The 72,089-nt window shown below is 44.8% G+C and overlaps 4 protein-coding genes across 5 annotated transcripts; 2 read left to right on the plus strand and 2 right to left on the minus strand.

Moving 5' to 3' along the window:
* The first annotated feature begins 10,448 nt into the window (after positions 1 to 10,448).
* LOC125527007 (uncharacterized) lies at positions 10,449 to 11,609 on the plus strand. The gene is made up of 2 exons (XM_048691589.2): positions 10,449 to 10,650; positions 10,756 to 11,609. The coding sequence occupies exons 1-2, from the start codon at positions 10,591 to 10,593 to the stop codon at positions 11,368 to 11,370; spliced, it is 675 nt and encodes a 224-aa protein (XP_048547546.2). The 5' UTR covers positions 10,449 to 10,590; the 3' UTR covers positions 11,371 to 11,609.
* Positions 11,610 to 19,304: 7,695 nt separating this feature from the next.
* LOC125533067 (uncharacterized) lies at positions 19,305 to 20,098 on the minus strand. The gene is made up of 2 exons (XM_048696854.2): positions 19,969 to 20,098; positions 19,305 to 19,855 (listed from the first exon to the last, which is right to left on the minus strand). Exons 1-2 carry the CDS (start codon positions 20,096 to 20,098, stop codon positions 19,464 to 19,466), a joined length of 522 nt encoding a protein of 173 aa, XP_048552811.2. The 3' UTR covers positions 19,305 to 19,463.
* Positions 20,099 to 20,380: 282 nt separating this feature from the next.
* Positions 20,381 to 25,608, plus strand: LOC125527027 (uncharacterized). Of its 2 annotated transcripts, XM_087529691.1 has the most exons (3): positions 20,381 to 20,570; positions 20,656 to 20,913; positions 24,855 to 25,608. In XM_087529691.1, exons 1-3 carry the CDS (start codon positions 20,511 to 20,513, stop codon positions 25,353 to 25,355), a joined length of 819 nt encoding a protein of 272 aa, XP_087385817.1. In that variant the 5' UTR covers positions 20,381 to 20,510; the 3' UTR covers positions 25,356 to 25,608. The 2 variants fall into 2 exon arrangements, with proteins under 2 accessions (XP_087385817.1, XP_048547567.1); XM_048691610.2 differs by lacking the exons at positions 20,381 to 20,570; positions 20,656 to 20,913 and adding an exon at positions 24,473 to 24,697 and having other exon boundaries at positions 24,783 to 25,608.
* Positions 25,609 to 26,268: 660 nt separating this feature from the next.
* LOC125527018 (uncharacterized) lies at positions 26,269 to 30,575 on the minus strand. The gene is made up of 6 exons (XM_048691601.2): positions 30,222 to 30,575; positions 29,986 to 30,136; positions 29,187 to 29,447; positions 28,265 to 28,346; positions 26,971 to 27,164; positions 26,269 to 26,732 (listed from the first exon to the last, which is right to left on the minus strand). Exons 1-6 carry the CDS (start codon positions 30,452 to 30,454, stop codon positions 26,424 to 26,426), a joined length of 1,230 nt encoding a protein of 409 aa, XP_048547558.1. The 5' UTR covers positions 30,455 to 30,575; the 3' UTR covers positions 26,269 to 26,423.
* Positions 30,576 to 72,089: the final 41,514 nt, after the last annotated feature.

The following is a 72,089-nucleotide window of genomic DNA, read 5'->3' on the forward strand; positions in this document are numbered from 1 at the left end:
AGCAAGCAAGTTGCTGCTCAAGTGAAGAAGCCAAAGTCTGGTCCTAAGCCTGAGACTAAGTGTTTCTACTGCAAAGAGACTGGTCACTAGAAGCGGAACTACCCCAAGTGATTGGCAGATAAGAAGGATGGCAAAGTGAACATAAGTATATTTGATATACATGTTATTGATGTGTACTTTACTAGTGTTTATAGCAACCCCTCAGTATTTGATACTAGTTCAGTTGCTAAGATTAGTAACTCGAAACGGGAGTTGCAGAATAAACAGAGACTAGTTAAGGGTGAAGTGACGATGTGTGTTGGAAGTGGTTCCAAGATTGATATGATCATCATCGCACACTCCCTATACTTTCGGGATTAGTGTTGAACCTGAATAAGTGTTATTTGGTGTTTGCGTTGAGCATGAATATGATTTGATCATGTTTATTGTAATACGGTTATTCATTTAAGTAAGAGAATAAATTGTTGTTCTGTTTACATGAATAAAACCTTATATGGTTACACACCCAATGAAAATAGTTCGTTGGATCTCGATAGTAGTGATACACATAATCATAATATTGAAACCAAAAGATGCAAAGTTAATAATGATAGTGCAACTTATTTGTGGCACTGCCGTTTAGGTCATATTGGTGTAAAGCGCATGAAGAAACTCCATGCTGATGGGATTTTTAAATCACTTGATTATGAATCACTTGGTGCTTGCGAACCATGCCTTATGGGCAAGATGACTAAAGACTCCGTTCTCCGGAACAATGGAGCGAGCAACTGACTTATTGGAAATAATACATACTGATGTATGCGATCCGATGAGTGTTGAAGCTCGCGGCGGGTATCGTTATTTTCTGACCTTCACATATGATTTGAGCAGATATGGGTATATCTACTTGATGAAACATAAGTCTGAAACATTTGAAAAGTTCAAAGAATTTCAGAGTGAAGTGAAAAATCATCGTGACAAGAAAATAAAAGTTTCTATGATATGATCGCAGAGGTAAAACATTTGAGTTACGAGTTTGGTCTTTAATTAAAACAATGTGAAATAGTTTCACTACTCACGCCACCTGGAACACCATAGTGTAATGGTGTGTCCGAACGTCATAAACATACTTTATTAGATATAGTGCGATCTATGATGTCTCTTACCGATCTACCACTATCGTTTTGGGGTTATGCATTAGAGACAGCTGCATTCACGTTAAATAGGGCACCATCTAAATCCGTTGAGACGACACCGTGTGAACTATGGTTTGGTAAGAAACCTAAGCTGTCGTTTCTTAAAGTTTGGGACTGTAATGCTTATGTGAAAAAGTTTCAACATGATAAGCTCGAATCCAAATCGGAAAAGTAAATCTTCATAGGATATCCAAAGGAAACTGTTGGGTACACCTTCTATCACAAATCCGAAGGCAAGACTTTTGTTGCTAAATTCGGAGTTTTTCTAGAGAAGGAGTTTTCTCGAAAGAAGTGAGTGGGAGGAAAGTATAACTTGATGAGGTAACTGTACCTCCTCCCTTATTGGAAATTAGTACATCACAGAAACCGGTTTCTGTGACACCTACACCAATTAGTGAGGAAGCTAATGATGATGATCATGAAACTTCAGATCAAGTTACTACTGAATCTCGTAGGTATACCAGAGTGAGATCCGCACCAGAGTGGTACGGTAATCCTGTTCTGGAAGTCATGTTACTAGACCATGACGAACTTGCGAACTATGAGGAAGCGATGATGAGCCCAGATTCCGCAAAATGGTTTGAGGCCATGAAATCTGAGATATGATCCATGTATGAGAACAAAGTATGGACTTTGATGGATTTGCCCGATGATCGGCAAACCATAGAAAATAAATGGATCTTCAAGAGGAAGACGGACGCTGATAGTAGTGTTACTGTCTACAAAGCTCGACTTGTCGCAAAAGGTTTTCGGCAAGTTGAAGGTGTTGACTACGATGAGAGTTTCTCACTCGTATCTATGCTTAAGTCTGTCCGAATCATGTTAGCAATTGCCGCATTTTATGAAATCTGGCAAATGGATAAACAAAACTGCATTCCTTAATAGATTTATTAAAGAAGAGTTGTATATGATACAACCAGAAGGTTTTGTCAATCCTAAAGGTACTAACAAAATATGCAAGCTCCAGCGATCTATCTATGGACTGGTGCAAGCATCTCGGAGTTGGAATATACGCTTTGATAAGTTGATTAAAGCATATAGTTTTATACAGACTTGCGGTGAAGCCTGTATTTATGAGAAAGTGAGTGGGAGCACTACAACATTTCTGATAAGTATATGTGAATGACATATTGTTGATCGGAAATAATGTAGAATTATTCTGTAAAGCATAAAAGGAGTGTTTGAAAGGAGTTTTTCAAAGAAAGACTTCGGTGAAGCTGCTTACATATTGAGCTTCAAGATCTATAGAGATAGATCAAGACGCTTGATTAGTTTTTTCAATGAGTACATACCTTGACAAGATTTTGAAGTAGTTCAAAATGGAATAGTCAAAGAAAGAGTTCTTGCCTGTGTTGCAAGGTGTGAAATTGAGTAAGACTCAAAGCCCGACCACGGCAGAAGACAGAAATAGAATGAAAGTCATTCCCTATGCCTCAGCCATAGGTTCTATAAAGTATGCCATGCTGTGTACCAGATCTATTGTATACCCTACACTGTGTTAAGCAAGGGAGTACAATAGTGATCTAAGAGTAGATCACTGGACAGCGGTCAAAATTATCCTTAGTGGAATAAGGAAATATTTCTCAATTATGGAGGTGACAAAAAGGTTCGTCGTAAAAGATTACGTCGATGCAAGTTTTGACACAGATCTGGATGACTCTAAGTCTCAATCTAGATACATATTGAAAGTGGGAGCAATTAGCTAAAGTAGCTCCGTGCAGAGCATTGTTGACATAAATATTTGCAAAATACTTACGGATCTGAATGTGACAGACCCGTTGACTAAATTTCTCTCACAAGCAAAACATGATCACCCTTTGGGTGTTAATCACATAGCGATGTGAACTAGATTATTGAATCTAGTAAACCCTTTGGGTGTTAGTCACATGAAGATGTGAACCAATCACATAAAGATGCGAACTATTGGTGTTAATTACATAGCGATGTGAACTAGATTATTGACTCTAGTGCAAGTGGGAGACTGAAGGAAATATGCCCTAGAGGCAATAATAAAGTTATTATTTATTTCCTTATTTCATGATAAATGTTTATTATTCATGCTAGAATTGTATTAACCGGAAACATAATACATGTGTGAATACATAGACAAACAGAGTGTCACTAGTATGCCTCTACTTGACTAGCTCGTTAATCAAAGATGGTTATGTTTCCTAACCATAGACAAAGAGTTGTTATTTGATTAACGAGGTCACATCATTAGTTGAATGATCTGATTGACATGACCCATTCCATTAGCTTAGCACCCGATCGTTTAGTATGTTGCTATTGCTTTCTTCATGACTTATACATGTTCCTATGACTATGAGATTATGCAACTCCCGTTTGCCGGAGGAACACTTTGGGTGCTACCAAATGTCACAACGTAACTGGGTGATTATAAAGGAGCATTACAGGTGTCTCCAAAGGTAGATGTTGGGTTGGCGTATTTCGAGATTAGGATTTGTCACTCCGATTGTCGAAGAGGTATCTCTGGGCCCTCTCGGTAATGCACATCACATAAGCCTTGCAAGCATTGCAACTAATGAGTTAGTTGCGAGATGATGTATTACGGAACGAGTAAAGAGACTTGCCGGTAACGAGATTGAACTAGGTATTGGATACCGACGATCGAATCTCGGGCAAGTAACATACCGATGACAAAGGGAACAACGTATGTTGTTATGCGGTCTGACCGATAAAGATCTTCATAGAATATGTAAGAGCCAATATGGGCATCCAGGTCCCGCTATTGGTTATTGACCGGAGACGTGTCTCGGTCATGTCTACATTGTTCTCGAACCGTAGGGTCCGCACGCTTAAGGTTTCGATGACAGTTATATTATGAGTTTATGAGTTTTGATGTATCGAAGGAGTTCGGAGTCCCAGATGAGATCAGGGACATGACGAGGAGTCTCGAAATGGTCGAGACGTAAAAATCGATATATTGGACGACTATATTCGGACATCGGAAAGGTTCCGAGTGATCCGAGTATTTTTCGGAGTACCGGAGAGTTACGGGAATTCGCCGGGGAGTATATGGGCCTTATTGGGCTTTAGGGGAAAGAGATAGGAGAGGTTGGGCGCCCCCCCAAGGCCTAGTCCGAATTGGACTAGGGGGAAGGGCTGCGCCCCCTCCTTCCTTCTCTCCTCTTTTCCCTTGCCTTGACTCCTACTCCTAATACATGGAAGGACTCCTAGTTGGACTAGGAAAGGGGGAATCCTACTTCCGGTGGGAGTAGGACTCCCCTAGGGCGCGCCATAGAGAGGGCCGGCCCTCCCCTCCTCCACTCCTTTATATACGGGGGCAGGGGGCACCCCATAGACACACAAGTTGATCCTCGTGATCGTTCCTTAGCCGTGTGCGGTGCCCCCTCCACCATATTCCACCTCGGTCATATCATAACGGTGCTTAGGCGAAGCCCTGCGACGGTAGAACATCAAGATCGTCACCACGCCGTCGTGCTGACGGAACTCCTCCCCGAAGCTTTGCTGGATCGGAGCCCGGGGATCATCATCGAGCTGTACGTGTGCTAAGAACTCGGAGGTGCCGGAGTAACGGTGCTTGGATCGGTCGGATCGGGAAGACGTACGACTACTTCCTCTACGTTGTGTCAACGCTTCCGTTGTTGATCTACAAGGGTACGTAGATCATATTCTCCCCTCTCGTTGCTATGCATCACCATTCCCCAACATGGAGATCTGACCAAACAGTCTTCTATCCTACCTCTGAATTGAAGATGTATTGGGTCTGTATATGAAGTGTAAATATTCAGATATGTATGTTACCTCCTAACTTCTCTTTACAGATTTATTATCTATGAAATGCATGCAAGCAAGTTCTATCTTATAGACAATTACTCTCTTATAGATAAATCCGTTGATTCATGAATTAAATGGCCAGAGATCGGTGCAGTCAAGTGGATTGATACCTGGACTTTAGAGCTCAAAATCCTTCTAACTTCTCTACTGGCTGTATTTTGTTGACAGCTTTGAGAGAAGAACAAGTACTGTTAGTCATTCAATGACATGTATAATTTAAATACTAGAGAAGTGAATTGATAGTTCATTTAGTAGAGTATTAGTAGATGATGGTGTATATCCTGATATGTTTAGTCCGTTCCCAAAATAATTTGTGAAGTAGCCTTAATAATTATAAACCTTCTCTGTATATTAGTACTCAGTTTTTTGGGGAGCTGGAAGAAGCCAGCTTACCATAACATGTGAAAATGAATTTATTTACCTGCAGTGTTGCTTTTATTAGTTGACAAAGTTGTTTGTTAAATACTCCCTCCGTCCAGAAATACTTGTCATCACAATGGAGAAAAGGGGATGTATCTAGATGTATTTTAGTTCTAGATACATCTCCTTTTATCCATTTTGATGACAAGTATTTTTGGACTGAGGGAGTAGTTAGTTAGGCATTACAATGAAGCTTGGCCAAGGGACTTCTGTTGAGGCCTACAAAGCTCGAAGAACTGTAAGTAAAGTGGTGCCTTTTGATGTATATTCATTTGTCGACTAATACCTGGCCATACTAGAGAAGTGCGCACACCCCCCCTAACAGATTCTAAATGTGTACTTGGTGTTGGGGAACGTTGCAGAAAACAAAAATTTTCCTACGGTTTCACCAAGATCCATCTAGGAGTTCATCTAGCAACGAGTGATCGGATTCCATCTACATACCTTTGTAGATCACGCGCGGAAGCGTTTAAAGAATGGGGATGAGGGAGTCGTACTCGACGTGATCTGAATCACCGGAGATCCTAGCGCCGAACGGACGGCACCTCCGCGTTCAACACACGTACGGTTAGCGTGACGTATCCTTCTTCTTGATCCAGCAAGGGGGAAGGAGAGGTTGAGGAAGATGGCTCCAGCAGCAGCACGATGGCGTGGTGGTGATGGAGCTGCAGTACTCCGGCAGGGCTTTGCCAAGCACTATGGAGGAGGAGGAGGTGTTGGAGAGGGAGAGGGAGGCACCAAAGGCAAGGGTGGGAGGTCCTCCCTTCCCCCCAATATATATAGGGGGCCTAGGAGGGGGCGCCGGCCCTAGGAGATGCAATCTCCTAGGGGGGGCGGCGGCCAAGGGAGGAATCCCTCCTCCCCAAGGCACCTAGGAGGTGCCTTCCCCTCCTAGGACTCTTCCTTTAGGGTTTCCCCCACCCTAGGCGCATGGGCCCTAGGGGAAGTGGCGCCCCGGCCCACTTTGGGCTGGATCCCTTCCCACTTCATCCCATGGGGCCCTCCGGGATAGGTGGCCCCACCCGGTGGACCCCCAGGACCCTTCCGGTGGTCCCGGTACAATACCGGTGACCCCGAAACTTGTCCCGATGGCCGAAATAGCACTTCCTATACATAATTATTTACCTCCGGACCATTCCGGAACTCCTCGTGACGTCCGGGATCTCATCCGGGACTCCGAACAACATTCGGGTTACTGCATATACATATCCCTACAACCCTAGCGTCACCGAACCTTAAGTGTGTAGACCCTACGGGTTCGGGAGACATGTAGACATGACCGAGATCGCTCTCTGGTCAATAACCAACAGCGGGATCTGGATACCCATGTTGGCTCCCACATGCTCCTCGATGATCTCATCGGATGAACCACTATGTCGAGGATTCAAGCAACCCCGTATACAATTCCCTTCGTCAATCGGTATGTTACTTGCCTGAGATTCGATCGTCGGTATCCCAATACCTCGTTCAATCTCGTTACCGGCAAGTCACTTTACTCGTACCGTAATGCATGATCCCGTGACCAGACACTTGGTCACTTTGAGCTCATTATGATGATGCATTACCGAGTGGGCCCAATGATACCTCTCCGTCATACGGAGTGACAAATCCCAGTCTTGATCCGTGTCAACCCAACAGACACTTTCGGAGATACCCGTAGTATACCTTTATAGTCACCCAGTTACGTTGTGACGTTTGGCACACCCAAAGCACTCCTACGGTATCCGGGAGTTACACGATCTCATGGTCTAAGGAAAAGATACTTGACATTGGAAAACTCTAGCAAACGAACTATACGATCTTATGCTATGTTAGGATTGGGTCTTGTCCATCACATCATTCTCCTAATGATGTGATCTCGTTATCAATGACATCCAATGTCCATAGTCAGGAAACCATGACTATCTGTTGATCAACGAGCTAGTCAACTAGAGGCTTACTAGGGACATGTTGGTGTCTTTTATTCACACATGTATTACGATTTCCAGATAACACAATTATAGCATGAATAAAGACAATTATCATGAACAAGGAAATATAATAATAATGCTTTTATTATTGCCTCTAGGGCATATTTCCAACACTTGTACGACCTTTAAATACCTGGATGATATTCCACATAAACAAAGCCATATCGTCATTTTAATACAATAAGCAAGCAGGGTCCCATAAAACAAATAGCTACTTTTTTTGCTGTGTAGCAAATTCATTACTTATGGGGGCATCAAGAAGAGCTCTCTGCACAAAGGATTCATTACCTGAGCGAGGCATACAATTCAAGCGGCCTTTCACGGGTTCACATTAACTGATAGCATATAACCACAAGATTTTATTTCTTGAAATATAAGACCGCACCAACCTGTAGAAAGGAAACACGAGTTTTACAGTAGGTAAGTGGCCACTGTGAAAAATTGAAGATAAAACACAACGTGGTCATTCAACAGGTAAAACTGAATTTGAGGTGAAGTCACTAAATTGAGCATTTGTTTCCCCATTGGACATGTTGGAATTTAAAAACATCCAAAAGGAGAAGATAATGCATCAGCCAAACTATCAAAATTAGAGAATCTCTGCCAGGCACAAACAAATGCACCAATCCGTGAACCTAGACAACAATATTAATAAAAGGTTATATTTTTCCAGCGAACAATCTCGGGCTGCCTCGAATTACAAGAATTTTAACTTATGCGGGCATCAAGAAGAGCTCTCTGCACAAAGGATTCATTACCTGAGCGAGGCATACAATCCAAGAGCCCTTTCAACGTTTCACCTTAGATGATATCATATAACCATAAGTTTTATTTCTCAAAATATAGGAGGTGTACCACCCTGCACAAAGGAAACAAGAGTTTTACAAGTGTCCAGTAGCCAGGGTTGCATAACTGTGAGAAATTGATGATAAAACACAATGTGATAATTCAACAGGTAAAACCGAATTTAAGGTAAGCTAACTAAATTGAGCATTTGTTTCCCCATTGGACATGTCAGAATTCACAAACATCCAAAAGGGAAAGATAATGTATCGACCAAACTACCAAAATTAGAAATTCTCTGTCATGTACAACAAATGCACCAACCCATCAACCTAGACAGCAATACTAATAAAAGTTACATTTTTCAAGTAGCCAGGTTGCCTCGAATTACAAGAATTTGATCACTATTCTTACTAAGAAACAAGTAAAGTACTGAAGTAGTACATGTTAGCATCAATCTCATTACTATCCCGAGAAGCTCAATTCAGGCAAAACAAGCCAAGGAAGCACACGACAACCAGAAACAGTGAGTGAAGCAAAGGAACCGAACCTGAGACACCCGAGGAGGAATTCGCCATCTCTGCCACCCAGCCCAAACGATACCCCAGCAGAATTGAGGAGCACGAGGACGATATGCTCACCCCACGAGCAGCTCCATGGATCTTGGCCCTCTCCGTGGCCAGGGCGACGGACTACGATGGCGAGCACGAGTCCATGGAGGGGATCAAGCAGCGCTTCGCGGCGGTGCATGTGTGGCTCGCAGGTCGACTGTGGGCGGTGCGTGTCGGAAGAACTCACGTGTGGTTGCGGCAGTGCACAGCCAGGCGAAGCTCGCGGCGCGACGGCGGCTGGTGCGTGCGTGCGCGTAGTTGCCGTGAGTGGCTACCTGCGGTGTGGCCGCCGCACGACATACGACAGCGCTCGGCCCCTTCGCTGCTCCCGCCACCTCTGTAGCTCATGGTGGCGAGCCGGCGACGTCTCTGCGGCGAGCCAATGCTATCTAAATGATGTGCGGCACAGGAGCAGAGAGAGCATGTCGGGATAATCTTATCTCTTTGGTTATTTTACATTTTAGCACTTATGATTTCCCTTATTCGTAACTAAGTTCTATAGCTTGCATGTTAGTACTTTTCAACACTTCTAAGAGGGCAATGAGGGAATTATGCTTGAATGAAATTTTTTATTTCTACTTTAACTCGCAATTGATTGGTCTGAATCAAATGCATATCATATTGATGCCACCTTTATTTGTCAAAATCATTGTTGGATGCACTGTCGCTAAGCACCTATAGATCACATGAAACAATTTGCAAATGCTTTGCATCATTTCATTGGAGGTACACATCCGGCGGAAGGCTCCACAAGAATGATATAAGCTACAAATGAGTGCAATGTGTCCGGTCTTGCTTGGAAAAAAGGACAATGTATAATTTCCATCTTGCAAAATGAAGCACCCATGCTGATAATAAATGTATACTTTGCAAATTCTTCATGTGCATGTCTTGCTTTCTTTTAACTACAAACACATGCTCATAGAAGTTTGACTACAAACACATACACACATAATGTATCTACGGGGCGCGGCGTGCCGCCGCGCGGGCATGGCTAGTTTAGGCCATTTAGGATGTCCTTGAGGCTAGGTGTTCTTTCGTCTCACTCAAAGCTAGACAAAGACGCGCCGATGCGTTGAGCTTCACAATGTTTTTCTTTCTTGGTTAAATCGCGAGATTTCCGAGCGAGCGTAGGGCGCAATTTTTTACCCGCTGTCGCCGCTGCTACTTCTGGAAGAAGAAGCGTCCGATCTCATCGAATGGAGCGACGCCGCGTTTGTTTATTCGTGTGGCTCGTGTGGTTTCCTTTTGCGGCGAGACAAGCGTCACGCACGCACAAACAAATCACACCGAGATCGAGGGCAACACGTCGACGGATCAGAGATATCGATGCCGATGCACATGGCGGCGACGATGGCGTCCATGCATGCACCACCGCACCGCCACCAAGAGAGCCGCATCCAACTTGTGCTCGATCGCTCGCCAGCGTGCGTGCACCCTGCTGCCGGGCAGGCAGATGACTCGTTGCCGTCACACGCGCCACCCCTTTACACTTGTTTATTGCAGCTTCTTCACCCGCTTTTGGCCTCTTCTTCCTCCGGCATGGGCTCGGTCGAATCGGTTCCATCTACATGGCAGAGCTTCGCGAAGGTACGGCCGGGGGAGCGGCGACGCGTGTCCTCCCTACGTGGCGGCCATACGAGCACCGCCGCGCAACGTGTCTCATAGGTTCTGCCTATAAAGGCCACCTGCTCCAAGCTCCTTACCATACCACAAGAAGCCGATCCACTCCAAGCACAGTCGAGCAGAAGCCTAAAGCGAGTGAGATTTCCCCCTTCCCATTGATTCCAGTTCGTGTTCCAAGAAACCAAAATGGCCTCCAACCAGAACCAGGCCAGCTACCACGCCGGCGAGACCAAGGCCCGCACCGAGGTAACCCTAGTCTCCCTCCTTGGTGTGTAGTGTGCACTCTGCCGCGCGCATGCGCCGTTGCTCCGGCGGTGATCTGAGATGTTCTGTCTGTTGGATGAATTGCAGGAGAAGACCGGGCAGGTGATGGGCGCGACCAAGGACAAGGCGGGGCAGACCACGGAGGCCACGAAGCAGAAGGCCGGCGAGACCACGGAGGCCACGAAGCAGAAGGCCGGCGAGACCACGGAGGCGGCCAAGCAGAGGGCCAGCGAGACGGCCGAGGCCACCAAGCAGAAGGCCGCCGAGGCCAAGGACAAGACGGCGCAGACGGCGCAGGCGGCCAAGGAGAAGACGTACGAGACGGCGCAGTCGGCCAAGGAGCGCGCCGCCCAGGGCAAGGACCAGACCGCCAGCACCCTCGGCGAGAAGACGGAGGCGGCCAGGCAGAAGGCCGCCGAGACCACGGAGGCGGCCAGGCAAAAGGCCGCCGAGGCGACCGAGGCGGCCAAGCAGAAGGCGTCGGAGACGGCGCAGTACACCAAGGAGTCCGCCGTCGCCGGCAAGGACAAGACCGGCAGCGTCCTCCAGCAGGCAGGGGAGACGGTGGTGAACGCCGTGGTGGGCGCCAAGGACGCCGTGGCCAACACGCTGGGCATGGGCGGGGACAACACCAACACCACCAAGGACAACACCACCGGCGCCACCACCAAGGACACCACCACCACCACCAGGAATCACTAGACGCATGTGTTCCCGCTTAATTTGCTTTGCTTTAGTAGTGTTTGGTCGTTCGCGGGCCTTCTACATATTTGTATGTTTCCACTCTTTCGTGATTTCAGCTCATTTGGTGTAAAAGTTTGCCTTCGATTTGATGTACTCCTCGTGTCCGGTTCTGTATTAGTACGAGTTATGGTCCATATACTTTGGTGTAAATGGATATCGAGGACACTCGAAGGCGGCAATAAAGTGTAATTTCTTTATTCCGATGGTATACATTCCTTCCCCTCATTTTTATAAACGCACATCCTACCCTAGGACCCTTCAAAAAGATTAAGCCGGCAAAAGTTACCGTAGACGTAGTCGACCGAAACGTCTTCTCTACACAAGCACCTCGTTGGGCTCGTTACCATACACACTTTGTAGTCGACGGGACGTCTCCTCTTAAGATTTTATGAAGAGATTTTGGTCGATGGGACGTCTCCTCTTAAGATTTTATGAAGAGATTTTGGTCGATGGGACGTCTCCTCTTAAGATTTTATAAAGAGATTTTCACTGAACATAAGGATCCAACATCTTCACACTTACCTGGTTGGGTTGGGCTCGTCTCCTCTCACTGAACACAAGCACCGTTGGTGGGCTTGTCTCTTCTCCTAAACGCAAGCATCCTCATCGGGTTAGGTTAGGATACTGCTGTTCATATAACATCAGATTAATCACTCCACAACAGTATTATTAAATGGGTCTGTCTAGGATAGTCATGTCACCAGCATAAAAATATATTATTGAATGGGTCTGTCTAGGATAGTCATGTCACAAGCATAAAAAATATAGAAAATAGTTACATATGATTTGTACAGTGGATGATGTTGTTTTTGTGATCAGGAAAAAAACAATACAACATCTATTCATAAATTACCTTCTCGTAAATTTACTTTAGCGAACGATTCATATAGCCTTTAACATAATTCCTCCGGTTATTATATAGCCTTTAACATAATTCCTTCGGTTAACATTGAATCTTTATTTGGAACATGATTAGCTGGAGTAGATCATATTATCGCGTTGCCTATTTGAATTGAAATATGCACGCTTATTTAGGCTATATGGAACTGCAGAAACAATATGATTTTTAACAGACAACACATTATTTTAAAGTTCTCGCAAGTCATTTTCAGAGTTACGACATGGATCGATACATGGTCCTTGCTCACTCATGAATTCTAGGAAGTATTTGATTACTGGGTGCAACCAATGAGAAATGGTAGCACGGGCTATATTCAACTGATTTGGATGACGGTCTCATAATAGGATAAGAGTTTAGGGTTCTTGTCCTATTATATATACCGGTTGTGGTATTGAGTTGTGTATTTTTTTTTCTTTGCTTCGCTTGCGAGCTGTAATGAATTTAAGACTATATGCTTTTTGAGACTTTTAATAATATGACTGCATGCATCGTTCAGATGTAGAAGCCGGGGACAAGCCTCTTTCTAGAAAAAAAACACCACGAATCTTCATAAAAAGAAAATAAAAAGGAAAAAATGTAGATACTTGCATAAATCTTCAAGATCAATGACATAACACTTAAATGTGCAATACATGAATCTCCAAGAACAATAACACATAAATACTTAATACACAAATCTCCAAGATCGAATGACATAGGACTACTATAGTCGTTACCGAACTGGACCTAGATTTCTAGATGAGAATACGTAAAGCTTGCAAATAGGAAAAGAGTACAAAAAGGGTACAACACAAAACGACTAATTCTGCACTTGTCACTTTTGCCCAAAGATGCACACGCGTGCTCGTATTTTGTGATGGTTTAATATCTCTGGCTTAGTATCTCGGAGGTGATAAACATACACAAAGCTCACATTTTTGCGCCGGTTATATCGAATGTGATAAGCATACACAAAGCTCACAAATACTTTCATGGATAAAACATCTATTTTTTTATGAATACGCAAAGCTTGCAAATAAAAAATACAAGAAAGATACACCACAAAGAAATAGGATATTTTCACTAGATGATCACTATTATTTTGTGAATATGCAAAGCTTGCAAATAAAAAGTGTATAAGAAAGACGACACAAAACACAAAAAGGCTCAAACAGGTCTGCTTCAAGGAGAGAGATATGGCATGCTCGGCCCGAACAAAGCAAAAGACAATTAAATCCTTTTAGCCCAGACTCTAGCCATGGAAGGCAAGGAGCCTCGAGAGTGCCTAGAGATCGGCAAACAGGCTGGAGGAGCCATGAAAGACAAGAGCATCGAGACCACCTAGAGATCAAGTAGGCTGCACATATGCAAGTAGGCTACATAACTTGCCATTGAGATTGCCTACAGACCAGAGACAAATGCCATGAGGAAAGTGTCGGTGAAGTCATACATGACGCCCTAGTTGTCCATGCCTTGAGAGGCAGCCTGAACCAACCTAACATCCAATATCCCTAGATCCATCATCGGAGACGACACATGCAAACAAGACAACACCCTCAAAAAAGAGAGTGATGTGTCGCCGTCATCTAATTTGAAGGGCCGGACCTAGGGTTTCTCCCTATGCTCGAAGAGGGGCGCAGATAAATGTCATGGCAACGCCTGAAGGGGATGACAGTCGCGAGTGTCACCACTACCAGCATCAGCAATCAAGTAAGGATTTATCTCTAATCCGAGTCTGAGCAATCTGATATCCATCAAAAAAAGATCGAAAAAAGATCTAGAGACGAGGAAATCAAGTCGTTGTTCAGAACCGCCACCACAAGAAGGGGAGTTGCGCATGTTGCCGCAAGGTTGCAGTAGCACCACCGGACATGCGTCTTGGACATGGCGGAGGACGAGACAAGGAGGTGGATGGGGTTGGGAGTGTTGGGGAACGTAGTAATTTCAAAAAAATTCCTACGCACACATAGGATCATGGTGATGCATATCAACAAGAGGGGAGAGCGTGTCCACGTACCCTCGTAGACCGAAAGCGGAAGCGTTAGCACAACGCGGTTGATGTAGTCATACGTCTTCACGATCCGACCGACCCAAGTACCAAACACATGACACCTCCGAGTTCAGCACACGTTCAGCTCGATGACGTCCCACGAACTCCGATCCAGCAGAGCTTCACGGGAGAGTGCCGTCAGCACGACGGTGTGATGACGGTGATGATGATACTACCGACACAGGGCTTCGCCTAAGCACCTCTACGATATGATCGAGGTGGATTATGGTGGAGGGGGGCAACGCACACGGTTGGGAGAGATCAACAGATCAACTTGTGTGTCTAGAGGTGCCCCTGCCCCCGTATATAAAGGAGCAAGGAGGGGAGGCCGGCCGGCCCCTGTAGGCGCGCCAGGAGGAGGAGTCCTCCTCCTAGTAGGAGTAGGACTCCCCTCTTTCCTACTCCTACTAGGAGAGGGAAAGGAAGGGGGAGAGGGAGAAGGAAAGGGGGGCGCCGCCCCCCTCTCCTAGTCCAATTCAGACCAGAGGGGGAGGGGCGCGCGGCCTGCCCTAGGCCAGCCCTCTCTCTCTTCACTAAGGCCCATAAGACCCACTATTTCTCCCGTGGGGGGGGAGGGGTTCCGGTAACCCTCCGGCACTCCGGTTTTCTCCGAAACCATCCGGAACACTTCCGATGTCCGAATATAGTCGTTCAATATATCGATCTTTACGTCTCGACCATTTCAAGACTCCTCGTTATGTCCGTGATCATATCCGGGATTCCGAACTACCTTCTGTACATCAAAACACAAAAACTCATAATACCGATCGTCACCGAACTTCAAGCGTGCGGACCCTACGGGTTCGAGAACTATGTAGACATGACCGAGACACGTCTCCGGTCAATAATCAATAGCGGAACCTGGATGCTCATATTGGCTCCTACATATTCTATAGAGATCTTTATCGGTCAAACTGCATAACAACATACGTTGTTCCCTTTGTCATCGGTATGTTACTTGCCCGAGATTCGATCATCGGTATCTCAATACCTAGTTCAATCTCGTTACCGGCAAGTCTCTTTACTCATTCTGTAATACATCATCTCGCAACTAACTCATTAGTTACAATGCTTGCAAGGCTTATAGTGATGTGCATTACCGAGTGGGCCCAGAGATACCTCTCCGACAATCGGGGTGACAAATCCTAATCTTGATCTATACCAACTCAACAAGTACCGTCGGAGACACCTGTAGAGCACCTTTATAATCACCCAGTTACGTTGTGACGTTTGGTAGCACACAAAGTGTTCCTCCGGTAATCGGGAGTTGCATAACCTCATAGTCATAGGAACATGTATGAGTCATGAAAAAAGCAATATCAGTAAAATAAACGATCAAGTGCTAAGCTAACGGAATGGGTCAAGTCAATCACATCATTCTCCTAATGATGTGATCCCGTTAATCAAATGACAACTCATGTTTATGGTTAGGAAACCTAACCATCTTTGATTAATGAGCTAGTCAAGTAGAGGCATACTAGTGACACTTTGTTTGTCTATGTATTCACACATGTACTAAGTTTCCGGTTAATACAATTCTAGCATGAATAATAAACATTTATCATGATACGAGGAAATAAATAATAACTTTATTATTGCCTCTAGGGCATATTTTCTTCAGGAAGGTGGCGGGGTGGGGAGGGATAGCGAAGGATGCAACGACAACCGCTGATGTCGAAAAGCCAGGAACTAGAGTTAACGCAGATCTGGGCGGTCGGGGCCAAAGCCACCAGGACGCTAGCGAGCCGAAGAAGCTAGCGAGGACGCAACCTCCGAAACAATTGTGACAGAGCCATGCCAGCAGAGGATGACGACGAGCCATGGATGCTGGAGAACGCATGCCAAGGGCAACCGGGGCCAGAGTCGCACCGGCAAGAGGCCTACCGCGAAGCCTCATGTGTCCAGCTACCAAAGGCGGCCATAACCGGGGAATCACCATGGCGAACCCACCATAGTCCGGCCCATAGCCATGTTTGCAACTCAGAGGGGGGGAAACACCACTGCGGCGCCATCAAAGGGCGATCCAAGCCAACCAAGGAGCTCTGCTGCCGAAATCTCGGGAGTTAGTGCGGTCTTCGACGGCTACTCCTCTGGTGGCGGTGAAATGAGGAGGAGGGAGGGGTAGGTGGCGGCGCAATTTAGGTTTCCCCTGCCACCACTAGATAAGCACCTATTGATATCCTGTCATTTTGGTATTGCACTTGGTCTTGAACCTGGGACGTCACTCATTTGTGTCGTGTACTATGATAGGTTTTTTCTTGATGTCATATCGCAGGCTATCTTTCACTAAGCTTCCCTTTGGCATGGAATTCAAAGTAAGTGAACATTGCTTTACTCTACTCTCCCAAATAAGTATGAAGTGATATTTTCTCTTAGCTCTTTTGAAAAATGTATAGATATCTCACCATCTTCTTTGATAGAAATGCTATTCTTTCTTTTACACCCATTTACTTTTTCATGAAAATAAGCAAGGTCTCTAATTCTTTATACAAGTCACTCTACTGTTCACCTCCTCTTTTATGCTCACACTCTTTCATTTCACAAATTTGGGTCAGTAAAGGATGCAAGTGTTATCCAAAATGAATGAATGTAAATTGTTTGTAGGTGGCTTTTCAAGTCAGCAGTCAAATCCTAGGGCACTTGCTCGAAGCCTCGAATTAGAACAAAAAGGCGATATGAAACCGAAATAGCTTGTTATTCAATAGTTTGCCCTAGTTACCATCGACAACTTGGGCTAAGCCATGGGTCAACACATCCTCCGATAGAAGTAGAAGTCGTTGAATATAGAGTTTTGTGGTATCTCAACAATTAAACCATAGAACTACAAATATTTTCATATGATTGAGGTTCCCTTTCATTATGAATAGCTTCCAGCCACAAGCAAAATCCCAATAGACGTCATCGTCAAAAGACTATTATCTTCCGCCACGTACAGTGTCAACGTATGCATAATCAGAGGAGAAGAAATGTTTTCCTAACAAGAAAGAACACATATTCTAAAACAATGACTAACATAAGGTTGCTGCCCTTGCGAGGATATGAGATTAAAAAAAGAACTTCTATCATTCTCTGAACCAGTTGTCGAACATGTTACATGCGTCACGAAGAGTGTATAAGTTAGAATCACAAACTGTGAACTACTACATCACACGAGCAGAGTTACACTAAAAAACATGACCTTAATGAATTACTCGTGGTGGCAAACTAAATGGCAGTTACTATCATGTCAACCCCGATATGTAAGGTTGTCTATGGTCAAAACTACTTCATGGTTTAAAAGCCACAAGAAGATCTTCAATCAAAGTAACACACAATTGTGTATCTGTGACATCAAATCTTATCTCCCATTCTTCCCATTCTTCCCACTCAAGACTCAACTCGACCATGCCATGATTCTTGCAGTTTTATGATATCTTAATATTCATCTTCAATGGCTTTCAAAGCCGCATCTATCTATTGCCATTTTCTCCTTTAACATGCGCCAACTTTTCGTGTGTCAAACGGTCATCTGCCGTACAACCCTTTCTAGCTCATCGAGGCACAACTTAGAAAATCAAGCAGACTATGTTCCTGCTCTTACAAAATCATAGCCCCTCTGGTCCAAATTAATTGGCACAGTCTCTATACAATAATAGTACTATGTAACTTAATTGACGCAGTCTCTGTACCTCACCGTCACGCTACCCCACCCAATCTCTTTCCTGAACCTGTCTTTACACTGAGGTAATAGCACCCCAGATCCACAAACTTGCATCGAATGTGATGTTTTAGTCCAAAACTTGCAAAATGTGACTGAGGACTCCACAAACTTGACACCCTATGTGATGTTTTGGTCCACAGGCCAGAGGGTGGACTGGTCAGCTGTGGCAATTTTGCACAAAGGCCCCTGGCGTTCACTCGATTCAACCCGCAGTGCTTACCGCCAAATACACATGTACGATGAGATGAACGCCCCAGATCCCAGGACGGGCCGCTACAGTCCCACGTCGTATCGGGGGGCAGCAAGACGCCTAGGTAGATCGATCCCCACCCGGCCACCCCACGCAAAATTAGCAGCCGTGCCCATGCATTCATGCACGCAGATCCGTCCATCCATGGCTTTAGTTAATGTCAATGAACTCCATGCGCATGAATGCATGATGCAGTACTACTACTACCACTACTGTAGATGAGCACGTACTACGCACTCTAGCCAGGTAGCCTTGTCGTGGATTAGGCCTCTCGTGTACGTACGTACGTGCCCAGGCAGGATCTGTGGCGTGGAGGGCTCCATTTTGACACGCAGTTAATAGAGCAAGCATTTGCATGCATGGTCCAACCCTTCGAATTACTCCTACTACTACTCCATGCATGCGTTGCATTGCATTGCCTTGCCGGTAAAAAACGGTCAGGGTTGAAAGCTTAGCAATGCCTGATTTGAAAAGATTCTCGAGTAATGTGAGTTGGGACCTCTCTTGGCTAAAGCTTTGGGCACGCAGTGAATTTTGAACTATCCTCTTGGAGCTAGCTACACACCCCTTTCTATGTGTAATGTGTTGATTAGCTGTAGAGGATATAAGATGTAGCACGAAAAATTAAATGCAAGGAGACAGTAAAAAGATCAAGAACAGGGTAAAAAATAATACTCCCTCCGTTTCTAAATATTTGTCTTTCTAGAGGTTTCAAATGGTGACTACATACGGAGTAAAATGAGTGAATCTACACTCTAAAATATGTCTATATACATTCGTATGTGGTGACCATTTGAAATCTCTAGAAAGACAAATATTTAGGAACGGAGGAAGTACTAACACAAACATTATTTCCTCACTGAAACAGAAAATGGCAGAAAGGCATGCTTGCTTGCAGCACTATAGGAGGAGCACTGCAGGAAAGAAAGTTGAAAGAAAGGCATACGCATGCTTGAGCCAAGCACAAGCATGCTAGGTTGCACAACCTTTGCTAGCTGATCTCAGCACTTTGAGACTATGGACTATACCCTTAAGGTCTTTTTGCTCTCCTTTTTTTTACCTACACACAAATTAATTAAAGGACACTGTTGGTACAGTGCTAGGCTTAGGCTGGTCACCACTCCATGACTCCATGTAGGGATCTCCAAGCTCACCTGCGTCGATCGGTCGTCTACATGAAGTCCACCTCAAAGAGATGCATGTTATTGTTGTTGTTGCCGCCGCCGTGGTTGCTGTTGTTGTTCTGGTCGGAGACCTCGCCGTTGGCCGCCCCGGCAGACGGCAACCCGCTGGAGCACACCGACGAGCACGACAGGATGTTGCTGTTGCCGTTGCCCTTGTTGTTCTGGTGCAGCAGCGAGGTGATGAAGTGCTGCTGCTCCTGATGGTGGTGGTGGAGCTGCATGGCGCTGTTGAGCTGCTGGTGGTGGCCGTCCTTCTCCCGCGGCTCTCCGAGCGTGAGTGTCATCGGCCTCGCCGCAGCCGCCTTGCTCTGGTCGTGCTGCTGCAGGCAGCTGATGGCGCTCGTGTTGGACGAGATGGTCGACTTGGTAGCGCTCAAAGCTGCTCGAATCATACGTAAAAGGAAGAACTAATTAGAGATAGTTAATGGTGATCAATTGCACTGGGTAGGATGCAAATGAAGCAAAGGTGCGTGCATGTTAGCTGTAGCTTACTGTTGTTGTCGCCGTGCTTATCGTTGAATCGAGTGAACGCCAGGGGCCTTTGTGCAAAATTGCCACAGCTGACCGGTCCACCCTCTGGACTGCCACATGTCACGCTGTGAGTGGCTGTGGACCAAAACATCACATAGGGTGTCAAGTTTGTGAAGTCCTAAGTCACATTTTACAAGTTCTAAACTAAAACATCACATTCGGTGCAAGTTTGTGGATCTGGGTGCTATTACCTCCTTTACACTTGTGTTGGTCTCCTACTTGGCTTTCGGCACCGGCATCCGCATGTGTTGGATCGAATCAGAATGCAGCTCGTGATATGGGTGAGCGATCGAGCTTCGCGAAGCTACTTTCTCGCTACGTGGCGGCCATGTACGAGCACCGACGTGCTACGTGTCCCGTTGCATCTGCCTATAAATGCCGCCTGCTCCAATCTCCTTTCCAACACAAGCAGTCGATTCATCCAAGCGAGTTGAGCAATAGCAGTGAGATTTACAGTGATTTCAGTTCTTGTTTGTTCGTGAGACTGTGAGAGACAAGAGAAGATGGCCTCCAACCAGAACCAAGCGAGCTACGCGGCCGGCGAGACAAAGGCCCGCACCGAGGTAACCGTCGTCTCCCGCAGTGCCTAGGTACCACTTCATCGTGCATTCGTGCTCAATGATCTGAAATGCTCTCTTGTTTCTGTAGGAGAAGACCGGGCAGATGGTGGGCATCACCAAGGACAAGGCGGGGCAGGACACGGAGACCACGAAGCAGAAGGCCGGCGAGGCCAAGGACAAGACGGCCCAGACGGCGCAGGCCGCCAAGGACCGCGCCGCCGAGAGCAAGGACCAGACCGGCAGCTACCTCGGCGAGAAGACGGAGGCGGCCAAGCAGAAGGCGTCGGAGACGGCGCAGTACGCGCAGGAGAGGTCCTCCGACGCCGCGCAGTACACCAAGGATTCCGCCGTCGCCGGCAAGGACAAGACCGGGAGCGTGCTCCAGCAGGCCGGCGAGACGGTGGTGAGCGCCGTGGTCGGCGCCAAGGACGCGGTGGCGAACACCCTGGGCATGGGCGGTGACAACACCACCAAGGACACCACCACCACCAGGAATCACTAGACGCATGCGTTGGCGCTTAATTTGCTTTGCTTTAGTCGTGTTTGGTCGTTCGCGGGCCTTCTACATATCTGTATGTTTCCACTCTTTCGTGATTTCAGCTCATTTGGTGTAAAAGTTTGCCTTCGATTTGATGTACTCCTCGTGTCCGGTCCTGTAATGAGTTATAATCGACGTACGACTTCACTCGAAGGCGGCTATAAAGTTGTATGTGATCGAATTTCTTCTATCACGGAATCATTGAAACTTCAAAATCCGTTGTTGCCGGACCAACTGGCTCATATGGTGAGGTTCCCTCTGGAGGAGCCAACCCACTCCAGTTCTCGATGCTTGTATTCTTCTGAATTTATTTCAGGTCTTTTATGATTGGACGTTGCGTCTAAATTTATTTCAGATCTTTTATGATTAGACGTTCCGCCAATAGGAATCTTTTGTCAAATCCGAAGATGTTGTGCTGGCTAAGTGCTTGCAATCATAGTGATGAGTGTGTAAACTTTAAAAAAAAATCATTATCAGTATCTCAGATGTTTTCATAGAAGTGTGTGCGTGTGTTTATAGGAGTGAGTGTATGTACATTCTAAAAATAAAGATGTTGTACCGGTTTAGTACTCCCTTCAGTACTTTTTACTCTACATATTAGAATTCTCTAAAGTCAAACATCACAAAGTTTGACCGTATTTATATGAAAAATATCAACATCTGCCATGCTAAAGTTATATAATATGAAATTTTAAGTCATGACACATCTAGTGATATTGGTTTTAGATTGTGAATGTTGGCATTTTTTTCTACAAAGTTGGTCAAACTTTACAAGGCTTGACTTCGGTCAAATCTTATATGAAAACTAAAAAGGACGGGATGGAGTATATCAAAAAATACTTATAGGAGTGTGTGCATTCCTACTCATAGGAGTGAGTGTGTGTATGTTAAAAAAAATTGTTGCCCGAAGCTTTGTGTTTATTGAGCCTTACTTCTTGCTAGATTGCTCGACAAAAGAAAAGTTCAAGCTTTTTCATTAGATATAAGCATATACACAAAGCCTGCAAATACTTTCATTGATAGCTCATTGATGGATGAGCATTATTTTTGGTGAATACACAAAGCTTGAAAATAAAAAAGAGTACAAGAATGATACAACACAAACGCAAAAAAAGAGATGGTATGCTTGGTTCAAACAAAGCAAAACACAACTAAATGCGTTAAGCCCAAACTCCAGCCATAGAAGGCGAGGAGCCTTGGGAGTGCCTAGAGATCATCACATAGTAGGGTGTAGGAGCCATGGAATGCAAGGAGCATCGAGACTGCCTAGAGATCGATATGTAGACTGTCCAACACAACATCGAGAGTGCCTAGAGATTGGCAAGTAGGCTGCACGACCCGCCATCGAGACTGCCTAGAGACCAAAGACAGAAGCCATGGGGAAATTGGCGGTGAAGTAGTACATGGCACCTCGCATACCCATGCCTTTAGAGGCAGCCGGAATCAACATGACGTCCAATATCTTGAGATCCATTTTTTGACTGAATACTATGAGGCAAAAGCCCCACAGCCCTTTATTAAAACTCAAATAACCAAGGGCCCTTACAAGACAAAAGAGAAGAAAAACTTACCTTTTTTTTTAAGGATACCCTACAAAGGTTGAAAACTCTTAGCTGCAATCGTAGGACAAAATTTCTTGCACATCGCTTGGAGCGGAGCCAAGGTAGCAAAAATCTCCATGGTACTTCACTCTTGAAGCCAGACGGTGGGCAGCTTTGTTCCCGTCCCTACTAATCCACCTCACCACAAAGGAACTGAATCCAGACAGGGCAGCGTTGATGCCCGCAATGAGTGGAAAGAGTCTTGTTTTGTTCGTAGTGCTTGGGGATAATGCATTCGCCACCGATTGACGGTCTACCTCAAGCTGGATTGGCCCGTTGTAGAACAACTTACCTATTTAACAAAGTACAACAACAACTATAAACAGAAACTAACAGAAAGCATTCCCTGTACAATTAGGGTAAGTTGTTGATCCATGCCATGAGAAGTGGTTTCACAGAGGTCTTGAACCTGTGTGAGAGGAGTGTAATATCATGGATGAAATTTTCTCTGAACTAGTTGCCAAACATGTTACATACGCCACGAAGAGTGTATAAGTTGGAAGCTACGCAAGCTATGAACTACTACCTCCGTCCCAAAATATAAGAACGTTTTTGGTACTATGCTAGTGTAGAAAACGTTCTTATATTTTGGGACGGAAGGAGTACATCATACGAGCCGACTTGCACTAAAAGACATATGCTTAATGAATTCGTTGCAGTGACAAAATAAATGACAATTACTATCATGCCAATCTCAGTGTGTAAGGTTGTCTATAGTCAAAACTACTCCATGGTTTCAAAGCCAGAAGAAGATCATCACTCAAAGTGGTAGCGGCACTAGGCTGGACGCACTCCCCATGCTAACAACAGAGCAACAGTGTTGAACAATGCTGATATATCTACAATGAAGAAAGAAACGGCCATCACGCCCCCAGGCCACTGGCTTCGCTTCGTGGGGCTTGACGCCACCATTGACTCAAAGTAACACGCACATGACACCAAATTTGATCTCCCATTTTCTCCACTCAACTTGACCATGCCATGCTTGCAGTCTTCTGATATCTTAATTTCATCTTCAGTGGCTTTCGAAGCTACATCTATCTCGCGCTATTTCCCCTTCAGCGGGCGCCAGCTTCTACGTTCCAGCCCATTGAGGCACAACTTAGAAAATTGAGCAAACTATGGCTCAATTCTTTTGGCCGTTTTTTCGAGAATCTTGAGAATCAGGCCTCCTCCTAAATAGCTAGGAGCATAAAAAGATGATCAAAATTCTGAGAAAATCTATGAGGAAGTTTGATTCTTTAAGATTCTGAGAGAATTAGCCAAAATAAACTAGGCTCATGCTAAAAAAATCTAGGCCTATGTTCCGCTCTTAAAAAATTGTAGTATGATGACAGTTGTTTCCACTTGTGGTAAGAAAGCACGGCATGCACACATAATATTTTATCAGCTCTACCAAACACGCAAGAATAGAAATATATATATGAAATCTTGCAATGAGACTTGGACACGTCGATCAAACAGAAGCTAAGGCTTTGAAAAGATGAAACAGAAGCTAGGGCGCGTGGCCCGCCGACCACCGCATATCGCCTGGTTTGCATTGGACTTCACCGTCGCACTGCCCCACCCAATCTCCTTCCTGAACCTGCCTTTACACTTGTGTTGGTCTCCTACTTGGCCTTGGGCACCGGCATCCGCATGTGTTGGATCGAATCAGCAGCTAGCTCGTGATATGGGTGAGCGATCCAGCTTCGCGAAGCTACTTTGTAGCTACGTGGCGGCCAGGTACGAGCACCGCCGCGCGACGTGTCCCGTTGCTTCTGCCTATATAATGCCGCCTGCTCGAATCTCCTTTCCAACACAAGCAGTCCATCGATTCATCCAAACCAGAGTTGAGCAATACGTACTAGCAGTGAGATTTGGCCCTTCCAATCGAGTGATTTCAGTTCGTGTTTGTTGGTGAGAGAGAAGAGAAGAGAAGAGAAGAGAAGATGGCCTCCAACCAGAACCAGGCGAGCTACGCGGCCGGCGAGACCAAAGCCCGCACCGAGGTAACCGTCGTCTCCCGCAGTGCCTAGGTACCACTTCATCGTGCATTCGTGCTCAATGATCTGAAATGCTCTCTTGTTTCTGTAGGAGAAGACCGGGCAGATGGTGGGCACCACCAAGGACAAGGCGGGGCAGGCCACGGAGGCCACCAAGCAGAAGGCCGGCGAGACGGCCGAGGCCACCAAGCAGAAGGCCGGCGAGACGGCCGAGGCCACCAAGCAGAAGGCCGGCCAGGCCACGGAGGCCACCAAGCAGAAGGCCGGCGAGGCCAAGGACAAGACGGCCCAGACGGCGCAGGCGGCCAAGGACCACGCCGCCGAGAGCAAGGACCAGACCGGCAGCTTCCTCGGCGAGAAGACGGAGGCGGCCAAGCAGAAGGCCGCCGAGACGGCCGAGGCGACAAAGCAGAAGGCATCGGAGACGGCGCAGTACGCGCAGGAGAGGTCCTCCGACGCCGCACAGTACGCCAAGGAGTCCGCCGTCGCCGGCAAGGACAAGACTGGCAACGTGCTCCAGCAGGCCGGCGAGACGGTGGCGAACGCCGTGGCGGGCGCCAAGGACGCCGTGGCGAACACGCTAGGCATGGGCGGTGACAACACCAACACCACCACAGGCGCCACAAAGGACAGCACCACCGAGAAGATCACCAGGGATCACTAGACGCATGCATACGTCCAATCTTTGCTGATTTGCTTCCTTTATTACTCGTTTGGTCCTTTTACATATCTGTATGTTTCCCTCTTGTGATTTCAGCTCGTTTAGTGTAAATTTGCCTTCGATTTGAGGTACTCGATCGTGTCCGGTTCTGTAATGAGTTATAATCCATGTACTTTGGTGTAAATGGATATGTAACGAGGACAGTCGAAGGTGGCAATAATATTAGTTTACGGAGAGAGTATTATTGAAGCTTCAATCCGTTGGTTGTCAGAAGCTTTCTTCACTTCCTATCTGTGCGAGTCCCAAACAGGCTCTACATATTGGTTTCCTTCTGAAAATGCAATTCACGTTTAATCTTATTGATAGCTGCAATTCTTCATGCTTGAAACTAGAAAGGTAGCAACCTGTCAAACCTTCATCTCACCTTATATATTCTTTCTTATATGCTTCAATGCAAGAAAGAATGTCGACGTGCATCGCCCTCGTTGCTAAGTATCAAGCTGACTTTGCAGCTAGTAGCTGTGCAAGCATACCATGCTTAGTTATACATCAACGTTTTGCATTTTGAAGTCATTGCCATAACGTATTTCAGATTATAGAGGTTCCTAAGCTTTGTTGTTGAATTCTATCTCTTCAATAATTATATTTCAAGACTGGGAAAAATAATTGACTAGGAATTTAAGTGTATATGGTGTGTGGTTTATTCATGAGAAAAGGCTGAACTGACGGTCTGTTTATTTCATCTTATTTATTTCCTACGTATGCACATCAGCAGCAGAACGAGCAGCAGAAAGCGTGGTCGATATCAGCTGTGAAAAAGACAGGTCTGCATGGGTTCAAAGTAGAAAATATTCTGGTTTGCTAACATTTCAATGGAGCACAGCTGAGGAAAAATAACTGAATGCCACCCATGTGCTAAATGGAGAACAAAAGTTATTTCAAAACTTGTCATTTACATAATTTGCGGCCAAGAACGCTGTACAATCATGCCTTTTCAATTTCATGTAAGTAGTAAGTACTCAGTTTGTAAGGATAAAACGGTAGCATCAACAGCTTAAGCCAGTCCTACTACTACTGCATGGGCACCGTCGCATCAGTTCTTCCCCTTGGCGAAGAGCCTGGTTCTTTGTCCTGCTTAAAGGCCTTCTTCAGGAAGAATGCCATGGCAAGCTGTGCGCCGAGGTTAGATCGGCCTTTCGACAGACAAACGATGCTTCCAATTAGCAAAAGCCCACTTGCAATCGTTTCCCGTGATGACTTCTTCCCTAGCTGCTTGCAGGGAGAAGTTCCGGATGAAGGTGTGGGAGGAGCAACAGCCGCAGCTGTATTCACTGGAGATCGATTACTTTCATCCACGTTGCTCTGCAAGTCCTGGGGAAACTGATGCACGGAAAAAGATTCATCAGAATGACATTCACACATCATGTGGATACATACATAATTTTAAATTCAAATTCAAAAGAATAGGCTGATACTACTTATAAACATATTCAATATTCAAAACAATTGCATTGCCTGCATTTTTGTATTTTAATCATGGGAGCAAGCAAGAGACAACTTACAATCCATAACAAGCAATAAACTAACATGAATCGACAAACTAGTAAGAAGCACTAACCTTCTTGGTAAGTCTTCGCATGGTCGAAATTGATATCGACGGACCACGCTGCTGAGGATACCGGCGTAAAGCATTGTTCATCTTACAAATATAATTCCAGATGCCCTTGGAAAAGGCCAGCTTTGCCATCTCGATGTTCATGCCATTGTCTTCATGGTGCAGCACGGTGATTTCACATGCGTCTCTTCCAGGGACTATAAGGTAAATTGTAGGTGTAAAATTACCAACAGGCCACATAGATGATATAACTACCCCGTTCCAAAACTGATGACCCTAGAAAGTGTGCAATAAAATTTCTCTAACAGTTACTATTTATATGTAAAAGGATTAATGAGTGAAAATACTAACATCATTACATTTGTCATGAAATATTTTCATAATTATGTATGCTTTTAGCTTTCTTTGCTAACATATTCATATAAGAAATAACGAGCTAAATTGCATCTTCAAAACTCTGTCCATGTGTACAACGTCATGTAGTAAGATATATCCAGAAAACATACCCCCCCCCCCCCCTGTTCCAACATAGTGTTTACAGTATTATTTGGTTTTACTGATGTTGATATTTTCCTCTATGAACTTGATCAAGCTTTACGAAGCTTGACTTCTGAAAAAATCTATACGCGCTATGTTTTGGAATGGAGAGTACTTGGTAGATGAATTTACTGCACATTTCAAGCAAATAATAATACACAAGGATTGGCAAGATATAAATCAAACAGATAATTATAAGCCAATTTTGAAAAGGTATAAGATGGCACTTTCTATTCGTTCCAACTTCCAATTTCTATCAGAGTGGCACATATCAGGTCATACAGGAAATTAACTCAATGGGTACAGAAATATACTACTCAGTAAAACTCAGTACACATAGCATTTCCAACTTCCGAGTTCTATTTGTTTTGAGTTCCTATCAAACGTGCGCATAGCATTCAGTACAACTCAATGGATACAGAAATATTACAAAACCTCGGGTTCTTTTATTAGACAAAGTACAAGTCAATCCAATCCACATATTGATAAAGATACAAAGTTGTGCTCTGAAAACTGATATAGTAGTTGCATTTGAATCTGAAAACTATGTATAAATTTATATCTTATGGGAATTATATAGGCTGATATTTCCTGTTGTAACACAAGTTAGTCACATAATAGCATTCACTCAACGTCATTCTATATGCCACTTTTTAAAAAGCGACCATCACCACAAAACGAGTTACTGAAAGAAGATAGTTTAGTCTAATCTAAGCTAAATAAATACCAGACAGAAGGCCTTGTATCAATCTTCACTTACCTTTCCTAATACACCACCCCGATCTCAGAAGTCGTACTCGAACAAATTTTCTTTGTCTTGGCGCAAGAGAGTGCTCACATTCCTGCCAGGATAAACTAATTAAACAAGGCGATCAGATAATTTTACAATAGCAACGTCATTCTCGTTCAGACTGCATATGGAGCAACTCAAGTGTAAACTGAGTGACAGCTTTTTTTTTAAATGGCAGCTCAATATTATTTCAAGTGACTAATGTTTTCTGGTTGAATTTCATTCAGGTGAGTTTTTTTTCAACATCAGTTGATGCAATTTTATGTTTTTTTTGTTTCAAGTGATTTATGTTTATTTGGTTCAACCTTAGTTCAAGTGATTTCAAATTTTTGTTTGTTCAACATTAGTTCGAGTGATTTCATGTTTATTTGGTTCAACCTTAGTTCAAGTGATTGTAATTTTTTGGTTCAACCTTAGTTCATGTGATTGTATTTTTTTGGTTCAACCTTAGTTCAAGTGATTTTATGTTATCTATATAATGGGCATAACATTATTGCTATAATATGTATGTATGCAGTCACATCACTGAATTTTCAAGCATAAGAGTTGAATCTTGAATTTCAGGTTAGAATAGAACATTTTAGATGTAACTGTGGTTCCATCAACTTCATTCTGTAATTACTCCAGGAACATTGCTACGTTCTAGGTGAAACAGGACAAGCAAATATTATTTCAGGAGAAAACTGAACCCTTCATGATTAGGATAACTGTACATGAATGTATGTAGAGTGAGTAAATTTCTGCATCCGTACAAAAACCAACAATATCACAACTGTAGATAAATCGATATCTGATGAAAAGATGTCATATATATCACTGATGCACAGTTGTGTGAAACTGGAAGTGAATAGTTTATGCAAGAGGCAGGCAGGGTGAGGGAGGTGTGACTAACCTTTACCAAGCAATAGAAAGAGTTCTCATCTGATGCCCAAACTCGCCATGCCAATATGTACTCCCTTGGTGTTAAAAGAGGGAACTTCTTAACCGTACGCCCTATCTCAATTCCGCTATTTTCATCACACTGTAGCTGCTCATGCTTTATCACAGTGTTATCCCACTCCATCCTGTACTCATTATCCATGTAAAAGTCCCTCAAAAGCTCTGTTGAGCATCCCTCATAAGTTGTCACACTAAGATATCTAGGTGTGCCATCCTGCATTTGAGAACATCACGATACATAAATAAAATTCATAAGCTAGACACTGCACCCAATCATGGCAAACTCTTGTTCAGAATCCAGAAACAACCCATAGGCCCTTTGAAATTCCATTTTATCAGTAATTAGTGATTAACTCTTGCAACCATTATGAGTTCTAACTAATTGCAAAGCCTCAATTTCATGTAAAGAAAACAGATAAAGTTCGAATTCACTGGGGAAAAAACATAACAATTATTCAAAAAATTGTCTGCAGCCATCTTTGAGAATATTACTAGTGGTCGGGTGGTGGGCGACTACCAACAATTACCAGTCGATGGGTCGAGCGAAATGCAAATCCTTGTCTGACTAAACCCCTGAATTAATCACAACGAGCCCGTGCCATGATGTATGTGGTACAAATCTTAACGTGCTTCTAGCCTAGGATAGTAGGATCTCTAGGCTGAACCCAAGAACAATAGCCAAACTCTGGCACATATTTATGTGTAAGATGAGAATGAACACAAATCAATGAGAAACAGGGGAGCGCTGGTACCGCGGTCCTCTCGCACCACGCCTTGTAGGAGACGGCGTCGTTCCCCTTGGCGATGACGGGGTCCCAGCCCTCGAGCTCCGGCTGGCGGGCGCCGACCCCCAGGCTGCCCACCAGCTGCCTCAGATCGTCCTCCGTCACGAGGCCCTCCACCCTGCGCTCCAACACAAACGCCCCCATCCGATCAAATCAATCACACGATTCCGACCAAGGGGCAAGGAAGCGGATATCTGACCGACCCTGAGCTGGAGCCGGACCCGGAGGAGGGTGGGGCGGGGGCGGGCGCCGCGGGGGCGTCCTCCTGCTGCCGGGCGAGGCGGGCCCGCCCCCGGCGGCGGCGGCGGACGAGGAGGACGGAGAGGTGGGCGACGAGGAGCAGGAGGAGCGCGGCGGCGGTGGCCCAGCCGCCGGCCCCGCGCGCGGCGGGGCGCCAGAGCTCGGCGGCGCCGAGGAGGGCCTCCAGCGGCGGCATGGGATGGGATGGGATGGGTGGCGCGCGCGCTCGGGCCGGGCGGACGGCCTTGTTGCGGGGGTTCCCCTCCCCTGCCTGCCTGCCTGCCTCGTTCCTTCCGTGACGGGGGAGAAAGCGAGGAGGCTAAAAGGGGGGAAATAATAATAGTCGGAGCAAAATAGGGGAAAAGGGAGAGGCGGGTGGCTCCGCTCGGACGGTCGCCGCAAGTTTTGTGATGGCCATGGGCTGGGTTTATGCCCCCCCTTTTTTTTCCCTGGGTTCAGACCTTGAGTGTGGTGGCTCAGAATGAACTTTGAGTGGGTTGCAAGAAATGGGCCACATGAATCTCCTCCTTTTTCTTGCTGGATGAGTGTGATGTGGTTGAATCTTGGTGGTGGCCTTGGATAAGATGCGCGGCATGGTCTCGCTGGATGTGTGATGTATCCTCTCGTATTATTATTTAACTGGTTTTATGAATTATAGGAGAAGAAAAGATAAGGACTTGCAAGAGAATATTTTGGCACGGAGCGGAGTTTTATTCCGTTACTTGTAATGTCATGGCACCTCTTGTTTTCATCTACGGTTTTCATTAGGAGAAAACAACTGGTTCATACAGACTACTAGCAGAAAAAGAAAACAGAAGGCCCGAAGGCAGTGATATCACCGGACCAAGTGAACAGATGAGCAACATAGCACAACACCTGCCAACAGCAAAGTACCATTACAATGACGCAACTTAAAGCATAAAACGTTTCTAGGAACAAGCTAACTAGTTTTATGACTTCCAAAAGATTAGACGATATAGATGCAAATGTTTTATTTAGATAATGAATGTACATGTTCATTGAAGAGTTTCATTCCCATATGGTGTATGTATGTTGTCTCGGTGGCCATGTAAATATGATACCATGTAACTGCATTTACTTTTTCTTCGAGAGAGTTGGATATGGCGTCTTTCGGTTGTAGTTCTTTGATTTATTTTACACATAGGAGTTCAAAATCCTGGAGGGGAACCTACTACCCAGAGGATACATGTCATCAAAGAGATTTTTTAAGCCAGGGCTAATTATTACCTCGAATGATATTAATCTTATGCAACAACATCACTCCAGGTAATGCTATTTGGATGTTTAGTTTGTGCACACATTATAATATTATGTATGTATGTATGTTAGGATGGCAAATGGCAGGTTTTAAAATTTCTATATTATGCACCACATTTTTGCGCAAGAAGATATGTACATCATAGTCTCGTGCATCTACCGACTCATGGAACCTATGGTGCACCCCACAGAGCCCAAATGATGGAGCAGAGTTTCCTTTATGGGCGGATTATGAGGGAGCAAAGTTACAAAGCTTGGATGTCTAGCAGGCCTCGTCATAGAGCCGAATCAGAGGCACTAGCTTGGTGACTTGCTTTACCTTGTATAGGTAGCTTACCTTGTCATGTGGGATTGTATCAGATAGTTGCATGTTTAGAGAACTAACTTTATCATATTTATCCCTAACCTTATAAATAAAAGTTGAAAACTCATAGTCGTTTATTCCCACCCCTTCTCCTAGTTGACATCTTTGATCCTTTCAGTACGCCCCAACCATCCGTCCTACCACGACATGGCAATATCATGTACGCCTTGAGGCCTTTGCTTCAACTTTTATACGAGGGAATGATATTTGGTCCGATGGAGCTTCCTTGTGAGCATGGGCGGATTCAGGCCCCAGGCAGAAGGGGCGGGCGACCTGGGGCGTGAGGACGGTCTCCTTTGTATTTTTAAGACTATACCTACAGTATAACGCTACAGTCAACATAGCTGCCTGGGCCTTGGCCCAGTTCGCCTGGGGCCTGGCCCATTCCTGGGTCCGCCACTGCTTGTGAGAAGTGAGGTACATGCAAGAAATGATCCTTGACAAGCGAGGAGTGGGGTGCTCAACTCAATTTTTGCTCTAGAGGTTTCCGTGTTTTCCTAATCGAGAATTTGAAAGCAATATTAATATATCTGTTAGTCAGTATCATTTGTATTTCTCTATAAAGAAATACTCTAGAAGGATATTAAAGTATACAGACAAACACATACACACACACCATAATTTATGGAGTTGTGAAAATATTAAAATAACAATTCAAATACGCGTGCAATTTTTTCATTTAAGGAAATCACATTTAAGAGATTTCTTTCACGATCTTCTTACGGCAAATGTCTATAAAATGACAAAACTGGCATAACTTAATACTATTTACATCTAGCGCAATTGAAGTGTGGTTTGTTATTATATACAGTAAAATTATATACCAAAAACATATAATTAATAATTTGTCATTATTATTATGTGGTTACCTAGGCTAACTAAGTATTTAAAAAATATACATATGTCATTGTGGTATGCTAAAAAAATGAATTATAAAGAAGTATAAAATTTTAACTATAAATAAAGCAAGGTGTGTTTCTCCAATTTTTTCATCCGTCCATCGTCAAAAAGATATTTTTTTTATCCGAGGTGCTTTTAAATTTTTGTGCGTCTATCTGCTACAAAAGAAAAAAGGTGGGTCCAGAATTCCGTAATTGAGTGCTTTGGCCCAATGAATCTAGCCCACTTATGCTTGCCCACGCAGTTGGAAAAAACTTATTTGTCGCATGGAGCGATAAATAACCGAAGTTTCCCACAGGGCGCCTAAGACTGGGCCGGCACAGGAGGCAGGCACAATCCTGAGATGGAGACGAACCCGAAGGAAAAAGGCACCAGTTGGGTGTCACCACCACGCCGACCAACCCCACTACTATCAAGATTTCACGTGTCAAACATGTCCAACGAGAAGACCATAACCTCTTGCTCTGTCACCTACCACCGTGGAGACTCTTTTTTGGATGACACATCAATTATCTTTCCCGTTGCTTCTCGCAAAAAAATTTATCTCTCGTGTAGCAATGCACGAACATATATGCTAATAAAAGTTTAATACAAATTATATTTAGAGTTAATTACATTTTTGGTACATAAACTTGCACTCCATGTACAAATTCGTACATTAACTTGAAAAATGACACAAAGCAGCCTGCTTGTGTTTCAGATATATTTAACTACATTTCCGTTTGTTCCCATTAATACTCCATTAAACACCGCACACCAGTTGACACATGCTCCATACTTACGTGTGGGCCCCACATGTAAGTAGCAATGAAAGAAAGAGGAACATGATTAAAACTAATGTAGCTAGTCGAATTCGGACTCGGGGCGTCGGCTGGTATGAAGAAAGTGCTAGCCACTGCGCTCGCTAATCACTTCCGCTAGGTTGGTAGATATCTATGTTATTTGTTTCATTTACAATAATAATTGATTTGAACCCAAATTACGTGCTGCATGAGGGTTTCAACAAGTTTTTTTTCTTTGTTTCATTTTTTCTCTCGAGGGACCTAAAAATTGGTTTCCTGGAAATCTTTAAAAAATTGTATTTTTTCATTTTAAATTTAAAAACCCTGTCGCCCATTCTAGGGATCAGCTCGCCATGTTTATTTTAAAATAATAATTTATTTAATCTCCTATCTAAAAAACGGTATCACCCATTCTAGGGATCAGCTCGCCATGTTTATTTTAAAAACAACAATTTATTTAATCCCTATCTAACAAACTATGCCGCCCGTTCTAGGGATCAGCTCGTCATGTTTGTATGAGAAGGGTCTGGGTTCGAGAAGTCCCTAACGCACCTCGTCCTTTTTTAAAGAGTTATTCAATTTTAAAAAAAGTCTAGGCTTTTGCATATGAGTGATACGTCTCCAACGTATCTATTATTCATAAAGTATGCATGCCATGTTTACAGTAATTTTATATGGTTTTGGTATGATTTGATTAGAAATAATCCGGACTAACGTTGTTTTCAGCAGAACTACCGTGCTGTCGTTTTTGTGCAGAAATAAAAGTTCTCGGAATGAGCTAGAAATTTACAGTGATTTTTTATGGACCAAAAGAGACCCTTGAAGCACCGGAGCTGGGCCAGAAGAGTCCCGAGGAGGCCACAAGCCTCTAGGACGCGCCCTAGGGGGCGCCCTGAGAGCTTCTGGGCCCTTTGGGCACCCCCTGACTTGTTTCCAACGCCAAAAATTCTTACAAATATAGAAACATCTGAAAAGAACCCTAGATCAGAATTTCCGCCACCATAAGCCTCTGTAGCCACGAAAAACCAATTGGGAACCCATTCTGGCACCCTGCCAGAGGTGGAAACCATCATCGGAGGCCATCTTCATCATCATGGCGGTCTCCATGATGAGGAGGGAGTAATTCACCCTCGAGGCTAAGGGTATATACTAGTAGCTATGTGTTTATTCTCTCTCTCTCTCTCTCTCTCTCTCTCGTGTTCTTGATTTGGCACGATCTTGATGTACCGCTAGCTTTGTTACTATAGTTGAATCATATGGTGTTTCTCCACCTTAACCTTCTTGTGATGAATTGAGTCTTGCTCTTTGAGGTTTCATTATGTTGGATTGAGTATTCGATTTGAGAACACTTGATGTATGTCTTGGGATGGGATTTTTGTGGTGACAATGGGATGTTCTATTGATTCATTTGATGTATGTTTTGGTACTCAACTTGCGGATTCTCAATGTGACATTGGGGTAATCTATGCATAGGGGTTGGTGCATGTTTTCGTCCTACGTTCTCCGATAGAAACATTGGAGTGATTCTTTATTGCATGTTGAGAGATTGTTATATAATCCAATTATGTTATTATTGTTGAGAGAATTTGCACTAGTGAAAGTATGAACCTAGGCCTTGTTTTCAAGCATTGCAATACCATTTTTGCTCACTTTTGATACTAGTCACCTTGCTGTTTTTATATTTTCAGATTACAAAAACCTATATCTACTATCCATATTACGCTTGTATCACCATCTCTTCGGCGAACTAGTACACCTATACAATTTACCATTATATTGGATGTGTTGGGAACACAAGAGACTCTTTATTATTTGGTTGCAGGGTTGTTTGAGAGAGATCATTTTCGTCCTACGCCTCTCACGGATTGATAAATCTTAGGTCATCCACTTAAGAAAAAATTGCTACTATCGTACAAAACTCTGCGCTTGGAGGCCTAACACGAGTCTACAAGAAGAAGGTTGCGTAGTAGACATCAATGAGCTGTTATGATTCACGCCTTATCACTTCGAGAAAATTGCCATGTGAAAACATGTGCATATGAGCATATGACATTTGGAATTCCATGAATTTATTTATTTTTGAACGATATCAAAAACATTTGGGGCTCACAGAAATTTTCATAACCGGTCGACGAAAAAAAGCGGTGATGACAAACGGACTCACACAGTAAACCCCGTGCAATACACATTTTAGGTTCATTAAATCAATTTTCATGAAATATAAATAACGGCATATATCTAGCATTAACAAGACATAGCAGGTGGTGCAGTGGCTATTGCCTGATGCGTGCAACGCGGCGTCTTGAGTTTGAATCCTAAAAAAATATCACTTCAAATTTTTGAATGGATAAAAAAATACCAAAATAGAGAAGGAAAAAAAACCTTGTTGAAACCATCGTGCGACACGTATTTTGTGCCTATGGCAGACAATACAAATAGTATAGATATCTAACAATTTGCACAAGATACTAGCTGGTGCAGTGGCTAGCACTTTGTGTGTTTGAGGTGATGCCCTGAGTTTGAAACTGGTTGGGTGCATTACTTTTTCAAATTGCAGGGTCGATTTGTGTCATTTTTCAAGTTTATGTATGAAACTGTACATCGAATGCAAGTTTATGTGTCATAAGTGTAATTAACTCTTATATTTATTTTAACTCATCATGAAAGTTGGACTATCCTTGAGTGTGGTAATGTCTATTGATGTAGAACAAAATGTCCATGAACATTAGCAAATTGCTAAAATCGATAAGTATTAGTGATGTTTTGTTGAGCATGATACATGTTGAGAAATGTAAGATAAACGCATCTCCAGTTTTACTACAACTGAGAGGGAAACAAAGGTATTATTTGGACGCGGGAGATTGGGCTACGTTTATTTATAAAATTATCTATTGTTTTTGAGCTTGGGTACCCAAGATCCAACTAAGACCCTAGAAAGATATTGAGAATGGTATTGTATTTTAATATAATCTTAGAAGGTGGATGATGTCTACTACGCAACCTTCTTCTTGTAGACGTTGTTGGGCCTCCAAGTGCAGAGGTTTGTAGGACAATAGCAAATTTCCCTCAAGTGGATGACCTAAGGTTTATCAATCCGTAGGAGGCGTAGGATGAAGATGGTCTCTCTCAAGCAACCCTGCAACCAAATAATAAAGAGTCTCTTGTGTCCCCAACACACCCAATACAATGCTAAATTGTATAGGTGCACTAGTTCGGCGAAGAGATGGTGATACAAGTGGTATATGGATAGTAGATAAAGGTTTTTGTAATATGAAAATATAAAAACAGCAAGGTAACTAATGATAAAAGTGAGCACAAACGGTATTGTAATGCGTTGAAACAAGGCCTAGGGTTCATACTTTCGCTAGTGCAAGTTCCCTCAACAATAATAACATAATTGGATCACATAACTATCCTTCAATATGCAACAAAGAGTCACTCCAAAGTCACTAATACCGGAGAACAAACGAAGAGATTATGGTAGGGTACGAAACCACCTCAAAGTTATTCTTTTCAATCAATCCGTTGGGTTATTCCTATAAGTGTCACAAACAGCCCTAGAGTTCGTACTAGAATAACACCTTAAGACACAAATCAACCAAAACCCTAATGTCACCTAGATACTCCAATGTCACCTCAAGTATCCGCGGGAATGATTATACGATATGCATCACACAATCTCAGATTCATCTATTCAACTAACACATTGAACCTCAAAGAGTGCCCCAAAGTTTCTACCGGAGAGTAAGACGAAAACATGTGCCAACCCCTATGTATAGATTCCCAAGGTCACGGAACCCGCAAGTTGATCACCAAAACATACATCAAGTGGATCAATAGAATACCCCATTGTCACCACGGGTATCCCACGCAAGACATACATCAAGTGTTCTCGAATCCTCAAAGACTCAATCCGATAAGATAACTTCAAAGGAAAAACTCAATCCATTACAAGAGAGTAGAGGGCGAGAAACATCATAAGATCCAACTATAATAGCAAAGCTCACGATACATCAAGATCGTAACACCTCAAGAACACGAGAGAGAGAGAGAGAGAGAGATCAAACACATAGCTACTGGTACATACCCTCAGCCATGAGGGAGAACTACTCCCTCCTCGTCATGGAGAGCACCTGGATGATGAAGAAGGCCACCGGAGAAGGATTCCCCCTCCGGCAGGGTGCCGGAACGAGTCTAGATTGGTTTTTGGTGGCTAGGGAGGCTTCTGGCGGCGGAACTCCCGGTCTATTGTGCTCCCCGATGTTTTTAGGGTATATGGGTATATATGGGAGGAAGAAATACGTCGGTGGACCTCCGGGCTGTCCACGAGGTAGGGAGGCGCGCCCCCACCCTCGTGGGCAGCCCGGTACTCTCCTGGTCCATCTCCGATACTCCGTGGGCTTCTTGTGGTCCAAAAATAAGTTCCGTGAAGTTTCAGGTCAATTGGACTCTGTTTGATTTTCCTTTTCTGTGATACTCTAAAACAATGAAAAAACAGAAACTGGCACTGGGCTCTGGGTTAATAGGTTAGTCCCAAAAATAATATAAAAGTGTTTAATAAAGCCCATAAACATCCAAAACAGATAATATAATAGCATGGAACAATCAAAAATTATAGATACGTTGGAGACATATCAGCATCCCCAAGCTTAATTCCTGCTCGTCCTCGAGTAGGTAAATGATAAAAACGGAATTTTTGATGTGGAATACTAACTAACATATTTATCCATGTAATTCTTCTTAATTGTGGTATGAATATTCAGATCTGAAAGATTCAAGATAAAGTTCAATATTGACATAAAAATAATAATACTTCAAGCATACTAACTAAGCAATTATGTCCTCTCAAAATAACATGGCCAAAGAAAGTTCATCCCTACAAAATCATATAGTTTAGTCATATGCTCCATTTTCGTCACAAAAGAATGCTTTCATCATGCACAACCCCGATGACAAGCCAAGAAATTGTTTCATACTTTAGTAATCTCAAACTTTTTTCAACTTTCACGCAATACATGAGCATGAGCCATGGATATAGCACTATGGGTGGAATAGAATATAATGAGGGGGTTATGTGGAGAAGACAAAAAGGAGAAAGTCTCACATCAACGCGGCTAATCAATGGGCTAGGGAGATGCCCATCAATTGATGTCAATGCAAGGAGTAGGATTGCCATGCAACGGATGCACTAGAGCTATAAATATATGAAAGCTCAACAAAAGAAACTAAGTGGGTGTGCATCCAACTTGCTTGCTCACGAAGACCTAGGGCACTTGAGGAGGCCCATTGTTGGAATAGACAAGCCAAGTTCTATAATGAAAAATTCCCACTAGTATATGAAAGTGACAAAACAAGAGACTCTCTATAATGAAGATCATGGTGCTACTTTGAAGCACAAGTGTGGAAAAAAGGATAGTAGCATTGTCCCATTTGTATTTTTTTATTCGGCCTTTCCCCTTTTTTTGGCCTTTCTTTTTTTATTTGGCCTTTCTCTTTTTTTATTGGGACAATGCTCTATTAAATGATGATCATCACACTTCTATTTATTTACAACTCGATACTAGAACAAGGTATGGCTCTATATGAACGCCTCCGGCGGTGTACCGGGATATGCAATGAACCAAGAGTGACATGTATGAAAGAATTATGAACGGTGGCTTTGCCACAAATACTATGTCAACTACATGATTGATGACCCACGAGTATAGGGGATCTATTGTAGTCCTTTTGATAAGTAAGAGTGTCGAACCCAACGAGGAGCAGAAGGAAATGATAAGCGGTTTTCAGCAAGGTATTCTCTGCAAGCACTGAAATAATAGGTACAGATAGTTTTGTGATAGGATAATTTGTAACGAGTAACAAGTGACAAAAGTAAATAAAGTGCAGCAAGGTGGCCCAATCCTTTTTGTAGCAAAAGACAAGCCTGGACAAACTCTTATATAGAGAAAAGCGCTCCCGAGGACACATGGGAATATCGTCAAGCTAGTTTTCATCACGATCATATGATTCGCGTTCGGTACTTTGATAATTTGGTATGTGGGTGGACCGGTGCTTGGGTGCTGTCCTTACTTAGACAAGCATCCCACTTATGATTAACCTCTATTGCAAGCATCCGCAACTACAACAAAAGTATTAAGGTAAACTAACCATAGCATGAAACATATGGATCCAAATCAGCCCCTTACGACGCAACGCATAAACTAGGGTTTAAGCTTCTGTCACTCTAGCAACCCATCATCTACTTATTACTTCTCAATGCCTTCCTCTAGGCCCAAATAATGGTGAAGTGTCATGTAGTTGACGTTCACATAACACCGCTAGAGGAGAGACAACATACATCTCATCAAAATATCAAACAAATACCAAATTCACATGACTACTAATAGCAAGACTTCTCCCATGTCCTCGGGAACAAACATAACTACTCACAAAGCATATTCATGTTCATAATCAGAGGGGTATTAATATGCATATAGGATCTAAACATACGATCTTCCACCAAATAAACCAACTAGCATCAACTACAAGGAGTAATTAACACTATTAGCAACCCACAGGTACCAATCCCAGACTTGGAGACAAGAATTGGATACAAGAGATGAACTAGGGTTTTGAGAGGAGATGGTGTTGGTGAAGATGTTGATGGAGATTGCCCTCTCCCGATGAGAGGAGCGTTGGTGATGACGATGGCGATGATTTCCCCCTCCTGGAGGGAAGTTTCCCCGACAGAACAGCTCCGCCAGAGCCCTAGATTGGTTCCGCCAAGGTTTCGCCTCGTGGCGACGGAGTCTCGTCCGGAAAGATGGCTTCTGATTTTTTTTCCTCATCGAAAGACTCCATATAGCAGAAGATGGCCATCGGAGGGCCACCAGGGGGCCCACGAGGTAGGGGGGCGCGCCGAGGGGGTAGGGCGCGCCCCCACCCTCGTGGGCAGGGTGTGGCCCCCCTGGTGAACTTCTTGCGCTTAGTATTTTTTTATATATTCTGAAAATGACTTCCGTGAAGTTTCAAGACTTTTGGAGCTGTGCAGAATAGGTCTCTAATATTTACTCCTTTTCCAGCCCAGAACCCCAGCTGCCGACATTCTCCCTCTTTATGTAAACCTTGTAAAATAAGAGAGAATAGGCATAAGTATTGTGACGTAATGTGTAATAACAGCCCATAATGCAATAAATATCGATATAAAAGCATGATGCAAAATGGACGTATCAACTCCCCCAAGCTTAGACCTCGCTTGTCCTCAAGCGAAAGCCGAAATCAAAAAATATGTCCACATGTTTAGAGATAGAGGTGTCAATAAAAATAAAATACGGACATGAGGGCATCATGATCATTCTTAGAACAACAACTTATATAATTCTTGTCATATGATCTCTTATGCTAGAGTAACAATTCAATCACAATTTCAAGTATGAATCATCAACTTCATTGAAAACTAACAAACTATAATCTCAGTCATTGAAGCAATTTCAATTTATCATAACATAGGAAAGAGTCAATACAAGAGCTTTTCGGCAAGTCCACATACTCAACTATCATATAGTCTTTCACCATTGCTAACACTCACGCAATACTTATGAGTATGGAGTTTTAATCGGACACAGAGAAATATAGGGGCTTATAGTTTTGCCTCCCAGTGTTTTACCTCAAGGGTAATGTCAACAATAATAGTTCATGAAAGCTCACATCCAATTAGCCATATATACCAGGATCTTTCCAACATGTTGTGCTTGCCAAAAGATAAAATGTAAAAAGGAAGGGTGAAGAACACCATGACTCTTATGCAAGGTAGAAGATATAAGTAAAAGATAGGCCCTTCGCAGAGGGAAGCAGAGGTTGTCATGCGCTTTTATGGTTGGATGCACAAAATCTTAATGCGAAAGAACGTCACTTTATATTGCCACTTGTGATATGGACCTTTATTATGCAGTCCGTCGCTTTTATTTCTTCCATATCACACGATCGTATAAAGCTTATTTTCTCCCACACTAATAAGTCATACATATTTAGAGGGCAATTTTTATTGCTTGCACCGATGACAACTTACTTGGAGGATCTTACTCAATCCACAGGTAGGTTTGGTGGACTCTCATGGCAAAACTGGTTTAAGGGTGTTTGGAAGCACAAGTAGTATCTCTACTTGGTGCGATGAATTTGGCTAGCATGAGGGGGAAAGGCAAGCTCAACCATGTTGGATGATCCATGGAAATATAATTTATCTCAGATGTAAGAAAACATAACCCATTACGTTGTCTTCCTTGTCCAACGTCAACTCTTTAGCATGTCATATTTTAATGAGTGCTCACAATCATAAAAGATGTCCAAGATAGTATATTTATATGTGAAGACCTCTCTTTCTTTATTACTTCCTATTAATTGCAACGATGACCAAAACTATGTTTGTCAACTCTCAACAACTTTTATTCATCATACTCTTTCTATGTGAGCTCATTACTCTCCATAAGATCCATACGATCTCTTTGTTTCTTTTTATTCTTTCTCTTTTATTTTATTCACTCAAGGATCATGGCAAAATAATCAAGCCCTTGACTCAACACTAATCTTTATTATATATAGCTCACGGACTCGATTACATAGAAGGATCATAAAGCAAAGCTCACAACTAGATCATACTAAAAGCTTTTATTCTACTAGATCAAGATATTACCAAAAGGACCAAACTAAGAAAAACGGTAAAGATAAAAGTGATGGTGATACGATACCGAGGCACTCCCCCAAGCTTGGCAGTTGCCAAGAGGAGTGCCCATACCCGATGCTTAGTTCTTCTTTGTTGGTGAAGAAGGTGGAGTTGTTGATGATGGATAGTCACACATCAAGCGTAGGAGGTCTTCTAACTTGCGGATAATGCCTTTGAGTGCGATGATATGCTCCTTCAACAAAATATTTTCACGTGTGAGATACTTATTTTGTATACGAGCTAACTCAATCATCTTGAAAGCTTCAATCTCAGTTGGGGTAAGAAGATTGTGATCAAGTTGAAGGATGTCTTCTGTTGCCGGAACTTGGTCCTCCGTAGCCTTCTTGATCCCTTCATCCTCGTTGATCTCCATGGGTTCTTCTCTCTTCAGCTCTATCTTCATTAGCCAAGCATCGTTGCCCTCATTATTGGAGGAGGTGGGAGACGACATGATGCTTGGTTTTGACAACCCTGGCAAAAAACAGCTCGAAACAAGAACAGAGGATTTTTGCGTGATACGGTGGTCAAAACCTTCGGGAGGTTATATAATGAATTTTTACCGACCAAAATACGTGCCGTGTAAGAAAACGGAGTCCGGAGAGCACACGAGGTGCCCACGAGGTAGGGGGCGCGCCCAGGGGGGTAGGGCACGCCCTCCACCCTCGTGGAGTCCTCGTGTCCTTCCCGGACTGCTTCTTATTTTTCTATTTTTCTAAATATTCCAAAACGGAAGAAAATTGCCATTAGAGCTGTCAGGACCCCGATTCCAAGTCACATCGATCTAGCCGGTAACACCTTGATACGTCTCCAACGTATCTATAATTTTTGATTGCTCCATGCTATATTATCTACTGTTTTGGACTATATTGGGCTTTATTTTCCACTTTTATATTATTTTTGAGACTAACCTATTAACCGGAGGCCCAGCCCAGAATTGCTGTTTTTTGCCTATTTCAGTGTTTCGAAGAAACAAAATATCAAACGGAGTCCAAACGGAATAAAATCTTCGGGAACGTGATTTTCTCACCGAACGTGATCCAGGAGACTTGGACCCTACTCCAAGGAGTCAAAGAGGCGGTCACGAGGGTGGGGGGCTCCCCCCTAGGGCGCGCCCCCTGCCTCGTGGGCCCCTCGGTGCTCCTCTGACGTACTCCTTCCTCCTATATATACCTATGTACCCCCAAACGATCAGAACAGGAGCCAAAAACCTAATTCCACCGCCGCAACTTTCTGTATCCACGAGATCCCATCTTGGGGCCTGTTCCGGAGCTCCGCCGGAAGAGGGTCGTCATCACGGAGGGCTTCTACATCATCATAGCCTCTCCGATGAAGTGTGAGTAGTTTACCTCAGACCTTCGGGTCCATAGTTAGTAGCTAGATGGCTTCTTCTCTCTTTTTGGATCTCAATACAAAGTTCTCCCCCTCTCTTGTGGAGATCTATTCGATGTAATCTTCTTTTTGTGGTGTGTTTGTTGAGACCGATGAATTGTGGGTTTATGATCAAGTCTATCTATGAATAATATTTGAATCTTCTCTGGATTCTTTTATGTATGATTGGTTATCTTTGCAAGTCTCTTCGAATTATCCGTTTGGTTTGGCCAACTAGATTGATAGTTCTTGCCATGGGAGAAGTGCTTAGCTTTGGGTTCGATCTTGCGGTGTCCTTTCCCAGTGACAGAAGAGGCAGTAAGGCACGTATTGCATCGTTGCCATCGAGGATAACAAGATGGGGTTTATTTCATATTGCATGAATTAATCTCTCTACATCATGTCATCTTTCTTAAGACGTTACTCTGTTTTTAACTTAATACTCTAGATGCATGCTGGATAGCGGTCGATGAGTGGAGTAATAGTAGTAGATGCAGAATTGATTCGGTCTACTTGTCACGGACGTGATGCCTATATACATGATCATGCCTAGATATTCTCATAACTATGCTCAATTCTATCAATTGCTCAACAGTAATTTGTTCACCCACCGTAGAATACTTATGCTCTTGAGAGAAGCCACAAGTGAAACCTATGGCCCCCGGGTCTATTCTCATCATATCAATCTCCATCACTTTAATCTTGCTTTGCTTTTTACTTTGCATATTTATACCAAAAATACCAAAAATACCAAAAATATTATATCTATCAGATCTCACTCTCGTAAGTGACCATGAAGGGATTTACAACCCCTAATCGCGTTGGTTGCGAGTAGCTATCGCTTTGTGCAGGTATGAGGGACTTGAGCGTGGCCTCCTACTGGATTGATACCTTGGTTCTCAAAAACTGAGGGAAATACTTACGCTACTCTGCTGCATCATCCCTTCCTCTTCGGGGAAAACCAACACAAGCTCAAGACATAGCACACCTCATATCACTTTGCGGCCTCACACACGGTATCCCCACGGGTGTCGCCTTACCATGGCCCGGGACCGTTTGTGCCTTTTGGCTCACGTATAGGATAGTGTCGCTAGCATCCATATGACAGAGAACCCGGGCCGACATGGCTAGTCGTGAACCCAAAGTGGCACTAACCTATGGGGACAGGCATACATGAATCACATCAAGCATGTCGGTCATCAGCGTGTGAATCCGGGTTGTAGCACTGGGCTAACAGGACTCCGGGAACCCGGGCTGTAGCAGGCTAGGCAGGACTCTGGATGTCACCGCGTGACATTTCCCCGAAGGGACAGACACAGGAACGAAGTGAAACACATGTCGGTCAGTCAAGTGTCCTGAGCAGTAGTGCTGGGCTAGCAGGACTCCGGTGAACCGGGCTGTAGCAGACTACTATGGCTCATGGAGGCACTAGACTACATTTCCCCATAAGAGAGGCTGCCAAGGATAAACAACTATATTGTCGGATCCCACACATACCAAGAATTTCAATCATACACACAATATGCTCGATATGTGTAAATACAACATGGCATCACAACAAAACTCTACAACTCAAAGTACTTTATTTAAAGGCTTCGGAGAGCCATACATAACATGTTCATACAGGTAGGGGTCACATGACCCAACAATCAAGTCATACAAGCATACAAGCACATGCAGAAGCAAATTAGTCTGAGTACAGACACTAGAAAGAAACAAGGCTTGACGAAGCCTGTCTATCTACATAGGGCCCTCCATGTCCAGAATCACCACCTGGGTGGCAAGTTACTCATCGACGTCGAGGACTACATAAAACCCGTCGGAGGGGGCGGTGTTGTTGTCTGAAAACAGTAATTAAAGCAACATGAGTACAAAGGTACTCAGCAAGTCTTACAACAGATCCCACTATACGTGCTCATTCTCAAGAAGGTGGTGGAGTTATTGCAGCAAGCCAGCTTTGACTCTTGGCTAAGCTATCCTACGAGACAACACTTGTAAAAATAGTTTTCGCACACGAGTCCACTAACCACCAACACAATACTCCACCGTGGATCCTCCCTCGTCATCCTACGAGAGGGCCATCCACGGTACTCACACTTATCTTGAGTCTTTTAGTAGTAACCATTAACTTGTCTATGAACTGTATAGGCAACCAAGTAGTCCTTTACCGCGGACACGGCTATTCGAATAGATGATGTTAACCCTGCAGGGGTGTACTTCTTCACACACGCTCTCACCATTTACCGTCGTTTACACGATATGTACTCGGCAACCATCAAGCGGAAGCCCTACGAGGGTGTCGGCCACAGCCTACCTAAACACTCAAGTCTCTAGTCCAGGTTTATCGCCTATCCAGGTTCCATCCGCAGGGAGTCCAGCCGAGGTTTCCACATACGGCCCTGAACGATGTGAACAGGGTTCCTCAGACACCAAACGGGTGACTCGGTACACCGTGCCACGGTGTATCTACCGCATCATAGCCCACCCCTAGGGTCAGCGCTACGCACGGCCGCCAACACATAACCTACAAACACCAGAAACTAGTTGCAACTCCTGGACAGAGTACTAGGGTGATTAAGAAGCCGAGAGGGTCCATTGGTTTCGAGCCCAATGTATGGTAGTAACTGATTCTTGAATCAATAATCTCAGTTCTTAAGGACGACCTTAATGAAACAACCCACCATGTACTCCTACATGGCCTCTCATCGATACCTTTACCAAATCATGTTCAACACATCCCTCACATTACCGACGTAATCATCTCACTCTAGCCCATCACCCAGATGAACCAGACCTGACACAACTCTAAGCATAGCAGGCATAGCAAGGTAGGAAGCACAAACACATGCTAGTGGGTTTCATCTAGTTACTGTGGCAATGACAGGTCATGCAGAGGATAAGGGTTCAACTACCGCAGCACACAGCAGTTTGAAACGTTGTTGTCTTAATGCAGTAAATGAGAGCAGGAGCGAGAACATGGGATTGTATCGATATGATCAATGGGGCTGCTTGCCTGATGGAGTAGTAGTAGGGTACTGCCCTTCAGTTGGATACTCGGAAATATCCTCGGAGGCAGAACCTACCATGAAAGACACCACAGAACACAATCATCACATGGCAATATGCAACAATATGATGCATGCTATAACATGGCAATATGAGGTGTCCTACCTAATGCATTGTGAAACAAGCTGGTTTGAGTCTATTTGAATCAAGGATTCAAATGAAAGCTTATGTTCTTAAGCCATATAAGTGCATTAGCTTGTTTCACCTAAACAGCAAGGTTAAAGTGTTTTTTCATGCATGTAACCATTACAGATGGAAAGATTGAATTTTTCTGATCAAATTTCATATATAAATCTTTGCATTTGGAGTTACAGATTAGAAGTTATGAATTTTTGAAGTTTGTAATATTTTCTGGAATTTCCTATATAAGAATAATTCCAGTAATTGAATATTGCGTCAGTATTGCGTCAGGGTGACGTCAGTGGTCAACGGAGCAGGTCCAGGTTAAACCTGGCCAGTGGGACCCGCGTGTCAGTAGTTAATTAACTAACTAAATTTAGTTAGTGCTAATCTAAGTTAATTAGCAGAGCGGTCCCACTTGTCATAGACTCAGGGGAAGTTAACCTGGGCCCACACGGGGTCAATCAGGATCAAACGAGGTCAAACTCGCCGGCGTTTAGCCGCCGGCGAGGCCAGACGTGGCGGGGCAGTGCGGGTTTCATGCTCCGGCGAACAAATGGACGGCGGAGAGCATCTACGCATAGCTGGGAGCAAGCCGCGTCGTTGGGTGGCAGTGGTGGAGCTCGGGGTGGCCAGAAACGTCGCCGGCGACGAGCTGTGCGGCTGCCTGAGCTCGGGTGAGGTCGAACCCGAGGCTACGGGGCACGGTGAGGCGCGTGGAGTGGTGCTATGGGTTCCTACGAGTGCGGTGAGTGCGTTGGTCACAGTGGTGTGGCCGGTGGGTGGCCGGAGTCACGTCGGCGACGAGCTCGGCGGCGGCGGGTGCGGGTGATCGTGGTGCGGTGCATACAATGCAGGAGGGAGTTAACGGAGAGGGGGAGGACGGAGCTGAGCTCAAGGCGGTTGCAGCAAGCGTCGAAGCAGGCTCGGGGAAGGCCGGAGCTGAGCGGGGCGACGATGGCGATCTCGATGGCCGGAGTTGGGGGAGACGGGGTCGGAGTAGACTCCAGAGCGGGCGAGCGCTCGGGGCTCGGCCTGCTCGACGTAGTCGACGATGGCGGAGCGAACAAACACGGTGACGCGACACGGGGATGACGACGGACACGGTTATCACGGTGGTGCGGGCGTGGCAGCGTCGGCCATGGTGCGGGAGAGCGAGGGAGAGGAGTGTCTGCGAGCTCGGGGGAGAAGTGGGTGACCGAACCAGGGCAGCAGAATGGCGAGGGGAGGAAGCAGGGCGGCGGGCGGCTGCGTGGTGCGCGCTGGTGCCAGCGGCGAGCACCTGCCAGCCTGCCTGGCCGAGCCAAGCAGCTCGCTGGAGCGGTGCTGGGCTGGGCCGGCTAGGTGGGCCTGCTAGGTGAGCGCCAGGTAATCCTCTACTCTCTCTGCTTTCTATTTTTCTTTTTATTTATTCATGTTCTGTGTTTTGAAATAGTAAAAATACTATTCCATTTAGGAAAAACCTGAAAATATTCAGAGGCACATTTGGAAATATTCTCAACAGCCTAAAAATACTTTCAAGATTATTTGGGCATTTTAAAATATTTATAGGATTTAAATTGCCCAAATGCAAATAGTAATGATTTAATCCAATGACCTTATGTGTCCTGGAAAAATGTGGATCCATTTTGTCAGAGGTTCTAACCCCAAAACAAAAAGGGTGGACTTTTTAGAAGGGCATTTCAGGTTCATTGAAAAAGATTTTAGTAAACCCTAGTTGTTTCCAGGGGGTACTAGGGGTTCTGTCATCCCCATTTCAGTTTTCTGGAAAGGTAGACATGATGCAACACTCTAATGCATGAACTAGCTAGGGTGTGACAACTCACCCCCACTCAAAAGAATCTCGTCCCGAGATTTAGGATCCGTTGGGAAGAAGGTGGGGTACTCAAGTCGAAGATGATCCTCCCTTTCCCAAGTGGCTTCTTTCTCAGAATGGTGTGACCATTGAACCTTGAGAAACTTGACGTTATGGCATCGAGTGGTACGCTCGGCTTGATCAAGGATACAAACGGGATATTCCCGATATGTGAGATTATCTTGTAGATCAAGCGTTTCATGGTCCACTCCACGGATAGGATCCGCGAAGCAACGCCTGAGTTGAGAAACGTGCAAGACATCGTGAACTCTGGAAAGATGCGGAGGTAGTTCAAATTGGTAGGCAACTTCTCCTCGTTTGGCAAGAATGCGAAAGGGTCCAATGTAACGAGGAGCCAACTTGCCTTTGATACCGAAACGATGGGTTCCCTTTAAAGGAGTAACCCAAAGGTAAGCCTTCTCGCCGACTTCATAAGTCATGAGCTTATGTTTGCGGTCATATTGGCTCTTTTGACGAGATTGGGTTGTTTTCAATTTCTCACAAATAACGCGAACCTGCTCTTCTGCTTCCTGAATCATATCCGGGCCAAAGAGTTGTCTTTCCCCGGTTTCTGACCAGTTAAGAGGCGTTCGACATTTTCGTCCATAGAGAACTTCGAAGGGAGCTTTGCCCAAGCTAGCTTGATAACTATTGTTATAAGCGAACTCCGCGAATGGAAGGCATTTCTCCCAATCCATTCCAAATGAGATGACAGAAGCTCGGAGCATATCCTCTAGAATTTGATTTACTCGCTCTACTTGACCACTTGATTGGGGGTGGAAGGCGGTGCTAAAAGAGAGACGAGTTCCCATAGCATTTTGGAAACTTTCCCAAAATCGAGAGGTGAAGAGACTCCCACGGTCTGAGTTAATTTCCAATGGGACACCATGAAGAGACACTATTCGGGAGATGTATAAGTCAGCTAGCTGGCTAGCGGTAATACTCTCACGAACAGGTAGGAAGTGGGCTACTTTTGAAAGACGATCGACAACGACGAAGATAGCATTATTCCCTCTCTTGGTCCTGGGAAACCCAGTAATGAAATCCATACTGATTTTATCCCATTTCCATTCAGGAATAGCCAAAGGTTGAAGGGTGCCAGCAGGCCGTTGATGCTCTGCTTTAACACGACGACAGACGTCGCAACTAGCAATGTATTGAGCAATTTCTCTCTTCATCCTAGTCCACCAAAACCTCTGGCGTAGGTCTTGATACATTTTAGTACTACCGGGATGAATGGTGAGAGGGGATTCATGAGCTTCCTTAAGAATCAGCCGCCTCAGGTTTCGTGCTTTGGGAACCACTAAGCGGTTTCCAAAGTATACGACACCTTGATCATCAACGGAGAAACAATTCGCGACTCATTTCTTAATGTTTCTCTTAATACGGGAGATTCCTGGATCTACCTTCTGTGCTTTGATGATCTGATCCGTAAGGGTAGGTTTCGCCACCAGGGTGGATAGGAATCCTCGAGGAACTATGTGAAGGTTAATCTTACGAAATTCCTCGTGGAGAAGTGGTTGACTTTGTTGTAACATCAGGTTGTTACAATAAGATTTACAACTTAGTGCATCAGCCATGACATTGGCTTTTCCCGGGGTGTAAGTTATTCCTAAGTCGTAATCCGAGATCAACTCAACCCAACGTCTTTGCCTGAGATTCAAATCTGGTTGGGTGAAGATATATTTCAAACTTTGGTGATCTGTGAAGATCTCGCAACGATTACCGAGAAGGTAATGTCGCCAAGTTTTAAGTGCATGGACTACAGCTGCAAGCTCTAGATCATGTGTGGGATAGTTTTCCTCATGTGGGTGTAATTGTCGTGAAGCATAGGCAATTACCTGACGATCTTGCATGAGTATGCAACCTAGTCCTTGTCGCGAGGCGTCGCAATAGATAATAAAGTCCTTGGAGAAATCTGGTGGTACCAGTACGGGAGCAGATGTCAGGCGTCTTTTCAGCTCCTGAAAGCTGAACTCGCACTGTGGAGTCCACTCGAACTTTTTATCTTTCTTGAGGAGTTCAGTTAGAGGTTTAGCAACCTTGGAGAAATTCTCGATGAAGCGGCGACAATAGCTCGCTAAGCCAAGGAAGCTCCGAACTTGCTTGACCATTTCAGGTGGAGTCCAATCAAGGATGGCTTGAACTCGCTCGGGATTGATAGCAATACCCTTACCAGAGATTACATGGCCTAGATAGGTCACTTCTGGTAACCAAAATTCACACTTGGGGAATTTGGCATAAAGGCGATGCTCTCGAAGTTTCGTCAATACCAGCCTTAGATGTTCGGCATGTTCTTCCTCACTCTTGGAGTAGATGAGTATATCATCGAGGTATACCACGACAAATTTATCCAAATACTCCATGAAGGCCGAGTTCATTAACCGAGAGAAGGTGGTTGGGGCATTGGTTAAACCGAAGGACATGACGGTGTACTCGTATTGGCCATAACGAGTAACAAAAGCCGTTTTAGGAATGTCCCCGTTCTTGATTTTGATTTGATGGTAGCCCAACCTCAAATCCATCTTGGAAAAGACTGAGGATCCAGCGAGCTGGTCGTACAGATCATTGATCCTGGGGAGCGGATACTTGTTCTTGATAGTGACCAAGTTGACAGGTCGGTAATCTACAGCCATCCAATCCGTTCCATCCTTCTTCTTGATGAAGAGGACGGGGCAAGCCCAAGGAGAAGAACTAGGATGGATGAAACCATTTTTCAAGGACTCACCGAGTTAAATCTTAAGCTCGGCTAGTTCTAAGGGTGCCATCTTATAGGGTCTTCTAGAAATTGGGACGGTTCCTGGAACAAGGTCTATCACGAACTCGACATCCCTGTCAGGTGGAACACCTGGCAGTTCTTCTGGAAAGACATCCGGGAAGTCTCGGACTACCGGAATATCTTCAAGGTCTGGAAGGGGGTTGGCATTTAGGGAGTAAAGCTGGCGCTTGGCCACTCGAGTTAAGACATTGACTGTCTTGCCCGATGGGTGAGTAAGTTGAAAGGTTCTAGTGGCACAACCAATCTTAGCATAATGAGCTGACATCCAGTCCATACCCAAGATGATGTTTATGTCCGAGGACTTGAGAGCTATTAAGGATGCAAGGAAGACAAGTCTATCGACAAGAATTGCATTCCCATGGCTTACTCTAGAAGTTTGCCATTTGGAACCCGGAGTTTGAATTACCATGGAAGTGGGCATGTCACAGAATGTCGTGTTATGCAATCGAGCATAGCTCTCAGATATGAATGAATGAGATGCTCCAGTATCAAAAAGAACAGATGTCGGATGGCAATTAAAAAGGAGCGTACCAAGGACGACGTTAGGATCATCATGAGCCTCCTCAGCTGAGACATAGTTGACATGGCCACGTGTAGTGGTGGCTGGCTTGGCATAGAATGTCTTTCCCGCTGGCTTACCATGACCAACAGACTTTCCAGATTGGTTGGGGTTGTTGTTCTGGGGACACTCTCGACTGTAGTGACCCGGCTCTCCACACTTGAAACATGTCACAACATTGGGGCATGGAGCAGCATTAGCAGTGGGGCCACCATAGGGCTTAGGCGGTGCAAACTGCTGGTTGGGGCGAGGCGCCTCAAAGGATGGCCTCGGAGTGAACCTGGGTGGCAGCGCTATGCTGGGAATCCACACCCAGCGCTTCTGAGATCCAGAGCCGGATGAAGAACCGAAATCACGGGAGTGCTTGCGTGAAGCGTCATAGTCAGTCTGGCTTGTCTCAGCACTGATGGCCTTATTGACCAACTTCTGGAAGGAGGTGCACTCATGTAGACGAAGATCGCGGCGAAGCTCGGGGCTAAGTCCCTTGCGGAACCTTGCCTGCTTCTTAGCATCGGTGGATACCTCTTCAGGAGCATAACGTGCTAAATTTCCAAACTCACGGCTGTATGCATCCATAGTCAGTCTGCCTTGGGTGAAATTGCAGAACTCTTCCCTCTTACGATCCATGAGACCTCCCGTGATGTGATGCTCACGGAAAGCCTCACTGAATTCAGACCAAGTAGTGATTTGGCCGACCGGGCGCATAGCCTCAAAGTTTTCCCACCAAAGGCTAGCAGGGCCTTCGAGGTGATAGGCAGCATAGGTAACCTTATCAGCTTCATCTACGTTGGCAAAACGTAGCTTATGGGTGATGCTACCAAGCCAATCATCCGCATCGAGGGGCTCGACGGAATGATTAAACATTGGTGTGTACAACTTGATAAAGTCATTGATTGACACCAAGTCGTTTCGCTAATGACGTGCAGTGTTCTGCTCAATCCGCTCCAGCAAGCGGTTAGTCTCATGCTTATTTCTTTCTGCCTCCAGCATAACTTCGGCCAGAGAAGGCGGGTGAGGCAGATTCTCATCCCTAGCTGCACTGGCTTCCCCCTGCTCCGGGGCAGCAGGGTTGCTGCGGGTGTTGACCATCCTAGGAAAAACAAGACAATGGTTTAGACAAGGATGGCACAATCTTGGCAAGGAAGTGCAGAATGTAATGGATAACATGGAATGCTGAGATGTTCATTGCACGACATGGTAATATAGAAACTGCCATATATATACCATCGGTCATACACACCGTACATAGTTTAGTACAAGCCCAGGCTAGAGTACAACTACGGTGGAAGACGTTACATCTCATCGGAGGCATTCAAAGCTCCTATACATTATTTTTCTACACCTCCGGAACGTGATACACACCAAGTCGCATCCCACGGGTCACGCAGGACTGTGGAGAATACAACTATTACAGAACTAGTGAAACTACTACTAGCTTAGACAACTCCGTAGTAATCCTCATAAAAGTCACCACCAAAACCTGGAAGCGGAACATGATCATCTAGGAACATACGGTCTTGTGGAGCTTGCGGGCCATAGGGACTCGGATGTGGCCTTGGTCCCACAAACGGTGGCAGCTGGGGACCACGAGGAGGGGTGATGCCTCCTACATCACGCCAGTCCATACAATCTAGCAATCCAGACCGTACGGGGTACAGGTCCCTCATGTCCATTTATCCCGCCTGCACAGCAGGTGCAAACCGAGTCAAAGTGGCCCAGTGATCAGAACGAGAGTTGAAGAGCTCCATACGAAAGGCCCGATTTTCGCGGTCCTTGTCCTCGAGCATCTCGGCAGTGGTGCGGAGTAGTGACTCCTCATGTGTAGAGTCATAGTATAAAGCCTGATAGTACCCCTATGCTCCATGGAGTGAGGCTGGCATGTAGCGAAAATCGGTGTTCTGGAGCAAGGCAGTTCTGGCTCGAATGATAGTCATCATTGAGTAAGCCGTGTCCTGTACGGACATCTCGATAGTGACCCCAAGTCCATAAGAGCAGTGGAGGGGTTCAGTGGCTCCAGGATAAGAGGGATATATCCTGACGGTACAAAGGTATTGGCTCTGATTGAAGTCTCGAAACTGCTCCTCGACGGTATACTCAGGATACCATCGATAACCTGTCTCGACCATCACCCGGACCAGCATGGTCGTGTGAACGGGTACATCGAGGCACCGAGTTAGACGAACCACTTGGTTCTGGGAACGGGTGGCCATCTGAAAGCACAGAATAATGCAAAGGCATTAGAATTTTCTAGGAGAAATCGGACAACATAATGGCTATAAATGCTCAGAAAAAGATTTGATACATTCACAACAGTTTGCAAAACCACTCAACAACATCATATCAAGGTTCTGGTTCAATTGATAACATACTAAAAGTAGTAGAAACTGAACTGAGCTTGTAACAACAATCCTATAAGTTACTACGGATTAGTAACACGTGAACCTGATAGAGAGAAGAGAGCCTAGTCCTTAACCCACATAGAATGAGAAGAGAATGACTCAGATCAGAGGGCATAAGGTAAAGGAGTAAAAGAGCCTTACATTCCCTCCCACAATCAATTCCCCTACATATAACTAAAGCATTTATAGACTCGACATCGACCAGTTTGGCTCAACGAACCTACATGCAGTTCGGCTCTGATGCCAACGCTGTCAGGACCCCGATTCCAAGTCACATCGATCTAGCCGGTAACACCTCATATCACTTTGCGGCCTCACGCACGGTATCCCCACGGGTGTTGCCTTACCATGTCCCGGGACCGTTTGCGCCTTTTGGCTCACGTATATGATAGTGTCGCTAGCATCCATATGACAGAGAACCCGGGCCAACATGGCTAGTCGTGAACCCAAAGCGACACTAACCTATGGGGACAGGCATACATGAATCACATCGAGCATGTCGGTCATCAGCGTGTGAATCCGGGTTGTAGCACTGGGCTAACAGGACTCCGGGAACCCGGGCTATAGCAGGCTAGGCAGAACTCCGGATGTCACCGCGTGACATTTCCCCGAAGGGACAAACACAGGAACGAAGTGAAACACATGCCGGCCAGTCAAGTGTCCTGAGCAGTAGTGCTGGGCTAGTAGGACTCCGGTGAACTGGACTGTAGCGGACTACTATGGCTCATGGAGGCACTAGACTACATTTCCCCATAAGAGAGGCTGCCAAGGATAAACAACTAGATTGTCGGATCCCACACATACCAAGCATTTCAATCATACACACAATATGCTCGATATGTGTAAATACAACATGGCATCGCAACAAAACTCCACAACTTAAAGTACTTTATTTAAAGGCTCCGGAGAGCCATACATAACATGTTCATACAGGTAGGGGTCACATGACCCGACACTCAAGTCATACAAGCATACAAGCACATGCGGAAGCAAATTAGTCCGAGTACAGACACTAGAAAGAAAGAAGGCTTGACGAAGCCTGTCTATCTACATAGGGCCCTCCATGGCCAGAATCACCACCTGGGTGGCAAGTTACTCATCGACGTCGAGGTCTACATAAAACCCGTCGGAGGGGGCGGTGTTGTCGTCTGAAAACAGTAATTAAAGCAACATGAGTACAAAGGTACTCAGCAAGTCTTACAATAGATCCTACTATATGTGCTCATTCTCAAGAAGGTGGTGGAGTTATTGCAGCAAGCCAGCTTTGACTCTTGGCTAAGCTATCCTACGAGACACCACTTGTAAAAATAGTTTTCGCACACGAGTCCACTAACCACCAACACAATACTCCACCGTGGATCCTCCCTCGTCATCCTATGAGAGGGCCATACGCGGTACTCACACTTATCTTGAGTCTTTTAGTAGTAACCATTAACTTGTCTATGAACTGTATAGGCAACCAAGTAGTCCTTTACCGTGGACGCGGCTATTCGAATAGATGATGTTAACCCTGCAGGGGTGTACTTCTTCACACACGCTCTCACCACTTACCGTCGTTTACACGACATGTACTCGGCAACCTTCAAGCGGAAGCCCAACGAGGGTGTCGGCCACGGCCTACCTAAACACTCAAGTCTCTAGTCCAGGTTTATCGCCTATCCAGGTTCCATCCACAGGGAGTCCGGCCAAGGTTTCCACATACGGCCCCGAACGATGTGAACAGGGTTCCTCAGACACCAAACGGGTGACTCGGTACACCGTGCCACGGTGTATCTACCGCATCATAGCCCACCCCTAGGGTCAGCGCTACGCACGGCCGCAAACACATAACCTACAAACACCAGAAACTAGTTGCAACTCCTGGACAGAGTACTAGGGTGATTAAGAAGCCGAGAGGGTCCATTGGTTTCGGGCCCAATGTATGGTAGTAACTGATTCTTGAATCAAACATACATATCTTAGTTCTTAAGGACGGCCTTAATGAAACAACCCACCATGTACTCCTACATGGCCTCTCATCGATACCTTTACCAAATCATGTTCAACACATCCCTCACATTACCGACGTAATCATTTCACTCTAGCCCATCACCCAAATGAACCAGACCTGACACAACTCTAAGCATAGCAGGCATAGCAAGGTAGGAAACACATACATGGCTCAATCAACTCCTACACATGCTAGTGGGTTTCATCTAGTTACTGTGGCAATGACAGGTCATGCAGAGGATAAGGGTTCAACTACCGCAGCACACAGCAATTTGAAACGTTGTTGTCTTAATGCAGTAAATGAGAGCAGGAGTGAGAACATGGGATTGTATCGATATGATCAATGGGGCTGGTTGCCTAATGGAGTAGTAGTAGGGTACTGCCCTTCAGTTGGATACTCGGAAATATCCTCGGAGGCAGAACCTACCACGAAAGACACCACAGAACACAATCATCACATGGCAATATGCAAAATATGATGGATGCTATGACACGGCAATATGAGGTGTCCTGCCTAATGCATTGTGAAACAAGCTGGTTTGAGTCTATTTGAATCAAGGATTCAAATGAAAGCTTATGTTCTTAAGCCATATAAGTGCATTAGCTTGTTTCACCTAAACGGCAAGGTTAAATGTGTTGTCATGCATGAAACCATTACAGATGGAAAGATTGAATTTTTCTGATCAAATTTCATATGTAAATCTTTGCATTTGGAGTTACAGATTAGAAGTTATGAATTTTTGAAGTTTGTAATATTTTCTGGAATTTCCTGTATAAGAATAATTCCAGTAATTGAATTATTGCGTCAGCATTGCATCAGGGTGACGTCAGTGGTCAACGGAGCCGGTCCAGGTCAAACCTGACCAGTGGGACCCGCGTGTCAGTAGTTAATTAACTAACTAAATTTAGTTAGTGCTAATCTAAGTTAATTAGCAGAGCGGTCCCACTTGTCATAGACTCAGGGGAAGTCAACATGGGCCCACACGGGGTCAACCAGGGTCAAACGAGGTCAAACTCGCCGGCTTTTAGCCACCGGCGAGGCCAGACGCGGCGGGGCAGTGCGGGTTTCGTGCTGCGGCGACCAAATGGACGGCAGAGAGCATATACGCGTAGCTGGGAGCAAGCCGCATCGTTGGGTGGCAGTGGTGGAGCTCGGGGTGGCCGGAAACGTCGCCGGCGACGAGCTGTGCGGCTGCCGGAGCTCGGGTGAGGTCGAACCCGAGGCTACGGGGCACGGCGAGGCACGTGGAGTGGTGCTACGGGTTCCTACGAGTGTGGTGAGTGCGTTGGTCACAGTGGTGTGGCCGGTGGGTGGCCGGAGTCACGTCGGCGATGAGCTCGGCGGCGGCGGGTGGGGGTGAACATGGTGCGGTGCATACGGTGCAGGAGGGAGTTAACGGAGAGGGGGAGGACGGAGCTGAGCTCACGGTGGTTGCACCAAGTGTCGAAGCGGGCTCGGGGAAGGCCGAAGCTGAGCGAGGCGACGATGGCGATCTCGGCAGCTGGAGTTGGGGGAGACGGGGTCGGGGGCGGCTCCAGAGCGAGCGAGCGCTCGAGGCTCGGCCTGCTCGACGTAGTTGACGACGGCGGAGTGAAAGGACACGGTGACGCGGCACGGGGACGACGTGTAACATCCCAAATTTTCAATTTGGAATGTTATACATTAGATCATCCTTGCATATCATATTTTATTTGCTTTGGTTTTGATCCTAGAAATTCTATGCAACTCAAGGACCCACGGAGAGAGTTGGGGATTTCGTTATTTTCATATTTGAGTTTTCTCAAATGTTGAAAATGAGATCATTTGATTTTATTTATTTTATCATCAATTATTTCTATTAAAAAATTCGAGAGAGGGAATAAAATGACTTTCCTAAAATAAAGAAATATTGAGGATTTAATAATAAAATCAAATAAGATTTTATTTCGGAGTTTTTCGTTATTTTATTTGAATTTAGGAAAAATGTGTGTTTTTCAAAATTGCATTTAGGCCCCAAATAAATGTTCACCTTGTGCGGCTTGATTTTAGAAGCCAGTGAAAATTTGTTTTGGAATTTTTGGAGTCCGTTTAGTATTTCTTTTTATTTTTCTTCTGCCCGTAAAAAAATGAACCGACCTAGGGCCGTGTCCGACTAGGACCCCCGGCCCGTTAGGCTATATATAGCCGGGGGGAGGCCCAGCCGAAACCCTAGCCCCGCCCAAGCCGGCCCAGCGCCGCCGCCGCCGCCGCGTTCGTCCGTTTTTCCATCGTTTTTTTGATTCGGTTTTTTAAATAGATCGGTTTTTTCTGGTTTATTTAAATAGCGAGCGTTCGTCCGTTCTAGCGAACGTTCGTCGTTTTTTTCTTTTTTTTCGGATTTAATCCGCGATTTTTCCGATCGCGATTCCTGATCCGATTTTGTTTTTAGTATAACTTTTCGCTCGTTTATCGGAATCAGGCGATTCAAGCGCCTAGAGTTTCGTATCGAAACCCTCTATCCATTTAGTCAACTTAAACAAGTTTTTGCTACTGTAAAATTTGCCCTAGAACCAGATTAGTAGAACGAAGTTGTTTTCTTTCGCCGTATGACTTTCGTTGCTTCGTTCGATTTGATTCTTTTTGCAAACCAGAGTTCTTAAGTTGAACCTTCTGGTTAGATCTTTTATTTGAGTTTTACCCGTGCATTAGATGAGTACTTATTGTATGCTTGTTTGTTGTTTGCGATAGAGTACCCGGAGTGCGCCGCTTGTTACTTCGAATCGCTAGGTGTCCCGGATCATCAGCAAGGCAAGTAACACTTTGATCATACCTTTCCTACTACCCAGTTTTGTTGCATTAGATCAATCCTCACAGATTGCATGATTAGGATCTAATTAAATTGTGAGATGGGAAGTAGATGAGGTATTACCTATTACCTGTTTATTACCAAACCTTTGGGAGTTACTTCTACGTTTGCTTATTATGCCATGCTATGCTAGTAGACGTGGATTGGGTGAGTGATATCCATGACAGATGTGAGTTTGTTAATTAATGGTTTATCTAAGGTGGCAACTTAAACACACATCTAGGTGGATTGAGGCACCTGGGTATTCCAGGACTTGCCTGTTTTCTTTTGGACCGCCACCCAGGCTCAAAGGGATCATGAGACTATTCATGCTAGAAACTTCCGTGTGCAGCCACAAGCTATTATGGGCTCTAGCATAGTTGACTAAGTCGTGTGAACTCTTACAGTGGTATACTAGCAGATGTACGGGATGTAGGTGGTACGGTCTACCCGATCGTAAGGTGCTAGCGCTTCTGAAAGACTATGTCTCGGTCATCCGTCTTCTCAAACACCATGTAGTGCGGGAAACCAAACGGAGGCGATCGAGTCTTGTGGGGAAAAGTGCGCAAACCTCTACAGAGTGTAATAAACTAATCATGGTTAGTCGTGTCCCCGGTTATGGACATCTTGAGTATCTAGTACCTAGATTATCATGTGAATCTCAACATGTTACCCTAAATCAATTTTGTTGGGCTTTGTTAATGATGATGCTTAATTGGGATTGTGAATGCTGTCAACCATTCTCAATGTTTAACAACTACCATGATAGTTAAATAAATTTATTCCTTTGCAGTAGGGAAAAATTGGCTTTACGCAAAACTGTAACCATAGAGCTTTCCACCAGCCAAATATGCATATAGTATAGCTGTTTCATTCCATTACTCTCTATGTGTTACCTTGCCAGCATATTCCATGTGCTGACCCGTTTCGGGCTGCAATGTTAATGTTGCAGACTTTTCAGACGACGATTAAGGAGTTTTTAGGTCGTGGTTCTATACTCAGTGATGCCGTTGGAGTTGATGGACTCACTTTTCTTCCAAGCCTTCCGATGTTATCGTTATTAGATGGCCTTAAGTCATATTTATTGTAATAAGCTCTCTCTTGAGACACTAGATGTAATAAGTGTGTGATTGCTACTCTGTTATAAATCCTCCAAGTACTGTGTGGTGTTAGCATTACTGATCCAGGGATGACACCGGAGCATAGAGATCAGACTGTTTGAGGTCTGGTCGCTACACGACAGCGGGCGCAGTTATCACGATGGTGCGGGCACGGCAGCGTCGGCCATGGTGCGGGAGAGCGAGGGAGAGGAGCTGGGGAGGAAGAGGCGTGTCTGTGAGCTCGGGGGAGAAGTGGGTGACCGAACCAGGGCAGCAGAACGACGAGGGGAGGAAGCAGGGCGGCGGGCAGCTGCGTGGCGCGCGCTGGTGCCGGCGTCGAGCGCCTGCCTGCCTGGCTGAGCCAAGCAGCTCGCTGGAGTGGTGGCTGGGATGGGCCGGCTAGGTGGGCCTACTAGGTGAGCGCCAGGTAATCCTCTACTCTCTCTGCTTTCTGTTTTTCTTTTTATTTATTCCTGTTCTGTGTTTTGAAATAGTTAAAATACTATTCCATTTAGGAAAAACCTGAAAATATTCAGAGGCACATGTGGAAATATTCTCAACAGCCTAAAAATACTTTCAATATTATTTGGGCATTTTAAAATATTTATAGGATTTAAATTGCCCAAATGCAAATAGTAATGATTTAATCCAATGACCTTATGTGTCCTGGAAAAATGTGGACCCATTTTATCAGAGGTTCTAACCCCAAAACAAAAAGGGTGGACTTTTTAGAAGGGCATTTCAGGTTCATTGAAAAAGATTTTAGTAAACCCTAGTTGTTTCCAGGGGGTGTTGGGGGTTCTGTCATCCCCATTTCAGATTTCTAGAAAGGTAGACATGATGCAACACTCTAATGCATGAACTAGCTAGGGTGTGACAAGAACTATTTTGGAGTCGGTTTACTTACCGTACCACATACCTATTCCTTTTCGGAGTCTGAAACGTTCCGGAAAGTGTCCCTTATGAATTCCTCCGGGGTTACGGTTTCAATAACATTGGTTTCAACATTTATAGGATTACCTGCGATATAATGTTTAATTCGTTGATCGTTCACCACCTTCGGAGTTGTGCCTTCGAAGTTGTTGATTTTTATGGCACCGGAACGATAGACCTCCTCGATGACATAAGGACCTTCCCATTTAGAGAGAAGTTTTCCTGCAAAAAATCTTAAACGAGAGTTGTATAGCAATACATAATCACCTACATTAAACTCACGCTTTTGTATTCTTTTGTCATGCCACCTTTTAACCTTTTCTTTAAACAACTTGGCATTTTCGTAGGCTTGGGTTCTCCATTCATCAAGTGAGTGATACGTCTCCAACGTATCTATAATTTTTGATTGCTCCATGCTATATTATCTACTGTTTTGGGTAATATTGGGCTTTATTATCCACTTTTATATTATTTTTGGGACTAACCTATTAACCGGAGGCCCATCCTAGATTTGCTGTTTTATGCCTATTTCAGTGTTTTGAAGAAAAGGAATATCAAACGGAGTCGAAACGGAACGAAATCAACTGGAGAAGTTATTTTTGGAACGAAAGCCACCGGATAGACTTGGACACCACGTCAGGAGATACGGGAGGTGCTCACGAGGGTGGGGGGCGCCCCCCCTAGGGCGCGCCCCTGCCTCGTGGGCCCCCCGTGGCTCCTCTGACGTACTTCCTGCACCCATATATATCGCCGTACCCTAAAACTTCCAGAATGGAGAATAGATCGGGAGTTCCGCCGCCAGAAGCCTCCGTGGCCACCGAAAGCCAATCTAGACCCGTTCCGGCACCCTACCGGAGGGGGCAATCCTTCTCCGGTGGCCATCTTCATCATCCCGGTGCTCTCCATGATGAGGAGGGAGTAGTTCTCCCTCGGGGCAGAGGGTATGTACCAGTAGCTATGTGTTTGATCTCTCTCTCTCTCTCTCTCTCGTGTTCTTGATTTGGCACGATCTTGATGTATCACGAGCTTTGCTATTATAGTTGGATCTTATGTTTCTCCTCCCCCTCCTCTCTCTTGTAATGAATTGAGTTTCCCCTTTGAAGTAATCTTATCAGATTGAGTCTTTAAAGATTTGAGAACACTTGATGTATGTCTTGCCGTGGATATCTATGGTGACAATGGGATATCACGTGATTCACTTGATGTATGTTTTGGTGACCAACTTGCGGGTTCCACCCATGAACCTATGCATAGGGGTCGGCACACGTTTTCGTCGTGATTCTCCGGTAGAACTTTGGGGCACTCTTTGAGGTCCTTTGTGTTGGTTGAATAGATGAATCTGAGATTGTGTGATGCATATCGTATAATCATACCCACAGATACTTGAGGTGGCATTGGAGTATCTAGGTGACATTAGGGTTTTGATTGATTTGTGTCTTAAGGTGTTATTCTAGTACGAACTCTAGGGCTGTTTGTGACACTTATAGGAATAGCCCAACGTATTGATTGGAAAGAATAACTTTGAGGTGGTTTCATACCCTACCATAATCTCTTCGTTTGTTCTCCGCTATTAGTGACTTTGGAGTGACTCTTTGTTGCATGTTGAGGGATAGTTATATGTTCCAATTGTGTTAGTATTGTTGAGGGAACTTACACTAGCGAAAGTATGAACCCTAGGCCTTGTTTCCTAGCATTGCAATACCGTTTACGCTCACTTTTATCACTTGCTACCTTGCTGTTTTTATTATTTCAGATTACAAATACCTTTATCTACTATCCATATACCACTTGTTTCACTATCTCTTCGCCGAACTAGTGCACCTATACAATTTACCATTGTATTGGGTGTGTTGGGGACACAAGAGACTCTTTGTTATTTGGTTGCAGGGTTGCTTGAGAGAGACCATATTCATCCTACGCCTCCTACAGATTGATAAACCTTAGGTCATCCACTTGAGGGAAATTTGCTACTGTCCTACAAACCTCTGCACTTGGAGGCCCAACAACATCTACAAGAAGAAGGTTGTGTAGTAGACATCAAGCTCTTTTCTGGCGCCATTGCCGGGGAGGTTAGCGCTTGAAGGTATATCTTTAGATCTTGCAATCGAGTCTTTTAGTTTCTTGTTTTTGTTGGGGATCGTAGCAGAAATTTAAAATTTTCTACGCATCACCAAGATCAATCTATGGAGTAATCTAGCAACGAGGGGAAGGGGAGTGCATCTACATACCCTTGTAGATCGCTAAGAGGAAGCGTTGCAAGAACGCGGATGAAGGAGTCGTACTCGCAGCGATTCAGATCAAGGTTGATTCCGATCTAGCGCCGAACGGACGGCACCTCCACGTTCAACACACGTACAGCCCGGGGACGTCTCCTCCTTCTTGATCCAGCAAAGGGAGAGGAGAAGTTGAGGGAGAATTCCAGCATCACGACGGCGTGGTGGTGGAGCTTGTGGTATTCCTGTAGGGCTTCGCCAAGCTCTACGGAGGAGGAGGAAGAGTTGGAGGAGGGAGGGCTGCGCCAGGGAAGAGGTCACGGCTGCCCTCCCACCCCTCCACTATATATAGGGGCAAGGGGAGAGGGGGAGGCGCCCTAGGGTTTCCCCTAGGGGGCGGCGGCTAGGCAGATTGGATCTCCCTAGGGAAAATCCTAGGGAGACTTGCCCCCCCAAGCCAAGCAGGAGGAGGCTTGCCTCCCAAGCCAGGTGGAGGCGCCCCAACCCCCCAAGTAACGTGGGAAAGGGTGTGGGGGGCGCACCACACCTTAGTGGGCTGGTTTGCCCCTTCCCCTTTGGCCCATGAGGCCCTCCCACACTTCCTGGGGCTCCCGAAACACCTTTCGGTCATGCTGGCCATAGCCTGATACCCCCGGAACACTTCCGGACTCCAATACCTTTCGTCCAATATACCAATCTTCACCTCCGGACCATTCCGGAGCTCCTCGTCATGTCCGGGATCTCATCCGGGACTCCGAACAACCTTCGGTAACCACATACTATTTCACATAACAACTCTAGCGTCACCGAACCTTAAGTGTGTAGACCCTACGGGTTCGGGAACCATGCAGACATGACCGAGACACCTCTCCGGCCAATAACCAACAGCGGGATCTGGATACCCATGTTGGCTCCCACATGTTCCACGATGATCTCATCGGATGAACCACGATGTCGAGGATTCAATCAATCCTGTATACAATTCCCTTTGTCCAGCGGTATTGTACTTGCCCGAGATTCGATCGTCGGTATCCCGATACCTTGTTTAATCTCGTTACCGGCAAGTCTCTTTACTCGTTCCGTAACACATCATCCCATGATCAACTCCTTGGTCACATTGTGCACATTATGATGATGTCCTACCGAGTGGGCCCAGAGATACCTCTCCATTTACACGGAGTGACAAATCCCAGTCTCGATTCGTGCCAACCCAACAGACACTTTCGGAGATACCTGTAGTGTACCTTTATAGCCACCCAGTTACGTTGTGACGTTTGGCACACCCAAAGCACTCCTACGGTATCCGGGAGTTGCACAATCTCATGGTCTAAGGAAATGATACTTGACATTAGAAAAGCTTTAGCAAACGAACTACACGATCTTGTGCTAGGCTTAGGATTGGGTCTTGTCCATCACATCATTCTCCTAATGATGTGATCCCGTTATCAACGACATCCAATGTCCATGGTCAGGAAACCGTAACCATCTATTGATCAACGAGCTAGTCAACTAGAGGCTTACTAGGGACATGGTGTTGTCTATGTATCCACACATGTATCTGAGTTTCCTATCAATACAATTCTAGCATGGATAATAAACGATTATCATGAACAAGGAAATATAATAATAACCAATTTATTATTTCCTCTAGGGCATATTTCCAACAGTCTCCCACTTGCACTAGAGTCAATAATCTAGTTCACATCGCCATGTGATTAACACTCATAGGTCACATCGCCATGTGACCAACATCCAAGAGTCTACTAGACTCAATGATCTAGTTCACATCACTATGTGATAAACACTCAAACAGTTCTGGGTTTGATCATGTTATGCTTGCGAGAGAGGTTGTAGTCAACGGGTCTTGCCATATTCAGATCCCTATGTATTTCGCAAAACTTTATATCGTAGATGCTGCAACCACGTTCCACTTGGAGCTATTCCAAATTATTGCTCCATTGTACGTATCCGGTATCTCTACTCAGAGCTATCCGGATAGGTGTTAAGCTTGCATCAACGTAACTCTTTATGTCGAACTCTTTATCACCTCCATAACCGAGAAACATTTCCTTATTCCTCTAAGGATAATTTTGATTGCTATCTAGTGATCCAGTCCTAGATCACCTTTGTACCTTCTTGCCAGACATGTGGCAAGGCACACATCAGGTGCGGTACTCAGCATGGCATACCGTATAGAGCCTATGACAAGAGCATAGGGGACGACCTTCGTCCTTCCTCTTTCTTCTGCCGTGGTCAATCTTTGAGTCTTACTCAACTTCACACCATACAACTCAGGTAAGAACCCCTTCTTTGACTGATCTATTTTGAACTCCTTCAAAAACATGTCAAGGTGTGCGTTCTTTGAAAGTATCATCAGGCGTCTTGATCTATCTCTATAGATCTTGATGCCCAATTTGTAAGCAGCTTTATCCAGGTCTTCCTTTGAAAAACACTCTTCAAACAACCGTTTATGCTTTCCAGAAATTCTACATTATTTCAGATCTTACAATATGTCATCCACATATACTTATCAGAAATGTTGTAGTGCTCCCACTCACTTTCTTGTAAATACAAGTTTCTAGCATGTTGGGGAACGTAGCAATAATTCAAAATTTTCCTACGTGTCACCAAGATCAATCTAGGAGATGCTAGCAACGAGAGAGAGGGAGTGCATCTTCATACCCTTGAAGATAGCTAAGCGGAAGCGTTACAAGAACGCGGTTGATGGAGTCGTACTCGCGGCGATTCAAATCGCGGAAGATCCGATCTAGCGCCGAACGGACGGCGCCTCCGCGTTCAACACACGTACAGCCCGGGGACGTCTCCTCCTTCTTGATCCAGCAAGGGGAGAGGAGAAGTTGAGGGAGAACTCTAGCAGCACGACGGCATGGTGGCAATGGAGCTCGTGGTTCTCCAGCAGGGCTTCGCCAAGCACTATGGAGGAGGAAGAGGTGTAGGAGGAGGGAGGGCTGCGCCAGGGAAGAGGTGTGGCTGCCCTCCCACCCCTCCACTATATATAGGGGCAAGGGGAGAGGGGGAGGCGCCCTAGGGTATCCCCTAGGGGGCGGCCAAGCAGATTGGATCTCCCTAGGGAAAATCCTAGGGAGACTTGCCCCCCAAGTCAAGCAGGTGGAGGCTTGCCTCCCAAGCCTGGTGGAGGCGCCCCACCTCCCCAAGTAACGTGGGAAAGGGTGTAGGGGGCGCACGACCCCTTAGTGGGCTGGTTTGCCCCTTCCCCTTTGGCCCATGAGGCCCTCCAACACTTGCCGGGGCTCCCGAAACACCTTTCGGTCATGCTGGCCATAGCCTGGTACCTCCAGAACACTTCCGGACTCCAATACCCTTCGTCTAATATATCAATCTTCACCGCTGGACCATTCCGGAACTCCTCGTGACGTCCGGGATCTCATCCAGGACTCCGAACTACCTTCGGTAACCACATACTATTTCCCATAACAACTCTAGTGTCACCGAACCTTAAGTGTGTAGACCCTACGGGTTCGGGAACCATGCAGACATGACCGAGACACCTCTCCGGCCAATAACCAATAGCGGGATCTGGATACCCATATTGGCTCCCACATGTTCCACGATAATCTCATCGGATGAACCACGATGTCAGGGATTCGATCAATCCCGTATTCAATTCCTTTGTCAATCGGTATGTTACTTTCCCGAGATTCGATCGTCGGTATCCCAATACCTTGTTCAATCTCGTTACTGGCAAGTCACTTTACTCGTTCCGTAACGCATGATCCCGTGACTAACTGCTTAGTCACATTGAGCTCATTATGATGATGCATTACCGAGTGGGCCTAGAGATACCTCTCCATTTACACGGAGTGACAAATCCCAGTCTCGATTCGTGCCAACCCAACAGACACTTTCGGAGATACCTGTAGTGCACCTTTATAGCCACCCATTTACGTTGTGACATTTGGTACACCCAAAGCACTCCTACGGTATCCGGGAGTTGCACAATCTCATGGTCTAAGTAAATGATACTTGACATTAGAAAAGCTTTAGCATACGAACTACAAGATCTTGTGCTAGGCTTAGGATTGGGTCTTGTCCATCACATCATTCTCCTAATGATGTGATCCCGTTATCAACGACATCCAATGTCCATGGTCAGGAAACCATAACCATCTATTGATCAACGAGCTAGGCAACTAGAGGCTTACTAGGGACATGGTGTTGTCTATGTATCCACACATGTATCTGAGTTTCCTATCAATACAATTCTAGCATGGATAATAAACGATTATCATGAACAATGAAATATAATATAATAATAACCAATTTATTATTGCCTCTAGGGCATATTTCCAACAGTCTCCCACTTGCACTAGAGTCAATAATCTAGTTCACATCGCCATGTGATTAACACTCACAGGTCACATCGCCATGTGACCAACATCCAAAGAGTTTACTAGAGTCACTAATCTAGTTCACATCACTATGTGATTAACACTCAATGAGTTCTGGGTTTGATCATGTTATGCTTGTGAGAGAGGTTGTAGTCAACGGGTCTGCCATATTCAGATCCCTATGTATTTTGCAAAACTTTATGTCATATCGTAGATGCTGCTACCACGTTCCACTTGGAGCTATTCCAAATTGTTGCTCCATTATACGTATCCGGTATCTCTACTCAGAGCTATCCGGATAGGTGTTAAGCTTGCATCGACGTAACTCTTTACGTCGAACTCTTTATCACCTCCATAACCGAGAAACATTTCCTTATTCCTCTAAGGATAATTTTGACCGCTATCTGGTGATCCACTCCTAGATCACCTTTGTACCCTCTTTCCAGACATGTGGCAAGGCACACATCTGGTGCGGTACTCAGCATGGCATGCCGTGTAGAGCCTATGACAAAAGCATAGGGGACGACCTTCGTCCTTCCTCTTTCTTCTGCCGTGGTCAATCTTCGAGTCTTACTCAACTTCACACCTTACAACTCAGGTAAGAACCCCTTCTTTGACTAATCTATTTTGAACTCCTTCAAAAACATGTCAAGGTGTGCGTTCTTTGAAAGTATCATTAGGCGTTTTGATCTATCTCTATAGATCTTGATGCCCAATATGTAAGCAGCTTTATCCAGGTCTTCCTTTGAAAATCACTCTTCAAACAACCGTTTATGCTTTCCAGAAATTCTACATTATTTCGAATCAACAATATGTCATCCACATATACTTATCAGAAATGTTGTAGTGCTCCCACTCACTTTCTTGTAAATACAAGTTTCTAGCAAACATTGTATAAACCTAAAAACTTTGATTACTCCATCAAAGCATATATTCCGACTCCAAGATGCTTGCTCTAGTCCATAGAAGGATTGTTGGAGCCAGCATACCTTTTAGCATCCTTAGGATCGACAAAACCTTTTATTGTATCACATACAACTTTTTCTTACAAAAACTGGTAAGAAAACTTGTTTTGACATCCATCTGTCAGATTTCATAAGCAAAAAATACAGCTAATGCTAACATGATTCCGACGGACTTAAGCATCGCTACGGGTGAGAAATTCTCATCATAGTCAACTCCTTGAACTTGTGAAAAGACTATTTCCCACAAGTCGAGCTTCATAGACGGTAACATTACCGCCCACGTCCGTCTTCTTCTTAAAGATCCATTTATCTCAATGGCTTGCCGATCATTGGGCAAGTCCACCAAAGTCCATACTTTGTTCTGATACATGGATCCTATCTCGGATTTCATGGCTTCTAACCATTTGTCGGAATACGGGCCCACCATCGCTTCTCCATAGCTCGTAGGTTCATTGTTGTCTAACAACATGATATCTAAGACAGGATTACCGTACCACTCAGGAGTAGTACATATCCTTGTCGACCTACGAGGTTCGATAGCAACATGATCCGAAGCTTCATGATCACTATCATTAACTTCCTATTCAACAGACGTAGGCGCCACAGAAAACATCTTCCTGTGTTGCATCACTCTCCGGTTCAAGTAAAGGTTCGACAACCTCATCAAGTTCTATCTTCCTCCCACTCAATTCTTTCGAGAGAAACTCCTTCTCGAGAAAGGACCCGTTCTTAGTGACAAACAATTTGCCCTCGGATCTGAGATAGAAGGTGTACCCAACTGTCACCTTTGGGTATCCTATGAAGATGTGTTTGTCCGCTTTGGGTTCGAGCTTCTTTGGCTGAAGCCTTAAGCATCGCAGCCCCAAACATTAAGAAACGACAACTTTGGTTTCTTGCCAAACCAATGTTCAACGTCATCTCAACGGACTTAGATGGTGCCCTATCTAAAGTGAATGCAGCTGTCTCTAACGCATAACCTCAAAATGAAAACGGTAGATCGGCAAGAGACATCATAGATCGCACCATATCTCATAGGGTTTGATTACGACGTACGGACACACCATTACCCTGTGGTGTTCCGGGTGGCTTCAATTGTGAAACAATTCCACAATGTCTTAAGTGTTTGCCAAACTCATAACTCAGAAATTCTCATTGATCAGATCGTAGGAATTTGATCTTCTTGTTATGATGATTCTTAACTTCACTCTGAAATCGCTTGAACTTTTCAAACGTTTTAGACTTGTGCTTCATTAAGTAAATAAACCTACATCTACTCAAATTGTCAGTGAAGATGAGAAAATATTGATATCCACCGCATGCTTCAATTCTCATTGGATCACACGCATCAGCATGTATGATTTCCAACAAGTCACTTGCCCATTTCATTATACCTGAAAATGGGTTCTTAGTCATCTTCCCATGAGGCATGGCTCGCATGTGTCAAGCGATTCAAAATCAAGTGACTCCAAACATCCATCGACATGGAGTTTCTTCATGCATCTTACGCCAATATGACCTAAGCGGCAGTGCCACGAGAAAGTGGTACTATCATTATTAACTCTACATCTTTTGGCATGAACATGTGTATTACCACGACCGAGATTCAATGAACCATTCACATAGGGTGCATGACCATGAAAGGTATTATTCATGTAAACAGAATAACCATTATTCTCTAACTTAAATGAATAACCGTATTGCAATGAACATGATCTAATCATATTCATGCTCAATGTAGACACCTGATAACATTTATCTAGGTTCAATACTAATCCCGAAGGCAGATGGAGCGTGCGATGGTGATCTCATCAACTTTGGAAACACTTCCAACACACATCGTCACCTCGCCCTTAGACAGTCTCCGTTTAGTCCGTAGCTTTTGCTTCAAGTCACCAATAATAGCAACTGAACCGGTATCCAATACCCAGGTGCTACCAGGAGTACTAGTGAGGTACACATTAATAACACGTATATACTTTGTTGAAGTTGCCAGCCTTCTTATCTACCATGCATTTGGGGTAATTCCACTACCAGTGACCGTTCCCCTTACAATAGAAGCACTTAGTCTCGGGTTTGGGTTCAACCATGGGTTCCTTCACTAGAGCGGCAACTGGTTTGCCATCCATGAAGTTTCCCTTCTAGCCCTTGCCCTTCTTGAAACCAGTGGTCTTGTTAAACCATCAACACTTGATGCTCCTTCTTGATTTCTACCTTTTGCGGTCTTAAGCACCGCGAACAGCTCCGGGATCAACTCCATCCCTTGCATGTCATAGTTCATCACGAAGATCTAGTAGCTTAGTGATAGTGGCTAGAGAACTCTATCAATCAATATCCTATCTGGAAGTTTAACTCCCACTTGATTTAAGTGATTGTAGCACGCAGACATTCTGAGCACATGCTCACTAGCTGAGCTATTCTCCTCCATCTTGTTGGCAAAAGAACTTGTCAGAGGTCTCATACCTCTCAACATGGGCATGAGCCTGAAATCCCCATTTCAGCTCTTGGAACATCTCATATGCCTTATGGCGTTCAAAACATCATTGGAATCCCGATTCTAAGCCGTAAAGTATGGTGCACTAAACTATTAAGTAGTCATCAGGATGTGTCTGTCAGGTGTTCACAACATCCACAGACGACGTTGTAGGGGTTTGCACATCGAGCGGTGCATCAAAGACATAATCCTTCTGTGTAGCAGTGAGGACACCTCGGACTACGAACCTAGTCTGCATCATTGCTTATAATATCTTTCAACTTGGTCTTTCTCTAGGAACGTATTGAAACAGGGAGCTACAATGTGAGCTATTTATCTACAACATATTTGCAAAGACAATTTAGACTATGTTCATGATAATTAAGTTCATCTAATCAAATTATTTAATGAACTCCCACTCAGATAGACATCCCTCTAGTCATCTAAGTGAAACATGATCCGAGTCAACTAGGCCGTGTCCGATCATCACGTGAGATGGACTAGTCAACATCGGTGAACATCTTCAGGTTGATCGTATCTTCTATATGACTCATGCTCGACCTTTCGGTCTTCCGTGTTCCGAGGCCATGTCTGTACATGCTAGGCTCGTCAAGTCAACCTAAGTGTATTGCGTGTGTAAATCTGGCTTACACCCGTTGTATTCGAACGTTAGAATCGATCACATCCGATCATCACGTGGTGCTTCGAAACAACGAACCTTCGCAACGGTGCACAGTTAGCGGGAACACTTTCTTGAAATTATTACGAGGGATCATCTTATTTAAGCTACCGTCGTTCTAAGCAAATAAGATGTAAAAC

The sequence above is a fragment of the Triticum urartu genome, chromosome 1A (genome assembly GCF_056163025.1).
Source record: "Triticum urartu cultivar PI428250 chromosome 1A, HENAU_Tu73, whole genome shotgun sequence".
NCBI classification, from domain to species: Eukaryota; Viridiplantae; Streptophyta; class Magnoliopsida; order Poales; family Poaceae; genus Triticum; species Triticum urartu.

Excerpts from the sequence above, each read along its gene's own strand:
- LOC125527027 (XM_087529691.1), top strand. The coding sequence starts at position 20,511 with ATGGCCTCCAACCAGAACCAAGCGAGCTACGCGGCCGGCGAGACAAAG. Across the intron at positions 20,571-20,655 it reads AGACAAAGGCCCGCACCGAG|GAGAAGACCGGGCAGATGGT; the intron begins GTAACCGTCGTC and ends TTGTTTCTGTAG. Across the intron at positions 20,914-24,854 it reads CGCAGTACACCAAGGATTCC|GCCGGCGAGACGGCCGAGGC; the intron begins GCCGTCGCCGGC and ends ACCAAGCAGAAG.
- LOC125527007 (XM_048691589.2), top strand. The coding sequence starts at position 10,591 with ATGGCCTCCAACCAGAACCAGGCCAGCTACCACGCCGGCGAGACCAAG. Across the intron at positions 10,651-10,755 it reads AGACCAAGGCCCGCACCGAG|GAGAAGACCGGGCAGGTGAT; the intron begins GTAACCCTAGTC and ends GATGAATTGCAG.
- LOC125527018 (XM_048691601.2), bottom strand. The coding sequence starts at position 30,454 with ATGCCGCCGCTGGAGGCCCTCCTCGGCGCCGCCGAGCTCTGGCGCCCC. Across the intron at positions 29,448-29,985 it reads CGTGGTGCGAGAGGACCGCG|GATGGCACACCTAGATATCT; the intron begins GTACCAGCGCTC and ends TCTCAAATGCAG. Across the intron at positions 28,347-29,186 it reads CTTTCTATTGCTTGGTAAAG|GAATGTGAGCACTCTCTTGC; the intron begins GTTAGTCACACC and ends TTATCCTGGCAG.
- LOC125533067 (XM_048696854.2), bottom strand. The coding sequence starts at position 20,098 with ATGTTTTGGTCCACAGCCACTCACAGCGTGACATGTGGCAGTCCAGAG. Across the intron at positions 19,856-19,968 it reads TAAGCACGGCGACAACAACA|CTTTGAGCGCTACCAAGTCG; the intron begins GTAAGCTACAGC and ends TGATTCGAGCAG.